At 35.9% G+C, this 72089-nt stretch overlaps 1 protein-coding gene and 1 long non-coding RNA gene across 5 annotated transcripts; one reads left to right on the forward strand and one right to left on the reverse strand.

The window, feature by feature from the left end:
- Positions 1 to 4998: 4998 nt before the first annotated feature.
- Positions 4999 to 51853, reverse strand: LOC145960560 (uncharacterized). 2 transcript variants are annotated; one of them, XR_014435403.1, is made up of 5 exons: positions 51698 to 51853; positions 42422 to 42644; positions 6406 to 6639; positions 5468 to 5906; positions 4999 to 5267 (listed from the first exon to the last, which is right to left on the reverse strand). It is a non-coding gene; the product is annotated as an uncharacterized LOC145960560 (long non-coding RNA). The 2 variants fall into 2 exon arrangements; XR_014435402.1 differs by lacking the exon at positions 4999 to 5267 and having other exon boundaries at positions 5327 to 5906.
- Positions 12305 to 45726, forward strand: LOC145960559 (pair-rule protein odd-paired). 3 transcript variants are annotated; one of them, XR_014435401.1, is made up of 5 exons: positions 12305 to 13796; positions 40646 to 40815; positions 41003 to 41043; positions 41244 to 41372; positions 43471 to 43529. XR_014435401.1 is itself a non-coding variant. In XM_083080119.1 (3 exons), exons 1-3 carry the CDS (start codon positions 12863 to 12865, stop codon positions 43792 to 43794), a joined length of 1428 nt encoding a protein of 475 aa, XP_082936245.1. In that variant the 5' UTR covers positions 12305 to 12862; the 3' UTR covers positions 43795 to 45726. The 3 variants fall into 3 exon arrangements, 2 of the variants coding, with proteins under 2 accessions (XP_082936245.1, XP_082936247.1); XM_083080119.1 differs by lacking the exons at positions 41003 to 41043; positions 41244 to 41372 and having other exon boundaries at positions 43471 to 45726; XM_083080121.1 differs by lacking the exons at positions 41244 to 41372; positions 43471 to 43529 and having other exon boundaries at positions 41003 to 41156.
- Positions 51854 to 72089: the final 20236 nt, after the last annotated feature.

A 72089-nucleotide genomic window follows, 5' to 3' on the forward strand; every position in this document is an offset into this window, starting at 1 on the left:
ATTTCGTTCCGTGCATAATATCTTAGATGTCTTCATAGCTTGTCGCAGCAACGACGACTGAAGTTCAACGTGGCCGGAATACTCTGTCGCCGGCGGCGATATAACGAATAATGCGGCGGTTTTATTTCGCAGTGGGACGGGAATCGTATCGGACTTACACAAGATTATCTCGCTGTAGATTTTGCCGATAAAAAAACACCGATTTTTTCAATATGCATTCTCGCACTTTTTTCAACGATAATTCCCACAGAATTTAAATATTCTACTTAAAAGAGAATTAATAAGAAATTCGCATCATTAAACATCAAAGCTACATTTCCACGAAAAAAATTGTCCGTAAAATTCTTAGTTAACGCAAAAGAAAACTTAACCAATTTTTGCATTAATTTTGTAATGTCGATGTCTATAAAAATCGCATTGCAATAATAAAGATGCAAGATTTTGACAAGACAATATATGCACCATTGAGATAACCATATAAATTGATTGAACGAAGTTTGAAAGCTTTAAAATAAAAAAAAAATGAAAAATATACATATAAATGCAATCCAGACGTGTGGCTCAGGGAGATAGGGCAGATCGTTATCATCTGTTTTCATCCTTCGTTGGGGTTGCAAACGGCCTGCCTTGAACCAGGCCGGTCGCGGCCGCGGAATCCAGAATTAAAGGAGGATACCTGCAGACGTGGACACGACGGTAATTCTTTAATTGCTCCGGCTAATTGGCCCCGAGTGGCGCCATGGTGCCACGGAACATCGTCGATGACAATTATTCTGCGGATGGCCCGTAAATTATTTTTATATTTCTTTTAATCGAGACGCCGCTCTCTCTTTCTCTCTCCTCTCTTTCCTTTTCTCTCTTTTTCTTTTCTGTTGTCTGTCCCTAGTCGCGAGAATTTGAATAAGCGACTTTTGCGAGCGGCAATGACAAAGAAAACAGCGACGCTTTACGTTCGAATGCTTATCAATGTATTTTTTATATTTGTATTTTTATTTTATTAGACATGCACGTGAAAATAATTACGCATTTCTCTTGCAGATATTTAAGCAATTCTTGACAACAATGAGTTTCCTAATCCGCAGTATTAATGTGACATAATTTACCCGATAATTATTACAAGTCATGTGGAATATATCCGAATGGCTCTAAAATTCTACATCCATTCAGGAATAATCTATCTTTACCGTAGATTCCACAAAGCTGTACGGTATTTACGTATTTTAATCCTATAAATATTATACTTTTATTATTTTAATTCAATATTTATAATTTTGCATATTTATTGCTCCATCAAAGTCATCTAACATTGAATAAAATATATTTGTATCATTAGCTTATTTTACGAGAAAAGTAAATTTTTATTCACACAGCAAAGGTTCGAATCCAGGTGGAAAAACGAAGAGTTTAACCAGGGATTTGAAGATTTCAGGATCATGCCGTTAATGCACAACTTGTCTTATATAATTAGTTTACGTAGGCCGTGAATTTATAGGCGTTTTCGAAAGTCTTACATCTTGACGCGCAAATGATTTATACACGAACGATATGAACAACTTATGATTCCGTTGCGGCTGAGGAAGAGTACATCGACGACGTCTCTCTAGTTCGTTCCTGACAGTTCAACGTTCAAGGAACATCTATAATGACAAACCGCTTTGGTCTCTCGCATACGGACGGACACTTGGGCGGTTCAGGGCCGTGGCCAATGTTATAAATGCATCGTCGAAAAAAAGCGGCACAAACCGCTTTAGGAATCTATCGTCGATAGACGATATCCTCGGTGCGCACACGAGACCGCAGCGAGATCGATTTGTATCGAGGGGGTTTCGAGAGAGCGAGATGGATGGGCCAGGTCTCGAAATCTATTAGTCATCACCCACACGATAACCGAGGCTTTCTCTCTCCCTTTCCCTCTCTTCTTCTCTCTCTCTTTCTCTCTATTTCGTCGGTGCAGACAGGTAACTCGAATCGATACGTATTGTAGCGTGGCGATCGTGATGCATTTTTTTCCACGTGACGCGTGGAACGTTGATAGGTTTACGGAGGATTGCAATTCATTGAGATTCAGAATGATAAACAAAGCAAGAGAGTATTACGTGTGCAACAGCCGCAATTAACGTTAATCATGAATCCCGATTAATAGCACGATTAAGGAGACCGTGAATAAGAGACGAATCTATGATATGCAGTTTCATTTTATATATGCGATAATTCGACAAAAAAGCTAACATGTAATTTATAAATATAATAAATTATATTTTATAATAATTAAATTTTTATACTTGATATACATAAAAAATTAATATAAATGTTTACATTCAAATCGTAAAAAGGCGCTATTTAAACATATATGTTATTTGAAATTTGCTAGGAAAAAACTTATTTTTTATTTAAAATTAAATATACATTATATATTGTTAAAATTTTCACAAACCTAAAAAGAAATGTATTGTAAAAATTAAAATTAATAAGATTTTCATGATCCAATATTTGAATAATAATATGCTAATTAAATTAAATAATTAATTGCAAGTTTTCTACGCTATAATAGACGAAGCATCATACTTCATAATTTTTACAACCTCTTGAGAAATTTGAAGATTTTAACAATATGTTTATGTGAGAAAATAACTTTTTTTTTGCTGAATTAATGTTTGAACCACATTAAGTATTGCCTACATATGCGAACGTCAGACATGGCTGTTAGTTAGCTGCATTAGCTTGATTACGTTAGTTATCTTGAAACGTAGAACGAACGCGCGGACGGAGGGGGCTAAGCCTCGCTCTCGTTGAAGTTGCTCACTTCCCGCCACTCGGGAGCACTTTGGGTCCATTCACTCAATTCATTTTCATCTCCGATTCACCGTTCGTCCTCCCTCCTCGTTCTCTCATTAGCGTTCTTTCCGGTGGCTCCGAGACTCGAATCAGAACGAGACTCTTCCTAAGAAAATTAGTCCTCGTTTCCGTTCGCGAGACTCGATTACCCCTCGATGTGGAACGAACAGAGACAGATCTCCGTTTTCATTTGATTAAATACATCTCGATGCATGATATAATAGTATCACTTATTAAATAAATTTACGATTATGATTTTTTTTTAAATTTTGATCCAGAGAGAATTCAGGAATAAATTCCTTCCCAATTTTGCTGCATTCAACTATTAGTTTTATTATTTTAATTAAAAATTTTCTAATCAATTTTTGTTATTTATCTATTTTATTTATTTATTTTATTTATTTATTTATCTATCTATTTTATTTAATTTTTTTATTTATCTATTTAAACTTTTTCTTTTTTAAAAACGTCCTATTATTTAGAAATCATAGTTTCATTAAATATATATGTATTCTTTTTATAAAGTAAATATTAATTTTTAAGAGTGAGTGGGGAAAATATGTATAATATCTTTTTAATTACGAACATTGATTATGAAAAGCTATTGTTATCTATATATAGAACGGAGTAATAAAGTACCATCGACTTATCTATCGAAATTGAGAGTAATAAAGTATCATTATATATCATCATTCAAAATGGAACGTACTATGAATTGAGAAAGCAGATTCAGAGAAGTGCACTTGTATGCCTTTGTTGCGTCTTGTATCACACGTAAGATCGACGGTGCAGCTAATTGTAACGGCTTTTGGACCAGACCTCTCAATTAAATAGCAAACTAAACTATCAACGATCGCACGACAAGATATATTCACGCGCTGAGAAAAATGTAAAGACGAAAACAAGAGATATTTGACATACTACTTTTCTTGATAATGAAAGTTTGATTTCAAAGGTTCTCCTTTCAAAGATTTTATGTTGGCAATAGATGGAATTGTCGCTATTTGTTGAGTTGACATGGTCCCCGATAATTTATAGTCCATTCTCTAATTTAAATTTAAGGAATATTTTTAGGGACTGGCCTAAAATTGTTCAAAGCAAAATAGTACAATTCGCATAAATTATTTTTATATGCATAATTTATATTTGTGTTATTTAAAACTTTTGTAAAATATTCAGGAATAAATTGTGTGCAAGTCAAAAGATCAAATAAACAGCAGAAAGTGGACCGATATAAAAATGAAAAGCATGGCCCGATGACTGTCAAGATCTATTGTCTGGAATAAAACTTGGAAAACTTGCGAGGATTTTTTAGATGCCTACAACTTTTCCGAACAAAATATAATCCGTGTATAATTTAAAATTTTTGTAGAATATTCACAATCAAATCATGATTTAAAAAATAAAATAAATAAAAATAATTGAGAGGATTTGAAATAACTCTAAAAATTCGTGTAATCGCGATTGATATCAACATTTGTATCAAGTTATTATCAACCGTAGCATCTTGTAATGGAACATTCGTTTGATACGGTAAATATGGGTACATTAGAGCGCTTTTCAATAACGCCTAATGATTACGCTTAATATTTCCAAAAAAATATGTATAGATGAGGGATAGAAGGACGTACATGCATCGTATTCACACCCACATGTTCTATCGTTGTGTCCCCGAGCCGGGAAAGTTGCATCCGCCGCTCAACGGGGGGCGTACGATCATTTTTTTTAGGGGTAAGTTCGTGTTCATGGGGGTAAGTTGGCTAACGAATCGTCCTTCTTCCCGAGGGAAGGGTCCGACAGATATCGATGCGTAGAAGTAAAGAGGCACGTTTTTATCGAGACGCTTATTGGCTGACGTTATTACGCACTGTGTTGTGCTTATTTCTGACGATTAAAATATATGCCTGTGTCATCTATCTTATAATTTCTGTCAGTTCATTATTACATATATGCTGTTATAAGATTCCAAATCGATTTTTAATCGAATTCCGCTTCAACGAATTATTATTAATAAAATATCGCTGGCTAATTTGTTAATTGTTTCAATATATTACGATAATTTTTATTTTCTCTGACTTATAAAATAAAATATATATATTATAAACATATATTTTAAATATATTAATTATAATCATAAATTCTATGCGCAGTAAGTATGCAGTAAGTTATTCTTCGCGTCAGATTCTTAATTTTTCGATATATATATTCGGTATTTTAAACTCAAGCTGTATATTAAATTTTAATTAAGGCAAAGTTGAAAGTTATTAAAAACAGAGTATTATATTATATTTAAATTTTAAATTTAAATTATTAAAATTTCCCTTCGTTCTCGACTCTGTAATTATTTTATTTTTTGCATTTTCTCTCCCTCCCTCTCTTTCTCTCTGTTATCTTCTACAATTATCTTTTAGATTTATCTTCTAGAATTAATCCTGTTGAAAAAATATTCGATAACTGCGAAATATACTATACTGAACAACCATGTCACCAATCGAAAGCTCGAAGTACGCCAAATTAAATTAAATAATTTATTGAAAGATAAGTAACGTTTGTTCTTCTTGATTTTCGATTACATTCTCTCTCTATTTTTTCTAACTATATATGCGAATCGCAATCTTTAGCCTTGACATACCTTTGAAAAAGATGGCATCGTACGCATCGTGACAAAACGGCGGCATTTTGATTTTCGGTTGACTAATATGCTGTAAAACGCAGTGACAACAGGCGAAACTGTAAATCCCGTCGTAAAATTATGCTCGTCGCGACCAGCGCGTACGTGTGCAAAACTATAAATATTAATGCTTCCCAAAAATAGTTCTTCTCCTTTGGCTCCGTTCCTCCTTTTTTTTATTTCTCTCCTTCTCGCTTCCTCGCTACGATGTCGTAAATCAAGCCGCTAGAAGGAGGTTGTCAGCGAAAAATACGGCGGATAAAGGCGACTAGGGGGTAAGAGTTTGTTTTAGATGCCAGAATCCCTTTCGCTCGACGAGAAACATTGCTCTCGGCAGCCGCGACTTTCTTTCAAGGATTGGATATGATATCATCCCCCCTTCGGTCTTTTCCATTATGCTCTACGATAAAAAGTTAGTGCATAAGTCGAAAAATATCTTTTTTAGGTGAAAATATTCAATTTTGTCAATCCGTTGCGTTTTGGATGTGCACATAATTCTCGTAGGGAAATAACAATTCTATCTACTTCTAAATCTATCCCTTTCACAATTTTGACAGATGCTCAAGTCTACCATTAGTGATAAAAACATTTTTTTTTACTGGGTATGTGTATGAATTTTTTAAAATTATCTTTTTGATACTTTCACAAAAAATCTAAAGAGATAATTTTTATCTACGAAAATGTCAATTAACTTTCTTATCTTGTGTTTCAAAAGAAAAGAGATATGTACATATGAAGGGGTTCTGCTAGATTGCTGGATCAGCTTGCATACATATATTGAACTATTCAGTATTTTGAATCCTGGAGCGACCGAAGTATCCAAAATGTGGAGAAAATAAATAAAATTGTTAATTTCATTATCATATTTCGAGGATTTTTCATATTTTACGTATACGTACCCTTCGTGACTTTTCGAAGGGACGGTCTGCCATATTTTTGTCGGCGATCCTTCTTAAAGATACCTATCAGTTTTTATCTGACCACACATCGCTTGTAGAAATCTTATCTCAGAGTCACCGCAGCCGCTTGCCACTCTGTCATCTTACGATGCCGAATTTTGCTTTGATCCCTCGCTTCGAGTTTACCTCAAGGGAGACAACCAAGGGACTGACACGGCCACTTACAACCTAACTCTGAAATTAGTCGCATAAATTATGTATGCGCGCAACGAATATCATTGGAAGTAAATCGTCGAAATTGCTTCAAGGTATCAATAAAATACAATAACAAATTGTATAAAATAATTATACATTATTAAAAATTACATAATTATGTTAAAATTAAAACTGATTTATAATATATGTAAAGAAGTCTGATTTTTTCAGATTGACATTATCTATAAAATTATTATAGTTGTCACTCAAAAAAATTGCTATTAATGAGGTAATGTTTAATTAAGGCCAATGCTTTTTGCCTGTACAACTTGACACGTTCGTGAAATGTGTGCGTTCAGCGAATAACGATTTATTAGATTTCTCATCGATTCGCGTGCGTCGGCGATGGCAACAAGAGGAAAGATCCCAGTGGTACGGCTTGCCGACAGAGTTTGTCATTTCACTAATGACTCCAAGACAAGATCTCGGATCCAGATCGCCTCTTCTCTCCTTCTTCTTTCGCTTTCTAACGGCATAATCTATTTCTATCTCCAATCTTACCGCAGAATCTACAAACTTTAGCGTGTCGGACGCATCGTGACCGCCTTTGGTGCCTCACACATGAGCGACGTCTATGAAAGAAGAGATGTGCGCTTTTAGTGGATCGTAACGAAATTTTAGTAGACCGTAAATTCCGCCGACATTTCCAATTATGTCGGTTTTCGCGTAGAGTTCCACCTATTGGTGTTTTTACATATTGTAAAAGATAATGCTCCTTCTGAATCTTGATCAATCGCTCGAAACATGTTTGAAAACACAAAGAGAAACAAGAAGCCATGGGAAAAAGTTACTAAATGCCAATGTCTCTTTCAGTAGTTTCTCTTTCTTGGCAAAAATATTGTTATTGTTGTAACATAAAATAGAGTATTTCTCAGAAAAATATAGAATAGCATATAATGCATTCCAAGTATTCTGATAATCTTCATATTTTGTGAGATTTTTTGATTTTGATATAAACTTGATGCGAGAATTAATAACAAGATTTAAATTCAATATTGCAGATATGACTTATGTTTATAAAAAATTTTCAAATATTTTCAGATATTCCTGAGAATTAAAAAAATAAACTTCTCATTTATATGTCTTATTAAATAAAAAATATATAAAATGTTTATGTTACATATTAAAATTAGAAAATGTAATAATCTGAAGATGAGAGTAGAGTACTTATGTATATGTATAAGGGTTCTACATTTTGATATTAATTCCATACTCTTTCCACGTCATTCATACAAACAGATGAAGAAAACGAAAATAACGAATAACATCAGTCAGAAAGCTAGGCGGGCAATATCCTCGAACCTTTTCGTGCCATTGGCCGTGACCACGCAATAAATCGAGTCTAATGATTAATTAAATATAATGACTGCAGTGGTCATGACTGATGAGTCTGCTGAGACAATATCTGTCTTATGTTGGCGAGCCTCAAACCGAATGTGGACACAGATGCATGACTGCGCTTGCAACATTGTGATCAGATGAAATCATATGCTAGATATCGATTGCAAATTTCAAAGAAATACCTTGTATTATTGTGTATTGTAAAAATATGAAATGAAATATTGCAAATGTGAAAAATACTCGCAAAATAAAAAAGCCGAAATAAACTTATAATCACATTTATATATAACATGAAGATGATTTGTAAACATAATTTAATCTTTGATAAAATATATGTAGAAGGTATGAAAAAATGCGGAATAAGAATATGTGCGTATATACGCACACAAAATTGTATAAATTCTTACATAGAAATTTTTTAAATTCTATTTCGATAAAGAATTCAGAATATTTAATTCTTTGATTTCTTGGATCTATTTGATTAAAGTTTCAACAACAAATATCGATAAATGCTATAATTAAACTGTTATAAATTTTTATCCCCCGTGCAAAATATTTTATAATAATATATTACATAATAAAATATTTTGTTTAATTCTAATGTTAAATAAAACTCGAAAAGAAATTTGGGGAAAATATCTGAGGAAGCAAATAATTTGTTTGTGTCTCCTTTTTAAAATCGCGTTTCTAAAACATTGCATTTCTGATCTGAATCTTTATAAATTTCCTAACCAGAATCCACATAATTCTTTTAAGAAACCTGATTACATTCCAATTAGATCCCAGAAATTTTTCACATTATATTCAATCCTTAAAATTATTATAATTATAATTATTATGATATATGTGAGAAAAAATGTATATCTTTGGTGCGCCCAATGCGAGTTCATAAACTCGCTCACGCGTTATATGCATAGATTTGTCTTCGCTCGATGTCTCGCGCTGTTAGTAAAGCAACAGAAGGTGGATGGAAAACATCATTCAGTCCATGCCTCCTAAGTACACGAAAGAGCCACGCGAGTCCACCTTTATGGTAGTTATTAATATCAAATAGTCAGCCACCGTGCCCATTACGGACATAATGGGACTTCATTTTTTGCCATGACAATGAGGCACCCCGTTAAAGCACTCGATGTATTTGCATTATTTATGCGGGTGATTAAGCTCTGCTAATATATTCAACGACATAGTGTAGAACGGAACAGTATTAAACAAAGGCCGCTGTAAATAGCATGTTTATAGCATGTAGATATCGAAAATATGAAAATCTGTGAAAGATTAGATCCGCATATTCGCCTTAAAACAATATAAAACAATATTGAACTGTTATTGAACTTCAAATTGTTCAAAGAAAGAGCATAAATGATCTCGACTTTTGTATATCAAAATTAACATTGATTATATTTAATTAAAATGTTAAATTATTATGAAGAGAAGATATATCGTATACTTTTCTCCTATAGTTTTTTTTTCCAAAACGCTTTATAGACTACAGCCATCTATTTCTGTAGATGGAAATTAAAAGAAATTTCGGTTTTCTATAAATGTTAATAACCAACAGTCAATATTATGCTAATTATAAATATAAAAATTATTCAAATAAAATTATTATAACTTTTATGAAAGATTTAAATCAATTGAATAAAACTGATATTTATTTTATAATCATTAAAAATTTTAATACAATTTATTTGAGATGTTATGTAGAAATAAAGGAAGAAAAAGAGACAAAATTTAATAAAATTTTGAAAAATGATATAGAGAAATATTTAATGAATAAAACAATAATTATCTATGTATTATATCTTTGTATACAGAGAAAATCTTACATAAAAATTACATGATAAATATCTCATTTTTATTTTAAAATTGTAGTTTAACATTTTATGGTAAAAGAAACGGCACATTATTACTTATGATAAAAAGTGTTAACTTCTTTGACCATCAATCGAAAATATGATACAAATAGTAGTAAATATTACAATGTACAATATAAAAAAAACCGCTCTTAGTAAAGCAAAATTATCTATTTAATTTGTCATAATAAATTCGCTACTTTGTAACTTTGTAACAGATTTATTATCAGCGATTCTCTAAAAATATATAGGTTATTATTAAGTTTATTGTAGACCAGTATATATATAAAAACAAAAATAACTAGTTGATGACCAACATTATTGGAGATTCGTCACAATAAGATTTTGAAGAAAGAATAGAATTTTTTAAATTCAACGAACGTCAAGCCCGCAAATAATCCATTTCAATAAAAATAAACAATAGACAATCTGCAATTTCTCTATTGGATTATTTTGCACATCTTGTGCAAATAATGTAACAGAGAAAAAGAGCAAAAAAAAATGGCAGAGGACATTAACAAATTTTTTCTTTCAAGAATAATACAATACACACATTTTTTAAATCTACTTACGGCAAAGTTACCTCCTACCATTGACATACGATATTAAATCCGAGATTTATTGAAAAAGACTTAGATCCTTTTTCAAAGAAGTTTAAAAAAGTAATTTGTCTCGACCGAACAATACTCTTAGGTATCCTGGTGGAATTCGCTAATGCGTTTTTGCAGACTTCGACTATACAAAATAAGCATGGTCTATGCGATTTCCTAACCTCAAAAGCTAACGAACTAGTTTACCTGCTTATGACTAAAAAAGGAACGCAAGATTCGAAGATAATTTTGCATGACGAGACGATAAAAGAAAATAAGAAAAGAAAAAAATGCAAATAGTTTAACATTTATTTGATTTTTAATGCGAATAGTTTAACATTTAGTTAATTTTATATTCATTTTGTTACACGAAAAATTGAAAAAATTAAAAATTAAAAATTTTGCCAAAATTTTTCATGTTTATACATTCCGTTTTTCATTTAAAAACTAATATATTGATATATCTTCATATTTAAAAAATAAATCATTGCTCTTGCATTAACAATACTGTATAACATTATTTTTTTTACTTGCAAATTAAAAAAAATATAAATGTATAATTTTATAGGATTCAATAGTAGATCTAATAGCTAATGTTTGCAAATGTTTTAACATTCGCTGTTTCATTTGCTTTGATACAGGAATTTATATTCAGTAAATTCAAAAAACTTCTTTATATCCGTAAATCTTTAAAGGCTCTAACCTTTAATGATGTAACATCATTTTTCGTTTTTCAGCGGTATGATAAGTATTCTATTACGAGAATTTTATTAACACTTTCATTTTTATATTTTATAATTATTTTTGAAATACTATACGTGCTAATTATAAATTCTAACAATATTAATCTTAATCATGAAAAAGAACATTCTCAAAACATCATCTGCTGTAGCATGTTAAATTTCATAAGATATAATTTTTCTTTGCAATTTTAATTGCAAATGCCACAAAATTGCAATGTAATACAATTTTAAAAACAGAATCTTAAAAATCGAATTTGTATTTAACATAAAAAACTACAATATAAGAGTGATTATTCTTTTTCTTATTTTTTCTTATTGAATTATGTTTTCTCTCTATTCTATCGTTGTCATATTAATCATATTTATCATATATTTGTTATAATTTTAACAATATAAAAATAGGTTCTCATACTTAGAAAATTATTATAAAATAAAAATCCAAAAATTCTTTAAATTTAATATTCAATGTATTAATTTCATTTTAAAATTAATTTCGATATGAAATTTATGTTTAGCAACGACGGTGTCAGTCTTCGAACTTTATGATTATGTTAATTACCGCGTATCTATCACTAGCTATTGCACGATAAAAAACTAAACTTAACGATTACAAAATAAAAAACAAACTTGGAAACTGGCGCGTAAAATATCTGTTGTTACATTCCAAACGAGATGTTTATGCATCAAGAGACGGGGAAACACTTCTTCGTCGTGTATAAAATCGCGAAATCTTATCATTTGCACCTTCCCCCGAATATTGGGCGTGAACCAAGAGCGGAACATGCGCCTTAGCGAGCATGATGCCTACTTGCTTGTGATAGGTTGACGAGCGTCTCTCTATCTGATGATCACCAAGGCTGTCGGCGCCAATGGGACGTTGGTACCGGTGGGGAAGCGATCAACAGTGGGTACAGATCCGGTTCAGGAAATGGCGATTTGGAAGGGATGTAAGGCGGTGTTAATCACGGTGGGGTGGAGAAGCACCAGGTTGGTCGAGCCTCAGTAAGAGACAAAAAAGGGATCACAACGCCCAATGGGAGAGGAAGAAGGGGATGCTTCGACCGCGTTACCTCGGCAGGAGTTCTAAGTTTTCAGTCCCGCTGCGAACGCAGCAAGTAGCACACAACGGGTGTTTTACCATCTCTGAACGAGACGTCCCGGACGTCCGGGGAGGCGTGTGTGTAACGCATGTTATGTGCACGGTTGTAAAGTGCTCGAGTGCCTCTAAGCATGATCGATCGGAGATACCATATTCGCTGTCAAAACTCGTCCGAAATGTATTCGCGCGCAGTCGCGCGATAACGAGTAGTTAACGAGTCCAAGCGGGGGATCACTGATATCATTGTTGTTGCACGTGTAAAATTGTGCGTCAGTCGCAATGGGACGCAATGGTGTATTAATATGAAATTGTTAGATGCTAGGTGTTTCCACGAAAGCTTAGAACGAGAAAACTAACAGTGAATCTGGAATGAAGTGCATCTGCGAGCTATATAGGCGCCTAACGAATCGATATTTTAATGTTCATAATTGTATACTATCGTCAAAATATTTGACTCATTGCTCTAGGAATAAGGATATATTTCCTGATGCATCTAACTCGACGCGACATGTTCCGCGTCGTCTTCTTTTGGTGCTAATTTCTAAAATTCATCAACGTTGAAAGTATAACATAATGAATTACATAGACGGCGTGCCGCCAGTTGCCCAGTTGCATCATATCACAAATCTGGGTATCAAGCTGTCACCCGGGGGTGGAGGACCGACCGGTGGATCAACCGATATCGTTGCCAGTGTTCAACCGCCCCCGGGAGTCGAGGCGCCGTCTCACCACTTCCATCATCAGGGTTACCCACCGCATCATCCTCACACGGCCACCCACATGGGCCCTCCACACATGGGGCATCACATGGGCCATCATCCGAGTTACGCGGCGCGTGACTTTATTTTGCGAACACGGGAACACGAGTTTAATGCGACGGCAAGTCCTACCACCCCCGAGAGTGGATTGAGCCTCTTCACATCGCTACATCACGATGGTACAGCCGCGACGATGCAGCAATTCCCGCATCATCCCGGCCAACATTCACTGGCCGCCAGTCACTATCCCGGGGCACCCTATTCCCAGGATACCAGGTTACCACCTCATCATCATCAGTATCTCGCTTCGCCGCATTTGCCGCCATCTTCGATTCAACATCCGCAACATCCGGCCATGCCTCATCCAGGTCATTTCATGAGGTATATGAGGAACAGCGATGGACCTGTTGGCGGCCCTCCAGTCGTCGGCGGTCAACATCAAGAATATTCGTGCATGTGGTTAGATCCGGACACTTCGGGCAGAAAACTCTGTGGCAAGCTCTTCAATAGTCTCTCCGATATTGTGACGCATTTGCAGGTGGAACACGTGGGCGGAGCCGAAAGCACAACGCACGCGTGCTTCTGGCAGGGTTGTTCGCGCAACGGCAAAGCCTTCAAGGCCAAGTACAAACTCGTCAATCATATAAGGGTGCACACAGGGGAAAAACCCTTTCCGTGTGTACATCCGGGCTGCGGCAAGGTTTTTGCCAGATCAGAAAATCTCAAGATACATAAGAGGACGCACACTGGTGAGTACTATTTTTATACCATTTATTCAAAAGTGCTGTTTGCTTCTTCAATAAGTCTTTTATTGATCTTACATAGGACGAAAACTAGTACGATATGATTGGCCTATTAATCTTATATTTGTATTGATTTTATTATGTGATGTATATGCGACGATTTTTGTATAAGAGAAATGCAAGTATAATCCTATTCGTTTCAAAGTTACCAGGCGTACATGATACAAGAAACATTGTATTTGCATAAATACTAAGTTAAATCTCTATACGATCATAATACTATATCATTTCTTAAGAAACGGATTCACGCCGATATCAAATTTCCTGATGAAATCGAAAATTAGATTCACGTATAAACTTTATTCACGCGAGAAATCAGGAAGACAAAACGTCGCGCTTTTTCGAATTTCGTTCCCAAGAATTTCTTAGATGCCATTAACGTGACGTTCACGCTCTGGACGCCCGGGTTACTCTTGTCAGATCTGATTCAGACTTGGATGTGCCCTTTCCGCGAATCGATTCATCTCGACCGACGTTGAGAGAGCCGTATTAACTCCGTTTTCGAAAGATCTACCGCAAACCGCCGAATCGTATAAATTATATCCAGCGTGTAAACTAGCTCCTTCGTGAATCATACTCGAATCTCACCGGAATTCGGCCAAGCGTGAGAGTATGATTAATTCGAGAACGTTACTTATTCTCCGTCGTAAAGATTACAAAGAGGTAAACAGGTTAACGGTTTCTTGTGCTGTGTGTCAACAATTTCCACTGATGTAGCGAAATCACACGGCTTATATACTAGAGTACAGTAAATAAGAGTCACAGTACATAAAAGTAAATAAAACGCGCGATGACGATAGAGTTCTATTGCTATGTTTCTCTCTATTATTTATATTCCGGGACCATTATTTTTGATCCGTTTGTCTTATCCACGAGACGCCGTCGGCGCCTCGAGCAGCTTCAATATAATCAACTGGTTGTTTACGATGACAAGATTTTTTCGGGGCGCAATTAAGAAATTACCGAGCCGTATATCGTGTCGTTTTATGTCCGACGGATCTGGACAATGTATTTGCATATTTATTCGTCGGATAGGCATCCCATCATCGGTCGATGCGACGGCTAGTTGAGTCTCTGTTGTTAACAGATTTCTTTTTCTCTAAGTTTAATTTGCATTTTTTAATTTGTATTTTATTTTTATAGAAGTCACCTGTGTTTCTTCTTTTCTTAATTATTTTATAAGTATTTTATAATTAATTGTGATCATTGTGTGATATAAATAAATATATAGTATAGGATATATTATATAGTTATTAGTATATATAATTTTAAAAAATATCATGCTGCTTTTAATGTGCAATAAGTGTTTCATTAAAAATAATAAATCAATAGTAATTATTATTTTTACATTTTTTATCATTCTTGTGTTTTATACATATATCAATAATAACTATTTTTATATTTTTTATCATTCTTATTATATACATATATATAAAGAAAATATTCTATATAATTTTCTATAAAACGCATGGGGAAATTTTATCACTTTAAAATTGGTACAATTAAAATTCATGTAATTATAAAAATTAATATATTCTTATTCCTCTTATCAATCTTTACATTATTATAATGTTATATAATGTTGTACATATATAATTTTATTCATTAAATGCTCACACAGAAAGATACTTTCCAACTAATAATTCAAAAGGTGTATTGAAAAAAGGAATAAATATTTTTATTCAACACTATACAATGACTCTTAATTCCCTGGAAAAATTTACTATTCCCATCGTGTAATCTAGAAACACGTGCAGCAGTAATACACCAAATGTGCATATTATTTTGCGCTTATCCACCCGCTCTTAATGACTTTTATTAATGAAATCGTATACGGAGTATACGTCGACATCCGCAGGTGCCCGTATTTTCGGTCGCACGATGCGGATTCGTGCACTTCATCGTCGTACTCCACCCCGAGATGGGGGGCAGTATATCACGTGTGATTAAATTTCGTTTTCATTTATAACAAACGCCACCCTTCCGACGCCATTGTGGAGTGTGTGAGCTTTCTCTCTCTATCTCTCTCTCTCTCTCTCTCTCTTCTCTCCCTTTTCCTCTCTCTTTCTCCGGTTGACAGTTTGGGACTCGCCCAGATCGACGCTATGCCACCCTAAATCGTGCGTTGAGATATATATGTTGTGTTATAACAACTATTGTGTCCCCTACGGAGAGCTTGAGACCGTGTTTCAAAATCGCATGGATATTTATACATTCGTTATATAAATATTGATTGTTATCGTGATTTTAAATTTGATGTGAGATTTCCTTTTTTCTCGTATCAGATATTATTTTGATATTATTTTCATATTAGTGACATTTTCCTTTCTTTTCATATTATCAATATTATCAATATTATCAATATTATCAATATTATCAACGCTACATTTTATTGTACCGATAATCGTTTTAGCATTTAATATTCTCTCAGGCATGCGATTTTCCGTCAAACACAAATGTTTACTTATAAACGGCGCCTCTTAACACGAAGAACGGAATAAACTCGTATAAAACGTTTAAAAAATGATCGAAAGCGCCAACATGAGCGTCGTGATGAATAAAAACTCATTTCTGCTCGTGGCGACCCTCATGCGACCCTTGTCGAAATAAATTGGCGTTTTCGAGAAACAATCCTCGATCCACGCACGACTTCACGCATTGTTTTCGCACGTTGCTCGTTGAACGAACGCGTACACGCATCACGCCTCTTTATTACGCTTATTTCTTTCCCTGCTCCTCTCATGCTTCTTTCACGTCGTCCATCGAAAAACGCAAATACGATCTGACAGCGCTACTTGGTCCCCTCGCAAGTGGCACGGTAAATATTTTCCTCGATATGTATTCCATTCCAAACATATTCTACCATTGTTTTCCGCAGACAGAAACAAATTTCAATGATGTATAATTCTACTCGTCGTTATTTCGAGAATCTATTTGAAGTATTAAAATTACAGAATAAATTATGCAACGATATATGTAAAGAAAATTATTTTTAAAAAGCGAACATATTTTTATGCTGAATTCCTTCAACGTTTACTTCAATTATATATTTAGAATATTAATTATATCAATATCAATCATATTTTTAATAATTTTATAAAAACATGTTTGATAATTATGTACCAATGTAAAATTATTAAATAAAAAATATTTATTACATATATGTTTGCGATTGCATTAATGTAATTCAGAATTAATAGCGGTTTTTTAATTTTATCTTTAAATTATTTAATTAATGTAGATTTGCTTTCTGCAATTATCTAATAATAACAATAATAATAATAATAATAATAATAATAATAATAATAATAATAATAATAATAACAATAAGCGATTATCCAATAATAATAATAATAATAATAAGCGATTATATAATAATAATAATGATAATAATCAGTTAATTTAATCTAGATATATTTTTCTTTTGTAACATGTAGAAATAATTTATTTTTAATAGTAACAGTGTACGGCGATTATCATAATGTGATAATACCGTACTTTAGCACCATAAGGATTCCAAGCACAAAATAGCCAAGTACGGGACTAGGTGACGTTGCACTTAACGATGATCGATGAAGCGCAGCATCCATTAGCATAGAAATGTGATTTCGAATCGCGGTATCGAAACGCTAGTGTACCGTAACTGTTGTGCCGGAATACGGGCAAATTGAGACAAACTAAAAATTAAATCGCCGCGCTCTCCGCGACAATAAAGAGCACAAACGTAAACAACCGATCGCAATCTGTTCGCCATTCGCTTAATATAAAGAAACAAAATGAACGCTGCTTCCAATTGTTTTCGTCGTCGCGAGAGAAGATCCGTCCTATTAATCCGCAGATGCGATCCGGTGAGACGACCCGGTCAGTCATTAGGCATAAATCGATATGCATTTTAAAGCAGCTTACTCGCCCCTTTTCCGCAACGGCGGGGGGAGGAGGGAGGAAAGAGCGAAAAAAAGAAGCGAAGAATAGTCTGTTGCGGGCCCAGAACCGATCTTGCGAGTGTGCGTGGAACGAGCAGCGGCGATTGGTCAGATCGACAATGGATCCCTTAAGCTCGCACGTCATTGGTCAGGATTTTCGGAGGGTTAGACGCGGAGAATAGAGGGATGATATAGGGATGAGTCGTCACGAAGGGTGTCGTGGAATAAGCGTTAAGTAGGGGGCGAAATGCTGTGTCGGGGGAAGAGCTAGAATGCGCGACGACGACACAGGCGAGTAAATGGCTATTCGCTCAAGCTGCGACGAAACTTGCGTATGACAAAGTTACGCGAACCGGTTCCATTGATCCTTTAATTGTCGCCGACGATAAACAAGGATTTTTTTTAGAGATTGCAAGTACGATAGGGGCGGCTCTATAAAAATTAAAATCTATATTAAATAAGATTTCTTTTGGAAAGAAAATCAATAAATGTAAGCTACCAAAGGAAACCAACAATTGATTTAACAACCGATTAATTGTGAGAATAATTTATCGAATAATTTATACGCAGATGTATACAATGAGAGAGGGAATTTGGATGACAGTGGACACAGAGTGAATCAAAGTGATGATTTATTTATTTACGTATGTTTGTAAAAAGAAGTCGAATAATATTACTATTTTGTTTTATATACCTTGAAAGATAATATACAATCACCGGCAATCGCTACCATTTTGCCGGAAGTCACGCTGTCTCGTGAAATGGCTGTGGTAAAGTTACCGTTTCCACGACCGATCCGGAGGGCTCGCGATCGTGAGTCGCCGCCAGCCAGCGTAAAGGCAATTACTCTCGGCGGAGGCTGGCATATTTCGTACTCCTGCATCGTCGGGATACGAATAGGGCACGTAAAATGTCCTGGCAAGAGAGAAAAGGAGAGAAAGATGGAGAGAAACGGCGATGGAAAAGTACAGAACTGGTGCTTCGTTCTCGTACCCGTTTCGTGTCGAGCGGTACGAAAGATGCGTCTCGACGACGAGACGGAGGTAGGAAAGAAAGAGAAGCGAGAACAAGAGAAAGAGAGAGAGAGAGATAGAGAAAGAGAGAGGTGGAGTCGAGATAGGTAGAAAGGCCATGAGAAATTATGAGAAGAGAAGTACGAGGCCACACGAGGAGCGTTGCCCGAAGCGCGAGACGATATTTGCTCAACCGGAGAGCTACCGGCTGGAAATCGACGGCGATCGGCAGCATCGGGTGTATCTATTTGCCCGTGAATAATGACATTTTCGGAAATATCTGACGGAAAACGAATCGAGTCGGAACATGTATGGAGATTTATCGAGACACAGCGAAATTCGTATCCTTGCGAAATCAGACTTTGATATCTAAAATTTGATCTAGATAGCTCGAATGAAATATATGACGTCGGAAAAATCGAAAACCGTAGATTCGATATCTCATCTAAAGATATAAATCTCGTGCAAAAAATTGGTGCAAATTTTCATGCCTGACAGCGGAATAATCAATTAATAATATTGACATATTTTTTTTTACATTTTTTATTTATTACAAAACATTATCTTTCGGAAATATATCTCGAGATATAAATTATGGATCTATAAACACTTTGAAATGACAGCACTATTAGCGCCGGAAATTTATTACATAATGGATTAAAAGTAAGTTACACTTTGATCGAGAGATAAGCGTCCGAAATACCAAGAGGAGGGGGTGAGTAGGTTTCTGTACCGTTCTGTGCCAGCTCTTGGAGGGAAAGATACAAAGTTAATAGACCGTAAACCTATTTAGAGAGGCACGATTTAGGCGAAGAGGAGGCCACGCGAAATTTATGCGTTTTGCGTAACAAAGCCGAGGAGAGAAATACTTTTCTAGGAACGATGACAGCAGCATTGCACTGAGGTCAGACGGGGGGAATGATGCGGACGCGAGATTATCATATCGACGACTTATCGGAATCTTTTCTGTCGAGAAGATCGATGGAACGAGACGATGGTGCGCGCACCTCGATGAGATCGAGAAACTCGATTTGGAGATAAAACATCGTGAAATCAGACCGAATGGCGGATCTACGGTTGACAGATAATACAACTCTGCGATTTCGAGAATGCCCGACGAAGATCGATAGATCATGCATGCATCGCGTATCACTGACACCATCTCGCCAACAAAACGCAAAAAATTAATCTTCAAATTAATCTTCTTTGGCATCCATCGAATTATGATTATCGAGATTAAACGAAATGCAACGCTCGAAGTAAAAGATCGTCAAAATTTAATACATTGTATTGTGTCTCTCTCTTTTTCTTTCTCTCTTTCTCATGAGAAAAATACAATTGTTTATTCATTTATATAAGTTGCACAAATATATATACAATTTTATTTACGCTGATAAATTTACCGCTGATGGCACATATATATATATATATATACACACAAAATTATTGTTGAACGTTCTTGACAAGTGTTCTATAAGACTTTAAAACAATGATTAATATAATTCAAAAATTAGATAGACTTTAATTAAAATATATAATTAAAAAATTAGATAGACTAATTAAATTATATAATTCAAAAATTAGATAGACTTTAAAACAACAATTAATATAATTCAAAAATTAGGTCAAATAAAGCTTAAAATATAAAATAATAATTTGAATTGAGAGAGCTGTGTTTTCGCATTCTGGATTTATTTTCCGTAAAATGCGTGTAAATAAATTTTTCGATGGCCAAGATTTTCTCCAAGTGATTTTTTTCTTTTAATTATAAACTTTATGTGCGAAAAAGGTGCGCAAGGGAGGATAATGTTCGATTGTGCTTTCTCAACGCGCTGCAAAATGAATCACCAAGTGTCGCCAGTATGGTAAACAGCAAGGAAAAATCCACGAACAACCTCGTGGATCGATAAGGACCCGAGACAGTCCTCTTCGCGCCTGCACCTCGAAAAGCAACCGTCAATAAAAAACCACCCCTCGTTTCTGTTTATACCGCACGCTTTGTTACTTGACCGCCCACACTTTCATCGATCGTCCGACACGGCGTGTTCGCTCATCTTTGACAGTATAAAATACAAGGCGACAGAAAGGCGAAGAGACGAAACTTTATATGTTCCCGTTATATTATTGAAGACCGGATCGAATAGTAATCGAAAGAATCGCGATATATTAACCTTACACTTTGATCGAATTGAATTGAACTGCCAATGTATGCAATATAAAAAATTAATTGGGAAAAAATCTACAGCATTCATTTGTCGTAAAAATAATCGCGTTTTAGATTAGGCAATAACTTATTCTTGTATCAAAGAGAAATTAAAAATTGACCTATAGCCTAGTCATAAGTATTTATGTGTATAAAATTTTAGATAGCTAGATAAAAATCAAAATATTATAAATTTAAAATATTAGTTTTATAATAATCAATATTTGTATATAACTGCAATATAATCTAATCTAATTTAGCTTATATTATTAGTTTATATTATTAGTATATAAATTTATTTAATTTTATTAATTTTAATTTTTATAAAGTCTTTTTTATACATGTTTCTTTTTTCTCACAAGAAATCTTATTTATTCCCCTCCGAAAATTCCGAATTTCTCAAACAGTCTGTAACCTTGTTTATGTCAGCAAATCTGTCGCTGATGATAAAAACCTTTATTACATTCTTGACTAGAATATAAAATATTGTATTCAAACAATAACTAATGTATTTCAGAAATTTATATGTTACACAAACATGATTCTAAACATTATAAAATAACGTTTGCAAATAATTAACAAAACCGTATATAAAAATTTTATACGTAAAACGTTTTTAATAATTAGTTATACTAAATAAAATCAGCAAATCTATTATGCAAACAACTTTTCGACGAAATATTGACTGTAAATATTTATATTAAATCAACTATATCTCTTCCTCTCTCTATTATTTTGATACTAATACTATTCCGGGTCTCATTAAAAATCAAAATTATATAAGATCAATCAGATAAAGAAGATAATTCTTCGAGAAAAAATAAATCAAAAATGCAGGAAAACATTTTTTGAATCAAGCTTTGTTTTTTGATTTGAAAAAGATAATTAAAAGACTTTTTTTATTGTAAAACAAAATAAAAAACTTTAACTACAATTAGTTATAATTATATGATATTTTTTATATGCAATATTCTTCTAAACTATATCTGAGCTAGCAGATTACTCACACATTTTTGACAGTGAAAATAAATATGAAGAAAATAACAATAAAAAACATAAATTGTGATTGAATATTTGATCTATTTTTTAAAAATTAACATATAAGAAAAATTAAAAATACGAAAATATAATACAAAAAAAATCAGAAAATGGAGTATAACAAAGATCATTTCGTAGTGCATTCCGGAAAGCACATGCAATCGAGCTAAATAATCTTTTAAAAAATGCAAGATGTAAAAATAAAATTGAAAACTTGTCTGTTTGAAACTCGCGAACCTATAAATCGTACAAAGAAAAATACAAGTATAAGAATGTATTTTAATGTAAATTAAATAAAAAGAATTATATCAAAAAATATTATTCCATATTTTTGATTTATTTTTGCATAATAAATTATTCTTCTCTTTGATTGTATATGTTCCTTACTCTATTTTATATAAACTATCATATTATGTAATTAAATTCTATCAATTTAGATTATATTTTCTAGGTTTTATCGTAAAGAAAATAATTCTTTGTGTATTGAATCAGTAGGCCTAATTTACGAATGTTCTCTCTCTCTCTCTCTCTCTCTCTCTCTCTCTCTCTCATCTTTTCAAATTATGAGGGTCCGATGCCGAAACACTTATCTCTCACTCGAAACTGATTTAGACAGAAAGATTTGTTGCAAAAGTGGCGGGCGTCCGGTCGTCAGGCCATCTTTTAGTCGTGGCCTCCGGCATTCTCTCACCTATGAAAGCTCTAACGATCTTAGCTACGTGGTGCAGCGATGGTGTCGAAAGTGCGCCCTTAACCCGTCAATTTAGTTCGCAACGGTCTATAAAAATTGAATAACTCATTTTTCATGCGAAATGATAGAGTTCAAAAGCATACAAATAACGATTAATGCGATACGTATTAGTATGTAGCGTTGATGAAACTCAAATCACAGGTGTATACATCTTAAAATAATAATATTCGACTTCAAAATGTCACACATGTATTTTTAATATTATCATATTAATACACAATATTTTATATTAATATATAAGATTTTTAAAGAAACTTTCTTTACTTTATGCGATAACTAATTTTTATTTATTTGTTATCATTATTATATCGCGTATTATTGCTAAGAAAACATGCCATATGTTTTTAAAAATTAATCAAATAAAATATAATATGAATGTTAAATCTCAACAAATCTCAAAAAGCTGAGATGTGTTGCTTTTACATTAAATAATTTTTTCAAAGAAATTAATATTTTAAAGGGAAAGTAATTTTTAATATATAAAACATCAGCTCTTTCAATTGCTTCTTTCTTCTAACACATCAATGAACAATTTAAGATCAAAATAAATATATTCATATTCTATTAATTTTTCTATTAATTATTCATATTCTATTAATTAGAATATTAAAGGTTGACAGATGATACGGTTGCGCGTTAGAAACTCAAAGCCTGTCTCTGGTTTACCGGAAGCAAGCGTTGATGCAATTGATAGCATGCGTTAACATTGACAGGTAGGCAATAAAGATCGAAACAACTAAATCGAGATTCAAACGATGAAAACCACGAACGCCACGATTAAGTGAGAAACCACAACACAGATTAATAAAAATTGGTATTATTAATATTCGATATTTAGGATATCAGTATCCAGATACTCCTAGATTATTCGAGTGTGTCATTTAATTTATATCAAAATAATTAAGGAATTGAGAAGTGAAATCGATTTTTTTATAAGAGTTTTACTTTTAATATAAAATAAAATAAAATATTTGAGACATTTCCTGTTCGCGTAAACAAGTTAGTAAATATTCTAGCAATTTTTATACCGAATTTTCGGTTGAATATCGAATATGATCCGTGATTTTAGGCGAATTTTAGTGACGTATCCGCGTACAGAGATTATCCAATCTATGTAGGCAGCCCTATTAAGAATCGAACAGCACGCGAGTGGCTTCTTGAAAAACAAGACGAGATAATTGCCTCTCTAAATACGGGTATACTCTTTGGCGATAGACGCCTGTAATAGCTGGTTTCTCTTGATCACTCAGCTGAAAAAATAACGAGGTGCCATGCTTACCGACCCTTTTCCACGTAATCATGAACGCTTACTCTCTTTTACAATGTATAAAATCGCTTCCATCATTAACACCGAACGAATTAGAAATGAATTAGATGCTTTGACGTCTCTTATTTTTTTAACACGTAATTTTCAACTTACAAATTATTTTTATCTTATTTTCGCTCGCCTTCTTCGTCTGAAAAGTTTACATTGTTTGTCTTAGGATTATCGATTCATGATTTTAATAATTCCCGCTCGCTCGAAAGAAAATTATTTCCACATCTTATGATGTCATCACGTTGACATCAACGAAAAGATTCCTGGGATTGACCAGGTCTCATCGGCATTAATCTTCTTGCATTTAAATTGACAATTAGTACAATGTTTTTGAGAAATTCACGACGTGACAAACAGGTTTCTCATTAACGTTGCCGTTTTACGGCAGATTCTTTCGGGAATGCGCAGCGGTAATTGCTAACTGATGCGATGTCGTATAGCTACCAGACGCAGAACGTCTCTCGCTCGCGACGAAACGCTCGCGACAGGCAGCCGGGATATTAACGCTCGTCAACCTCCGCAACCTTATTTGCATTGACAACGCGTCCCCCGTTGTCATCGTTGTAAATCGCCCAACGCGCGATTATCAAGCGAGTCATAAATCATCGAGTAATTCCCTTCCGATGAAATAATGCGCATTCCACGGTGCGGGGCGATTAGAAATTAATCGGCGAAAAAATCCCCTGAATTTCCGATCATATGCGCGTCCGCGTGAAAATGTTCGGATTTCATTGCAAATATATAAATGTCGCCGTTCATAGAAATATTACGATAAGGGACGCATCTTAAGGGACGCTAAAGGCACAAAAAGACGTCCGAGGCGCCAGCCGAGGCTAACCATTCGACGATATATACGGCCCTTTATGTATGCAAACGGCGGGCATACGTTACGGATAATTATAGAAGAAACGAAATTACACAAGCCTTCGATCGGGTGAATCCGATCGCGTGGCGAGAACGCGTAACCGTCGATTTTCCCGCAAATTACGATCGTGCGTTCCCAATTTTTCGAGGTGCTCTCTCTCCGGGAGAGCGCCGGCTGACGCAAATGCGTAGGTGCGAGATGCGGGATGAGATATCCCGCGTGCGCCGGATGGATGGGAGGAGAGGGGGGAGGGAAAGGGGGGTGCGCGCGCGCGCTAAAAGAAATCAAACATTTCTGGTTATCTTCCAGAGCCGAAGATGAGCTGTTCGACAAGAAAATAACTCCGCTCTTCTGTTCGGAATTAAACGCTTTTTTCTCTCTCTCTTTCTTATTGCTCTTCCGTCCTTTTCTCCGACTGGATATAGGTTGCTTGGTGGCTCGGGCGAGCCGGATGAACCGGCGGTGTGGTATAAAATAGTTCGGAGGGCATTAAGCGCCGGTTAAGCGACTGTATATTATTCTGTTTGTAGCCAGACGTCCGCGGGCTGATGTTGCGATCCTCGAAAAAGTCCGCTGCACCAGCGCTTATTGGCGGCTGCTCTCGCACGTGATATTTTCCCGCCTGCTTCGCGGGCCGTTTTAATCGAAATCGGATTTTAACGAACGCGCGGAATGCGCCTACGTATTTATCCAACGATTATTAAATGCTCCGTGTTCCGGCACGTGATATCTTCTGAACAACACACGCATTTCAAGCTGTCTGACGCCTCTTAAAAGGATTGACAGATTGTGATAGTTATATATATTTAATTTCAACATACTCGTGTTAGTTGACAAAAATATTTTTTTTAGTGACTTTTGTGTACACGTCATCAACTTTAGCTTTTATCTGTGATAGAAATTTTGTAAAGAAATTAATTTAATCGTATATATATTTAGAGAAAGATTATGGAGAAGGTTGCTGCTCAATTAAATTTTAGTTAAAAAACAAATCAGCGTCATTCGGCGATGGAATCCGTAACCAGAAGCAAGAAAGATACATCTCTAATTATCACGGGGAAATCTCTCGCATTTAATTCCCGACTTTACTTTTACCGGAGGGTTGAAATGACGCGCGCGGCGGTCATCGAACGGTCTCTTGCAATTCCACGGTCTTTTTTTAACGGCGAATCACTTTATACGGAAAGGGAGAGGGAACGAGAAGGGGACATCTTAACGCTTCTTGTTGCGCATCAATATACACGAACGGGTAACCGAAGATGGGGTAAATCGCTCCGAGTTTCGCCATCGTCCGGTACGGTAGCTGCCGGCCGAATAATACCAGGGTGCTTCCCTCCGATCGTACGTTAAAGACGCCGTCGTACAATGACGATCATCGAGAAAATATCGAGTGTCCGTAACATTATACTTTCGGTGCGGTTTTTAAATGCCAGCGTCGGTGTCGAGGCGCGCGCGCTTGTCCTTGTAGAGGATCCAGGGTTGGGATAGGATACGCCGATCGTCACGAAAAAGTCTATCGATATCCATCGCATCACGATTTTTCCTTTTCGAGAATTCGCGTGGTTCATTATTAGAGAAACTTTGAATATTTCGGATACAGTAAACGTTTAACACCATCGGTATCATGGTGTCATATACGATGATGTCTAAAATGACATTTCCATCGACTATCCATCATTCTGCTCCCGATTGTTGCCAATAAAACGGATCTATAATATATGCAAAAAAGAGAAAAAGTATCTGAAATTTATTTGTGACACCAATTGCAAATCGCAATCATGCGTATAATTTATTTTCACGAGACGAGCTTTATATAGTTTGTGCGTACAGATGATATTAATAATCAACCCGTCCATGTGCAATAATAAATAATTTTAAAGATATCGAAATAAAATTTCATCTGTAGCTTTGATAAACATTTATCTCTTTGAAAAATAAATACACATGTTTAAATCTTAATGCACTTAATAATATGTCCTTAATAATACATATTTCAAGATATATGAAAAGAAATTTGAGTCTGAATTAATGTCCCTTGTGAGCTAAGAGATTAAGGCATTAGGCGATATTACACCGCCATATTTGCGATAATTGTTGGCCCCGAATATATACTACAACCTTAGATCTAATTCTGTTTTATTAGCAATGTATATCGATTTGATTCCAACCCGATGAAACGTCAAACTTGAGAAAAACCGATAATCACGTAACACAATCTCTCGCGAACGACGTGTCGACCGAGTCAGAGATCAAGTCGAATCCTTACGAGGGGCTCATTATCGTAGCCCGTCACCCTTGTAACGGGTCGCGCGGGTCTACGTTTTTCCCACAGTTCTCTCCCGTCAGAACGCGCCGGAGGAACATTGGCGGACGAAGATGGAGAAAGAAGACGAGAAAGGAGAAAGAGGGGGCGGAGGATCGGTCGGTTGTCTCCGTGGTCCGGTAGAAAAGGTCGAAAGAGGGAGGGGAGAGGGAGGGAGATAAATAAAAAAAAAAGAAAAAGGGAGAAACGCGCGCGGGGGGAGGAAAAAAGGAGGAACGAGCAGAGAGGAGCGGAGAAAACAAAACGGAATTGCGGCCTAGCTGCGGTGGATGATTTAGGGGGCGAGGGTCGCGGGTCGAGACCGGGCTCTGGAATGCCGGGCCCTCTTCTTCTCCTCTTTTCGAATATCTTCCTTTCTCTTGCAGCCTCTCCGTCTCTTCCTCCTAGCGTTCTCTCTCTCTTTCCCTCTCACGGATTCTCTTCCACACTTTCACTTTGTGTCTCTCCACCTTTTCGTCCACGGTGGAATCGTCGTCGGGAAAAAGACGGAGAGGAAGAAGAAGAAGGAGGAGGAAAAAAGGAGGAGCAAAGAATGATAAGAGACAAGGATAACAGATAGAACATTTACATAGGTCGTTAGTGCGGGCAGATGTAGGGACGCGTTCGCGTCGTATACCCACGGTGACCGCGTGTCCACCTTGTGCCTCCGGTTCCTGACCGTGAGACTTCGCAACTCGCCACGACGGAGATCGACTTCCTATTGTTGCTCGAATTTGTTCCGTTAGTCTTGTTAACGTCGCGCACGCGTGCGAGCTATTGCGAATAAGTAGGTCGTAATGAAAAATCGTCCGATTTCGTCTCGTCAACTCGTTGTGAAAGTAATATTTTTCATAAGGATTTAATTGTTTCAAAATAGAAAGTGTCTATATATATATATATATATATATAAAATTGATTCGTCAAATTCATGTCAATTATATAAGTAATCGATACTTATTGGGCAATCTTTCTTCCTTCAAGAAATGGATGGAAGCCAAGATTCGGTTCAACATAGATACTCTAATGGTTTAATTTCGTATATTTCTATGTTTATGAGCGGATATCCTGTCTTTTATGTTCAATGTATCCTGAGTTTACTAAAAAGAAAAAGATAGATCTCACTTCGATTTTATTTGTCATTAAAAGAAACGCAACAAAATGATAAAAATATAGTATGTTTAAAAAAACATGTTATTCGATATAAATTTTATCCGAAAATCAGCAATATATATATGTATATGTAACAATTTTAAATCTAATAAATTAAAATTTTAATGGATAAAACTCTCCCTTGGCATTTTCCTTGATGCTATAAAAATAGGGGCGTAAATCTATTTTTCTTTTATATAGCCAATGATGAACACTACAAATTTCTCTTCTAATCTACAGACAAGATCGGGCGAACCTCCTGTCCTACAGACTCACGTCAGAGATTGACCTACAGGGCTATGTCAAAAATTAAACGGATACGTGTCTTAGGTCGTTTTGACGGCGAGGCCATTTTGTGTATTGTAATTTAATTTTGTATATCCTTTCTGTCCGGGAAATTATCACGGATCCATGTGTAACATATTATAATTTTTTTCATAAGGACCTGATAAGAGAGTCTTGAAATTTTCAAAAATGGTATGATCTGATCTCTTCAAACGCGTAATAAAATTATCAAAAGTTACTTAAGAATAACAATTTTTCTTTGATGAAAAGAAAAAATTAACATTGTGTGCGAAAGTTTGCAGCGCGATACACATTATGAGTAAAAATTGTGAAAATTTACGCAGGTAAAGTCGATATAATGATTCAAATTTACGTCCCACAATCGTGCTAATCATATGTCGTAGATATATATTTGATTGAATGCCCAATTGCTTTATCACTATAATTCACTCAGCGATTTCAAAATATGATTTACTATATAAAAATAATTTCGACGACAATATTCTGTTAAGTATAATAAATACGCAGATGAAGTAATATTTTTGTTTGAGAATTGCGATAATATATGCCATAGGTGAAGATTGTTTAATTTTACGCATTGATTGCCAATTAACAAACGTAAAGCTTCGTGCGCAAGAATGTTACATTCATTGTAATTAAATGAAAAGAGGTAATAAGTTTTTTTAATAATATTGATCGCATATGTATGTGTGTAGAATTGCAATCTTATCTGGAATCAAGCTATTTTAATTATTAAAAACAAATAAAATGTGTCAATTATAATGTTAAATATAATGACATTTGAGTGTAAAAAGGGTGAAATTTACGATAATGTTTCTTCGAATAGTGATCTCAGCAACAAAAGGAGGGAAGATTATTTATCTACGCATTCAGATATTAAAGAAATAGGCAGTAAAATGTATTACGATGTATTATGTATAATATATTACGATTTTTATACAGACGACAATCGAATACACGTGCATGTGGAAAAACATTCGTTACGTAGAGTTGCGAATTTACGCGCATAAGAGCGATTCAATGCAGTCTCTATTAGTCATTGTTATCGCGAAAAAAGTATTACCCAAGTTCTTACGCGAATACAGCAAAATTATCTCGCGAGTGTGAAAAGTCTCGATAAATAAAATTGCACCGTGAAACGACATGCAGGCACGCTAACGGCGTATCAACGATAAAAAGGGGCCTGCGGCAACGTACGCGAATGTCGTGTCAATAAAAATTATATGTATAAAATACACAGATTCGTATCGTGCGAAAAAAAGTAAGTACAATCGCATAAAGATGTATATCTTATGGAAAACTTACAAAACATGTATACGCGAAAGAGATGCGAAGGTTGTCAAACACTTATATATTTTGAATAAGTATTTAAAATTGCGACGAAAATTGAAATATTGTTTACTCTTTCTATTTTTTGGGAGGAGGGGGAATAAAGTAATAAAATACGGAATAAGAAAAAATCAAATATCAGATGGGAGGCCATAAAAAAAGGCATATAAAATGTTTTCTCTCGCTCTTTTTTCGCTTCTTTTCTTCCTCTACTTTTCATCTCTATAAGAAAAGAGACAAGTCTCTCTCTCTTTCTCTGTCTCTGGCTGTCCGCGTTATATTTACGAAGAGTCTACCACTCTAATGGTCTCGATGCACTCGGACGCACGCGTACCTGTCCCATGAAACACGTGCGTGTGCACACGCACGCACATACACCCGCATGCCCGCGTGCGTAGGGCGATTCCTCCTGCGCGCGCGCGTTCGGCGCACACGCCCGCACGCACGATCTTTGCGACAGCGATGGGGAGGAAGGGACGGAGCGGGGGAGGAAGTGGGGCGCGGAGGACGCACGGGCTGCACGGGCGTGAATTATGCCTCGCGCGAGATGTCAAATTGCTCGCCATATCGTAAAATATACAACTCCGCGCGCTGTGGGAAACATTATGTTCTCGGTCCCTTTTCCTCTCCTCCTCTCGCTGTCCCCTCGCTCTCGCTCTCCCCCCTCCCTCGCCGTCGATCGTTCTACCTTCAACCACCCGCGTGTCTCCCAACCGCGCTTGTCCACCCTCTCACACGAGCCCTCCTTTCCCACCCTCGCTCTATCCTGTGTGTTCCTCGCGCGTTTCTCACCCCCGCGCGCGTCCAGACTGTCACGATTCGCAAATAAATTCGCGCGGCGCACCGCAATCGTATTAACGTCGAAACGCCTTCGAATGCAGCCTCCCCGAAATCTATTTTTCTGTCGGTCACGATATAACCGTGTCGTTACTCGATAAAATCATTTGCGAGAAGGCCCTTTTCGTGATTTAATTTTGAGAAATTTATTTGTATTGAGCCTACTTTTTTTTACATAATCTATATTTCGCGAAAAAATATAGAATAGAATTTCGTTTATTAATTTATACCGTGTACTTTGACTTTTCAAATATTTTTTCCACAAAATGCATAAAATTAAAAATTGAATGAAATTCAAATTGTAAGTCTAAGGCGGGGGCTACACTCGTCGAAATAGAATACACGAGACACCTCTATGTCCAAGTGTCACATTCACTGGAGAGATAACATTCTCCCCTATGGCCAAGGCATAATGTACCTGATCTGATTTAGCGATCTCCTCGCCACGCCTCGCGTCTAATCGCTAGATGAGGAAGAAAGAGCGAGGGAGAAGGAGAGCTCCGGAGCCGTTCATTAATAAGCCTAAAACTGGCCCACACACGAGAGCAGCCTGGAGTGAGTGCCCCGCCGAGAGAGATCTCCCGAGCCGGAGATGAAAGATCCATCGATGATACATAGTATGTATCGACGCGAGAAACCGTCGAATCATCGACTGTCAATAAATACCGATCGATCCCGCGCCAGCGTCTATTAATGACTAAACGTCGGCTAACCAAATTAACCGTGACTAAAGTGCGTTTAACTCGGCATTCCCCGCACTCGTGTAACATTGTTTCTGCTTCGAGCCGCCTCGGCCTTATGTTCCGATTATCACGCGATAAATCGCGACCGTGATTCGCCGATTCTGCAAAACGAACTAATAATATTCTTTAACGCGAACCTTTTTTGGGCTAATAAAAAATATTAATACACTCCTCTGCACGATATATCGAGTTTAATTTAACTGTCTACGATTTGCACAACATAATTTCATGAAAATTAAACGAATATTATATCTGACAATATTGGAAACTTGTGTGTGAAAAATGCTGCAAACGTAATATTATAAATAAAAGTTTCAAAAAACATAATAAAACTTTTCTAATTAATTGAAAAATAATATTCTGACAATATGTACACTTATAGTTATTTTTACATCAAAAGAGAGAAAGAATCACTTATTTTTGCTATTATGAATATATTCAATTAATAACAATAATCATAAATAATTTGATAAACAGAAAAAAAATCTCTCGAATCGCAATCGAAGGAATTTTATTTCCTTGACGTTTAATGAAATTTCTCCGAGATTACTTGCCGTTACCAGTTAATGTATATTCTCTCATTCTTAGTATATATTCCCCCTTTTCCTCATTTTTCCCTCTCGTCTTTATATTCTCTCAAGTATCCGTCGCGCGAGGTTTCCTCACTTAATCCCTGTCCGTACGTAAATCATGAACTTCCTTCTCGACGTCTGCGAGAGGGTACTTGGCAGGACTCTCCACGGAAAGAAAGAGCGAGGGTGGGATGCGAGAGCGGGGACGAGAGCGAATTGAAAGTTTTCTGGAGAAAAAGCTGTTTCCTCCTAAACTCCGCGTGTTTCTCGCTCTATGAACGGATAGAGTGAAAGTTATACAAAACAACCACGTAACCGCACAAAATCTTTCCTCGCTCGCAAAAATTGATCCTCGAAGGCGGCGAGAGATGCCCGAAAGAAGAAAAAGGCGGTATATTAGACGCGCGGGACAAAAGGGCCACGGAATACCGCGAATAATGGCCCGAGGGAATGCCGAGGAATAGCCGAAATACTATCGAAGATGAGAAAGAGATGAGAAGAAAATATATACATATAGAAGAGAAACATGGGGTACCTCTACGTAGCAGTATGTATGTGTATGTGTGTGCATGTATACACGCTGCTACTCGAAACACAATTCGTTCCGCTTCTCAAAACCCAAAACTGCTAATCCACCGATGTTTCCCTTTGACCGGTCACTCCTCCTCTCTCTGTCTACCTCCGTCCTTGTCCTTCCTCTCGCCTTCCCGCTTCCTCTTAAAAATGTAACCGGCGATCTCGGGCGGTTCGAGGCAGCCGCGGAAAAGCGCCTTCGGCTCATCGGCGGATTCGACGCGGAAAAGCTCCTCGACACAATGGGTCTCTAACAAGCCCTCTGTCGCGTCTGTATTCCAATGTTCCTCCTTCTCCCTCTCGCTCTTTTGCCTTCTGCCAGTGTCGTTTAGCACCAGTGCACAAAGCTGCAACAATACGTTCGCTGAATTCCGTTCGTGTAAGCCTGGCCTATTTTCGTTTTCCTCTCCAAGAATCTCGAAGCCATGCCCAAGCATGCGGCCGACGTCTGTTTGCACGCTGTTTCCAGAGAGTGCCACCGCGCAAAAGTTGACGAGACCTTCGGTAGCCCTTGAGGAATAAGAGCTACGCGCGCGTGTACCTTTCGCCCCGATGAGGATCTTTGATCCCTCTTAAGGACCCTCGAACGGCGACGATTGCCGTTCTTCCGGCTTATACCTCGCGTTCAAGGAGATACTCTCAAATAAGTCGGAATCTACCACTTTCAGTTGACATAAAAACGTAGAAGAAATCATATCGTCAGTTGGCTATATTATTTGCGAATTGATTATGCATTTAATTAATTAAATTACATCAACTTTATAGAGAATATTTCTCGTAAAAGGGTTAAGGGTAAAATCAATCAAAAAAACAACGAGACGTTTAGTTTAGTTCGCAGTCTCTCCTCTTCTCTCATGCTTCATTTCTCCTTGGAAGCTCACACACATCAGTGGTCTTAATATTTCGCAAGATCTCCAAACCGAGACGGGCGTTCGCGTCGCGAACAAGTTTTACGGGCGGCCGAACGATTTTCAGAGACGCGTAAAACACAGAAACACGTTTCCTACGGGGCATAGCCAAGATATACAATTACGAGTTAGAGATGGGCGCAAAGAGATACCCCGCACCGTGACAACTATATACACGTGAGTCATTCCGAAAAAATGCCACCTTCCGCGAATAAGTACCGCGCGCTTTGCATGCGAATATCTCTGCGCGTTCAGGGCCGTACAAGAATGCAAAAAAAAAGAATCCTCGATTTTCATCGATAGCATATGAATAGATATCAATCATCACCAATCAGCTGATCCTGATCCAACAAATAGGATTATAAATAATATTATATCCAGCAGTATTATAAATAAATTGTCATTTAATTGTCACTTTTGACAATCGCTTGAAGGGAAACGAGACTTCTAATATAAATAAAAACGGAGCTAATTAGCCATAGGATCGCGTTATCCGGTGTAATCTGTGGCAATGACAACTCGCGTTCGTCGCGTCGCGTCGCCCAAAGCTCGGCCCGTAAAAAATGCCCCGAGGAATGCTGTGAGAATTGTACCGATGTCCTTGTTCCGTGGAAGTGATAGGTCGACGGTACCGACCCTGGTAACTCTAGACGGACGGCATACCGAGCCTCGTGGCGCCCTATCTTTTATGCCGCAGTTTCTGAAAAATCTCCAAGCTTGATCTTCCTACAAGGGAGACGGAGATGGCCGGATCGCTGCGCGAGGGAGAAGCTGGGGAGGAGAAGGAGAGAGAAGGAGAGAAATCGGTTGTCAGCGACAGCGGTAACACGTGCGCGCGCGCTGGACCTGGCGGCGGGCGTTTACATAAACACGTATAAACGTCGTGTAAAACCGACGCGACACCAGCCTCCCGCTCCTCCTGGATGCGCGTGTTCCTGTCCGTGAGAGGGTCCGCAACGGTAGCGTCCCGGACTCAGATAACGCCCAGGGATATACGGCCCTAAACTGCGCCTACGTGCGGGGACACTGGGCTACCGAATTTTCAAGAAGTCACGACAAAACGTCAAGATAGAGAGCGGTTAAAGAGACGCTCGCGCGGAACCGGATCAAGGATGACGACGTTTCTTATGTTACTACCATGGGCCGTCGTTCTAGAGATGTTTCGCTGAATATTTCTTTTTTTTATGACGAAGGAAAACGTAAAATTTCATCTTTTTTCATATCTAGTATTATCGTTCGATCCCGGAATTAGACTCGTAATTAAAGAATAGAATGATATAGTAATTTCCTGGGCAATTTCTCAGAGAGATGGACAAAAAAGCCGAGACCCGCCTCTAGTTCCATCACGGCGTTATTTGGGTTAACCGTTATCTTATCCTGACGCGATCTTTGAAGGTAGCAGCAGCCTCGTGCTTTCCAATAGACATCAAAAGGTGGGTATATCATGGAGGCCCGTGGGGCCTCCCCGAGGCTCGACGAGAGCGAAACAGAAATATAGAGACGAAGAGAAAAATAGAAGGGAGAGAAGGAAAGAGAGAGAGAGAGAGAGAACGAGCAAACACTCGAATTACCTTGGCAAAGAAACATCTGCCGATGGCGCTCTCCCTTTCAAAGCCAACATGGCGGAATGATCGGCGCATCAACCGGTAGTTACGCTTACCCACGGATCTGCGGTTCTTTTTTTTCCTCGCCCGTGCTCTTTTTCTCTCGGCCGACTTACTCTCTCTCTCTCCTCCTCACCCCAGTTATCTGCTTTTCGCGAAAAAAACCCCGGTTACGCTCGCAGGACATTTCTCGACATCGAGCTTCCGACTCTTCCTCTTCGTCTCTCGCCTCCTCTCCTCTTCTCGTGCGGAAAGAGGAAACGTTCCCGCTAATACAGATCCGGGATCCCGTCCCGTCGTGATTGTAGTATCGGGAACGAATCTGTGGGTACACAGAACGCAGGTGCTACGTAAACATCCCGCTGTCGGAGAGCCGTCGAGTGACCCGGAATGACAGAAGAACGATTGGAGAATCGACGTTGAACACATCGAACACGCGCACGTTGGGTCTCGCAATTCGTATCCCCCGGAGATCGGTATCTCGTTCCATCCGGCATCGTGAACGATGATTAAAGCGCGGCCGATTGTTTTCATTCTCCCGCGGTATCACGCCGCAAATGAAATCACCATCTTCCCGCGCACGGCGCAGGTTAGAGATTTTAATTCCTCTCGAATATACGTCTGCGTATATATATCTCCGACTGGTATCGCGACGTTTATCACTCCCGCACTTCGACGTTTCTCCAACGGGCAAAAAAAATATCACCAATCTCGAATCTCCGCTCGCGAAAATTGCTCGGAATATAAACGGCAGCAAAAGAGAACGGTCGCAAATGAGATTTGTGAAACACGAGGCTCCGGACTCACGTAAAGAGATCCGGATATCTGGCGATCCTGATCCGCGCTAAGATCGAGTCGCAGCGATATTGCCGCGACTTTCGTATCTCGTCGCTCGATCGCGATGGTTGAAATCGATATATGTATATGTTTGACGGAAGAGGGAGACTCTCCGGGGATCTCTCCACTAATGCCGAACGTATAACAAGAAAATTATCCACTCGAGGGGCTCCCAAAAATAGGACGTGGAAGAAGAGGGAGGTCGAAAGGTCGCCGAGTAAAGGTGAGAAGGATTTCGGTTTTCTCGATTCGGCGAGCCTCGCAACAATGTCCGGCGGGCCCCAAGACTGCCCTCCACGAATACAATGGCCGCGAAAATCATTCATTATACGCGGGAGATGCACTATACAGAGAAGGGAAAGACGTCGAGGAAAGAGGATGAGGCTGCGAGAGCTCGGACCCTTGGACAATGGCGTACGCCCATATATCACTCGACCGATTTTTCCGAAAACCGGTGTTCAATGAGTCTTCCTCGGAGAAGAAAAGCCGAAATTCTATACTTCGGTTTTGCGACGCTCTTTTGCCTTTCTGGAGCTGATGAACCACTTCCGATCGTACGATTCGACTTTTATGGAAATTTGTTATCCCCGAAAAAATTTTTCACGAAGATCCTGTTATTTTAGGTTTCCCAAGACACGAAATTTAAAGAAAGAAAACCATTCATATGTTAAGAACGCCTGGCAATTTTAAAATTAAGAAACGTGATTTTGTTACACCGTTTCTCACAAAAAGAGAGACGCAAAGTAAACTGATCTATAAAATTATTTCAATTTATTCACATATATAAAATAATTCCCTAATATTTTTTTTTCATTTTTTATTATAATTATAAAGTCTTGCATCAAAATATCCATTATAAAAAATAACGATATAAATAATTAGCCTTAAATAATCTCGTTTTTTCCCTGCGTTACTTGAAGCTTTATTTAGTAGATGTGCAAAATATTTTTAAACTTTTGAAAATTGACAGTTCTATTTTACGATTCAGTCATATAAGTACCTTTGTGTGAGCACTATATTTCGATATAAAATACAGTCTGAAATATAGTGTCTAAATCTAGCACATCCATGACGTCGGAGCTCGCTCGCGCGTGTATCGCTCGTCGATTCCAGCCCCGCGTAGCCAAAACGATTATAATAACTATTTTATCCGGCGCGGATCTGGGCCATTGTGCCTCCCCATTCTGAAAGTCATAACACAGTCTGTGCCTACGCTACGCTCCTCGGGAACTGCCTCGATAGTTCCCCTTTGGCTGTGCTATATCACGACGTGTAACCTGGTGCACCATGAATTTCAAGTCTGGCGCAGGTATGCGTGTCCGGGGATGCGAACCCAACACACAATCGGAATTCTCTGTATCTACACATTTCGAGCCACGCAAATTCGTATTGTGACTGTGCACGTACACGTGTGTGCGTAACGACACGTATACACGAATGATTATCTTTCAAGTATACGTGTACATGCACAACGCTTGTATACAGGCTGTCTCGAAAGATCGAATGAAGATTTTTATAATCGATTTCCTGCCTCTCTTCTTTTTCTCTCAGAGAGAATCATTCAAGAGAAATTCAGATGTCTCGTAATCGAAACTGTGCGTGCGCAAAATTCATTCAAATTTCATTAAAGTCTCACCTATACTCGATTACGAAGAGTCCGAACACTTCGACGAGAAGGCTCTCTGTTTTAAATTGATTCGGAAACTATAGATGCTTCGATATATCTTAATTAAAATGAAAAGAGACCGGGTTGTTCGAAGGGTTTATTAAAATTGGAGGTATAAAGGATTTTTGGGACACCCTATATTCAAGCGATCCTGGTTCCACGCTGACGCTGTGTGCGTGGCATATCGCGGCGGTAGCACACATTGATCGCCGGCAATATTTCACGGCATATTGTTGCCATCTGCACACGCAACCCCGCGCGCACGACAGAATGCAACGACGTAGGAGAGACGCGCGCGCTTTTATTTATCCGCTATTTATTTGCCAACGCGCGCGCTACCGAAGGTCTCCCCGGCCCTGCCGGGGACAGATTTGAAAAGTTATTAATCGTCCTGTTTTGGAAAGGAGTGCCTCTCTCGCCCTCCTCCTCCCCTTCCTTCTCCCTAGAGATGGCTCCTTTTCACGCGAGCTGTTGGCTAACCAGACGACGGCGCATTGGCCGCGACGATGCGAACGTGCCCCTTTTTCGATCGGCACGAGAGGGTTCCTCTCGAGGAGGTGTGAATCGATGGGTGGAGATCGGTCACAAAAAGTCGAGCCAATTCTTTTGTGAAACAGGGATCTAGATTGAGACACGCGAATATGTCCCGGCCGCTGTCATTCGCTGCGAGTCGTAAAATCGTCGCGTATTCAAATTATTCGATAAAAATATACATTTAATCAGAAACAATTATAAAACAACAGAGGTAATTATTTTTCTTGGTTTTTTGATACATATATTTCCCGCAAATTGTTTCATCAGGTCACAATTTTGAATAATTTTCGATTAAAATTTTGTTGTAATTAAAAGATATATCATTAGGATATTTACTCCTAAAAAATTTTGTTGTTGATTATGAATTAAATATTGGATATATTTTGAACAAATTGTTAAAAATCCTAATGATGTATTTAATTACAAAAAAATTTTAATTGAAAATTTTGATATGATGATACAATTTGAAAGCATGAAATATATATGTAATATATTTAAAATAATATTATAACAAATTTCTTCAATATGTGTAAAAAACACATTAAAATAGTTCAATTTTTTCATTTTAATCATAGATTTTTAAAAGTTGACGTAATGAATTATTCTCAACATCAAAACAGCTACGAAAAATGATTATTCTTTTTCTCTTTTCTTTTTTTTATTAAATTCTATTGTTGAAAATTCCAAGTAATCACCACACCTTTTTATCCTTATAAATGAATGTTTATAAATATTCACATCACAAATATCTTGAATACCGTTAAGTATATATCTTAATATATTTCACGGTGCAAATACATTTTGCGATCGAGATAAGCAAAATGTCATAAAATCCGAGAATTGAGGTGTTTCCTCTCTTTAGCGAATAAGGAAAGGAAAATGAAACGGAGTTACAGCAGAATCGTTTGAGATAACAGGTGACACCGTGCGTGAAAACCGCTATCTCTCTCCACGGCTTCATAAATATTTAAGACACCTACTTATGATGCCCGCGTGCCGCAGATGCCCGTCGAACGATTTGAATATAATCTGTATCACGATATGTACGTGTCACTCTTGCCTTCGTAATCTTATCACATGTTTTTCACACGTAAAACGAATGACGTAATATCATTATGCATGTAAAATTAATAGGCTTCCCTAGAAACACAAGATTGTCAATTGCACGATACATTTCGCAAATTTCGAGTGAATGAAACGTTTAGCATTTGCCTCTTTGATGCAAAAATTCATTTTTAACAATAAATAATTATCTCTTTTGTAAGAAGAGGAAAAATTTACAAAAAATATAATGAATTAAAAAAATAGTGTAATAAAAAATTATAAATTTCTAATTCTAATCATCTTTTTAATATTATATTTATTTAATTTTATATTTTTTTCGAAGTATTTTGAATAGAAAAAAGGAGCGTCAACTTTTTTAATTTTAAATTCCGAGATATATACAAAGATCCGGGTCTGCTGGCAGAATTATTCCCCTTAGCGCTCGTCTTGGTTTTATGCGTTTCGGTAACACATATTCCCAATTCTAGCCGCGACTCGACCAAGGACGAGAGCGCAAGAAAGAGAGAGACGGAGAGAGAAAGAGAGAGAGTCCGGTCGCCATTTTTCCCATAAAAAATCCGCCAAGTTCGCGCTTCCTGTTCGCGCGTCTCCGCTCTTCTCGAGAGCGCCAGAAAGAGGAAGCTCCGGAAGAGGGAGTAGAATGCGGGGGTGCGGACCGACACGGTAAAATATATTCCAGTCAACTTCCGTTGGAAATAAATAAGAGTCACGCCACCGCGCGCGCGGTCTCGTTGCGCCCCGACTACGGCGGCCATTCGTGTGCAGGGGACCTTATCTCTCGATATCTCTCTTCTCCTCTTTGCGTGGCCCAAGCCAAGAGAAGCCATCGAAAGTTGCGCCGCGCCACTCATCAAGATACACTATAATCAAGATGAGGCTTTCTGTAACGCGCGCGTTTGCGTAATTACCGCCTTTTAATTACCGACAACTACGTAACCATGCGAATTGACACCTCTCTATTCCAATTCATTGCCTTTGTAACACGTCTGATTATCCTGATTCTTCATTATTTTGTGTATCTCGGTATTCTTATTAATTAATATTTATTAATTATTAATATATTTAATTTATATTTAATTTATATTTAATTTTATTTATTAATATATTTAATTAATATTATTAATTAATATTAATTAATTTTATTTATTAAATTCTTCTCGATTTTATATTTTACGTTTATCTCTGGCCTTGCTAAATGCTACGTTATATTTAATTGGAATGTTATTTAAATCTATATTGTTGCGATCCCTCTTTTTCAGGCGAGAAGCCCTTTAAGTGCGAATTTCCGGGCTGCGACAGAAGGTTTGCAAATAGCAGCGATCGGAAGAAACATAGTCATGTCCACACATCGGACAAACCTTACGTTTGTCGGCAACCGAGCTGCGATAAATCCTACACTCATCCAAGTTCTCTACGTAAACACATGAAGGTATATCACTCTTAACATAATCGTATATATATGGATGCTAAGTCATAGTCGATGTGAGAATGCGCTATTTAAAATTTAATTTATGTCTTCTAATTGTCTGTGTTTCGCAAGTGATATAAATATGTTCAGAAATTTCATTTCACATATGAATCTCTGCAAGATTTTTTTAAAGAGTTTTTTATTTAAGATGACGGAGTGTGGTAGGAGTTCCCAAACTATGTCGCCATCGTAAGTCTCTATGATTGCCAAATTATTGTGATAGATGGATAATTCATAATTTAATTCATTTACGCGCAAAAGATTCTGATTTATTTGTAATTTCCGTTTTTATAGAACCAATTTGCAAATAGAATAAACAATGATTCAAAATATGTACACTTCCAATTAGTAAACCTTATCGAGACCATTTATCGCTTCGTCTAATACAGATAATCATCAGTATAGAAAGAAGAAACACAGACGAAATGGGTGTATAATGACGCATATGTTTTCCACGCTTCTACTCTTATGCATTTGTGATTCGCAATGATTGTATGGATGACATCTCTTTTCTTTAGGTATTATCTAAAAAAATATTGGTATTTAAAATATAAAAAAGAAGAAATCACATATAAGTAAATATAACAATGCATTTATGCATATAATTTAATATAAATAAATATATTGTCATATAAAATTCCTTTGGTTAAAATTTTTCCGAGAAAATTGATTTAAAAAATTTATAAAATGTATACTTTTTTTAAACTTAATTGTAATGCTCTTCTATAGTGAAAAGAATAGGCTCTATTCTAAATAGTTATTTTGAAGACTTTTCAGTAGGCATAGAATCTACTAAAAAAAATCTTCAAAATAATTATTTAAGATAGGATGCAGTATGAATTATGAGAATTGCATTAACAAAAACATAAAAAATAATGTCTCTCGAATTGAATGTCATTAGAACAGATAATCGCACATATTAAGTTAAATTGAATGAAAAAATGCAAAGCTCAATTATTTTCACAAACATTCAGTCATGTTAAAATAAAGTAGAATCTCAAAAAAGATCTATTAATACAAATTTTCAAGTCAATTAATAAAGAACTTTAAATAAAAAATAATAGTCGATTTAAATGCAATCATTGAAACTTAAAAGAACGTGAATATATTAATCTTTTAATCTTAAAATTAATTTTCTCGAAAAATGCTTGATATAAAAAAAATGTTTATTCTAAAAATTTTGTCCGCAATTTATATTTTCGCACATGAAGACATTTTTTTTCGATCGCATTTTCTGACCCGCTCTGCCCGTAGTCATCCACGATAATCTTAATCACATTCTATTCATATCAAGATAAGCTCTTCTATATGTTTCTCTATATGTTTCTTCCTCTCTGTTTTTCTATACATTATTTAAAAGTTGAAGAGAGAGAAAAAGACTGTCATGAAATAAAAAATATCGTGGAAACAAAATCGTGAGCCGTCCGTAAGATTATAACGTGGTCTTTTCTCGCGCGAATAATCGTGGAATGTTAATAAGAAATTATTTGAGCGCGAAAAGACAGAGAAAGAGGGTGAAGATTCATGCAAACAGGCCAATTTTCGAAATATATGCGTGATATGTTACCTTTGACGGGGCGCTCTTGCTACTTCACGATTTTCGTAGACGTGATTCGGGGAAGACGGTCGTCGAGATTTGCTCACTGAATTATGAAGGAAGGTTTAAAGCGAATTCTTGATCCCCGTTGCTTTCGTCTTGGCTTTTACGCCAGGATGCTGCTCTCCTCGCTGATCTCCTCGTGATCTCTACCTCTACCTCGATATCCACACGATCGATCTCAACATCAAGCCTTTTACGAAACACAATATATGTTAATAAATAAATAAATAAATGTAAATTATATATATATATATAATATATATATATAATATATATATATATATATATATATATATATATATATATATATATATATAGGGTGTCTCAGACCATCCGTACACCCCTTTTAAAATGAAAATAAATGGCTTTTATCAAAAATCGCGAACAATTTTTAAGTAAATCGGGTACGCTCTATCAAATGGTGATGTTTTCAACTTTTGATTCCGACCGGAAATACGCCATCCGGATCGAAAGTTGAATTTTTTTAGGGGAACATGATACTTTTTATTACAGATTCGAATTGAAGTTCATTAATTCATCACAGTTACTTTCAACGTCAATTTTAAGATTGACAGAGGCACTTTCAGAAAAAACGTTTGGTACAAAAGTTTCTTATTTTTTCACGTACAATTCGAATCTGTAATAAAAAGTACCATGTTCCCTTACAAAAATTCAACTTCCGACCCGGATGGCGTATTTCCGGTCGGAATCAAAAGTTGAAAATATCACCATTTGACAAAGCGTACCCGATTTACTTAAAAATTGTTCGCGATTTTTGATAAAAGCCATTTATTTTCATTTTAAAAGGGGTGTACGGATCTGGGACACCCTGTATATCATAGAGTAAAGAATATGGAGGATAAAAAATTATATATGTATAATATACATATATAATTGCAAAATATAAATATTTTTGTCAGGTGAATAATAATTTATATAAAAAAATCATTAACCACCTGACGGAAAAAATGTTCATTTCGCAAATTTTAACGCAAGATGACGTTTTCTCCTCGCAGATACACGGTGTGACGATCAGCGAAGGAAAAATGGGGATGTATGAGAGCGAGGGCGAGGAAAGCAGCAGCAGCGTTTGCAGCGTATCGGTAACGGATCACACGGAATCGCCTCAACCACCTCCCGTCCCGACGACGACGACAACCAATCCACCACCGCCCACGAGTCACTCGTCGATTCGCGGGGGAACAGAGTTGGCGGAATGGTACGTATGTCAAACGCCGACGATCGGGCCTCAACCGGGACCCCTACCAGGCCCACCACCCCCCCATCATCTTGGACATCATTTCAATCAGCTAATACATCCTCAAGCGGCTGCCTATTAACTGAAGAATGAATGTCAAAATAGTCAATAAAATAGTAAACAAATATGTAGGCAGAGCTACGTCCAGAGCACGAGATGAACTCGTTTCCGAGTACTTGTTTCCGAAACGTTTCCGTTCAAACGTTGGTTCAATAATCGGAAGGCTCTAGATTTGAGTTCCGCAAAAGTAGGACGCGCTCCGAAATTTTTGCTCGCCTCTGAAGGCTTTCAGATTTTTGGCGCGAATTGGATTTCAGTGAATTTGGAGATGTGTATGTTGGCTGTGTGTCTCGTTCCGTTTTTTATGGTGAACCGTACTTGCGAATAATGCACAAATATACGGCCAAGAAAATAGCGAAACTATATAAAAGGGAAGAGATCTAGGCAAAGGAATAGATGTGCGCTAAATAAAATGATGCTTGTCTGATAATCGAGAGGATTTAACTCGATATAGTCGCAGACATTTTTCCTCACTCGTGAAAATCGATAATGATGTCTTTTTTACATCTTTATCTCTTCTCATATTTCTTAATACGAGATATATGATGATATGAAACAAAATGCCTTGCTGAAAATGTTTTCACGAAAATAAATTCGAATGACAATCACCGAGTCAAAATCGAATGATCTTTCGAGAAAAAAATTCACTTACTCGACAACGGATAAAGGAAAAAAAGGATAACCAAAGTGGGCCCAATTTTATATTCAATCAAACATGATTCAATTTTAAGCTTATAATGAGTACAACAAAATCTATAAAACTATAAATTTGTGAAAAATGTCTAATTCTCATTTTCTTATAAAAGATTCTCATTCTTATTATTATCATTACTTTTCACGATTACAATTATGTCATTTATTTTGATTCAAAAATAATTTTAAATTAAAAATATTTTTCAATCGAAAAAGAATAATACATATATATTATCAGAGTTTGATAAAAATACCTCTAATATTTCTTGTTATACAAAGTAGAAAGAATGAAATTTATTTCTAGATATATTTTAATTTAATGCTCTCGCACAAAGTTGCAAAAAAATAGCCTGAAGCAATTTTACTAATAAAAATTTTAATTTGAGTTATATTTTGTTGTTGTAAAATTGAGCTTAAAAATAACTTCCTTCGAGTTTGTTCATATATGATGCATCATATAGCCTGGTTGATCCTCATTGATCATCATTGATCCTATAAAGAAGCTTACGAATATTTAAGATATATCAAATAAAATATATTTGAAGCTATGTAAATACTTTACTTCTATGTAAATATTTCCCATTGATCAGGATAGCTATTTATTAATTTTATTCTTTTAAATCCATGAATCAAAAAGAATTTGTAGTATATTTTACTAATGGTCGTATTATAAAAAACTAATTTATTTCAATATATTTCGATAAAAAATTCATGATCTCTTACTTTTAATTTTTTACTATTAATTTTTTAACTTAATATACTTCTTAATATACTGTCAAGGAAGTCTTAAAAAATATTTTTCAAATATACCATGTTTTGAGAGATATATGTCAGTTCGTCTTGCTTGTATTTTTTAAAACTTTTTATATTTGAAATGAGATGAATGTATGTTTGGACATTGTAATGATAGGCAAATAGAAAGAAAGAGAGAACGAAGAACTTGGATTTAGAAAACACAAACAAAATGAAAAGATCTAAAATTATATATTTAATTATGTATAATTATGTATTATATATTATATATATACATGAAATACTTTCGAGATTTAAGGTGATTTTACTTTTTAGGTAGAATTAACATTCTACTTGCTCTTTAATAAAAAAGGATATTAAATCAATTCTCCTTAATATCTCATCCCATATAAAGTATTAAAATCATAATTAAAAAAATTAATAATTTACATAATACATATTTATTATTTTATACATGAAATTAATTACAGAAAAAGTGTATGTATAAACATGATATAAATAGATGAAAAAAGAGCCAGTTTGATAACACAAGCGCAATATCTAATTTTTATAATTTAAGAAAATTTTATTTGCATCAATAAATAAACAAATAATGCATCAATAAATAAATAAATAAATTTATATATATTATATGATGTACACAAATATATATTTTAACAAGAAATAAGTATGTGAAATCATTTCATGTATAATATGTAAGTATATGTAATACTCTATTATTAATATATAATATGATTAAATATAATATTATTATTAATAATATTTTAATATAATACATATTAGTAATATATATTAGTAATGTATTTCACATATAGATATTATGAAATATTATAAAGTATTTTAATACTTGTATAAGCGGAGACCAAGAATCAATTAATATGAAAAACTAAAAAAAAAAAAAGCTATAAAATTCTATCTCAAAAATGAAAATAACCTTAAAATTTCGAAAGCCAGAATAAAAATATACATGTCGCATAAAAGTTATCCGTTTTGAAACAAAATAATCTTGATTTGAAGTATGTTTTTCATTGATCTTAATGACATTTTGATGAATATCAATTGTAAATTTCTTAAAAACTCAGGAGTATAGACTTATTAAAATATAATAAATTAAGATATTATTAGCAAGACACTCCAACTGACATAATAATGGGCATCCTTATAATTTAAAATATTATTAGATATAATTTAAGATAATCATTAAATAAATATAGATATGATAGAATAATATTAGATATAATTATTAGATATAATTTAAGATATAATTATTAGATAATATTATTGGATAAAATTTAAGATAGTATTAAAATTACATGACGCTGATAACACAGAATTCTGGTCACTTAATCATTTTATTTCTTACTTTAAAAATTATTTCTACTTTAAAATTATTATGTATTTATATTCAATATCATGGGTTTCATAGAAGAATAATATCTCTAATTTTATGAAAAATGAAAAATTAAGATATTACATATTTCCTTACGAAAAATAAAATATTAAATGAGATATTAATACTCCTAATGCCTTTTTATCCAAAACTTATAGAAATTGTATCTATAAAATTTGAATTTTATAATGTTTTTTCTCATTCCTATAAAGTTACGATTTTGGACTTACGTCTTTTTGTGATAGCCCCTCGATATGTATATATTAATATTATTGCATGTTTTTTTTATATTGTTTCATTATTATATTATATTATTATTATATAATTATTACATAATCATATTACTTTTATTCAAAAATTTAGAAAATGGATTTCAGAAAAAGAATATTTGAACAAAAGTAGTAAGGCTTCAAATGATGCATCAAATGATAGTATTATTTCGAGTCTTTATGAAAATCATACAACGGTCATTTTGATTTCTTTGAATTGAAATCGTGTTATTTTTTATTGCATATTTTATCTGATGTTGAGACATTTTTTTCAGAATGATATGATAATATATTAAAATATTGTTATAATTTTTTTTTAATTATAAATTATCGAACTTACAGTACTGCCCACATTAGCGTTACCTAAAGTATGCCATGTGAGAAGGCTGTTTAGAAACCAATTTTTGCAAAACGCAAGGCATTTTGAAAATTAATCTTCCGATACAAAATAATTGATCAAATATAAACGTATAGAAATATACGCGTCACGCTCGTGCCTCAATTTATTATAATCGCCAAATAATAGCGCAAGTCACATAGTCCCATATTTGTTCATTTATAAATCAACGATTTCTTGTATCTTATGCTTCTTGTATTACTCGAATCTAGCGATAGACTACGCTTGTAATGTCAACAAAAAAGAAATGAAACTGATTAATTTTTACTGCTTTATTTTTAGGAACATGAGTATGTATGTGAAGAGAGAGAGAGAGAGAGAGAGAGAGAGAGAGAGAGAGAGAGTGTGTGTGTGTGTGTGTGTGTGTGTGGTGTGTGAAAGATAGAGAACATGTAATTAAATCTTGTACATATATAAAATTAAAAATATGAACACGCACGGACTATGATGGAGTAAGTGTTCAATGTAAGATACTTAAGTAAGTTTTATGTGTGATATTCTGTATATTGAAAAGATTTAAATAAGGATGATATAAGTGTAGCATTTATTGTAATAATTATTATTTCCATCGTGTACATGCTTAATGTCGATAGCGAAAAAAAATGTCGCGAATTGTATTATATTATAATTGTTTTAAATATATATGCGAAAAAAATATATATATATTATACAAGACAAGTATATTTAAATGTGTGCCGTCTTACTTATTTCAAATATATAAATAAATCCTGCATTAGATGCATCCTACACTATTCTCTTTAAAAATGTAACATAAAACAGACATTTTAGATAATTTCATTATATCTTTTAAAAATATAACAATTAATATTCTTGCAATTAGCATCTATATGTATCCAAATTATTTATATATTAATTATTTGTATATCGATACATTTGAGTCTCGTGCTTTAATGAGAGATTTCTAAACTAAATCATGATTGAAGAGAAACATAGTCGATATTAATTAATAAATTCTACTGATGACAAATAAAAATTTTTTCGATTTAATACATACATCTCTTCCCTTCTCTCCTTTTCTTTTTCGATACGAATAATGATGGACGAAAAATCTCGGCTCCAAGATTCCTAAGTAAGATTATAACAATCGTTTCTTCAGTGAATTATAGATATATTATAACGGATACAAGGTTCTTATTTAACCGGCCTCCCTGAACTTAAGGAATATCTCGTGAAGCGTATTGAATGGATAAAAAAGTGAGCAAGAAACGGGGGGGGGGACATATATACAAACTGGAAAGAGTTTGGTTCGCATGGCGCCACAATGTGTCTAGGCACCTATGTATCTACCTACGCGAGAAAGAGAGAGATAAAAAAAGTAAAGGAGAGATAGCATCGGCATCGGGACGACCGCGGCGTTTTATTGCTCGATAAGCAGATGAATTCGTCAGATAATTTCCAGTCTCGATGCGGATGATTTTATTAGCCGAACCATACGAGACCCCGGAATTCTTTGAATCGAGAATTGAGATGACACGGGCTTCAGGGAAGAGATCACCAGAGATAAGATGATACCGATGGAGGTCAGGCCAAGTGTCTCCGCGTGAATTTGTATGATCGATGATTTTCGGATATGCTAATCTCTGGCGATTGGCAGCGTAAAGAGCGAACGGGGAAAGGAAGAGAGAGAGGAAAGAATATATTCTCTTCGAACGCAATTGACGAGCATTTGCGGCGGATAAGGATTCGCTATCAAGGCGAACGACGCAGAACAAAGGATACGAAGGCGACGAAGCAGGAGGGATGGATGCGAAAAATAATAATAATTCCGTAGCCAGGTACACGCGCTTTTGTCTCGCGCGTTGCTATCGCTCTCCTCCTCCGTCTCCGCTTTTTTTCTCCCCTTCACAAAGGCGAGATTCGTATTAAAAGGTACGGCACGTATAATTAATGTCCGACGGTCACGAAAGGACGCGGAGCCGATGCCCACGATACCGATGTATACACATCCCGATTTACAAAGAAACACGCATTCTTGCGGTACGTATATACGCGTGTCGCACACGTAGGCGCGTATGCGTCGCGTGCCGCGACGCACGTGCGTATCAGGGCGTGTGACCGCGGAAAGCGTTTCAATTAAATTTGTGAATTAATGGCCGAGTAATTATCCGCTCCTTTCTCGTCGCGATATCACAGGATACGTCGTATAATTCTTTCTTCTAAACATTTCATATACTATAATCTACAGCTGTTATAAATAAAAAAAAATATGTTGTACGAACCTGTATGCAAAGCTCTTGCAGATCAAGTCCAATGACTTTATAGTCCGAGAAACCTACATCGCAACTTTATTATGCAAATATGCGAATATGTTTCCGAGTTTTAATCGTATTATGAGTTGCCATAAGGTTTTTAAAAACACGAGGGAAGGGAGTACGCGCTGACTGGCGTTATAAATTAAATCTTTATCGGTTACGTCTCACAGTTAAAAGCGTGAAAATCGATTAAGCGGCAAGGAGTCGCAGCTTGAGTCGCAGCTCGTGGACACCATCGCCGACGCACTTCCGCGGAAGCGGCGTAAAACGATGTAAGAGGATTAACAGGCTCAGCCGATTGGCTCCCATTACCGGTCTCTGTCCCGGGGGTTGTAAATCCTCCGTAAAGCCGTTGATAAATCACGCTCAACATCGCGTTAACGATAGTTCCGCGAGCCCGCGGGCTTACGGAAACTTTAACGACGAATCGAAATTTAAATCCAAGCCGCGCGACAGTAATCGAATAAATGCTATTCGAGTCTCACGTTATTGATCGAGTGATTAATCAGAATTTCTAATGACGATTTCAATCGATCGATGCCGATAATAATTATCAAAAAGAGAATTTTTGTGGTATTCGACCAGTTCCGCGACTGGCTTCGCAAAATATATAAATTTTATGTAATCATTGATAAATCACTGTATAATATCATACTTATATTGTAGCGCAAGTTATTTTAAACTATTCTGGAAGGAAAAATAATTTGAAATTTTTACCATTTTATTCTATGAGGCGATTAATCTTTTATCTAAAATTTTAATTCATAGATCGAAAATAAAATAAAAATTGTTGAAGATTATATCTTATACGATTGTTGACGAATATTCAAAAAAATTATAAATATGAAATATAAATAAATATATATATAAATTTGATAAAAGATAATTTGATATAGATTTATAATTTAAATCGACAATTTAGAGAGAAAGAGAGAGAGAAAATTTCTTCTAACATAATTCTTGCGATATTTAATAGACAAAGAGGAATTACATTGTCCGTAATAATTTTTACGCATTTTACATAGATTATAATAAGCCAATAAGTATAAGATTACAAAGATAATTACTAACATCTATATATATCATTAATTAACGGTAGTTCGTTATTAATCTCACGTTTTCATCGCGTCATCCGGTCTGACTAACGCATAATGATTTATTAACTCGTCCTGTCTATTAATAAATTCTCAAACATCATATATCTATGTATACATACTCCTTGTTAATTATTAATTGGATGGTATTCATATAAGGAGGAATCATGTGTGCCTTTCTACATCAAACATGAAAAATAGACTCTTGAAATTTTTTTTAGAAAAAATTAATTTGATTGGTGTTTTCTATCATAAGAATATTTTTTATGCAACAGAAATATATAAGATTCTGTTTATTTAATAAAACAATTATTGAATGTGTAATATTTAATGTGAGATAATAACGTGTAAAAAAGACAATATTTGCATGTAGACTTGTCAGATTATATGTTCTCGCTCGATGTACTTCGCTTATCAAGTAAAATTTGAATTGAAATTTTATTTCATCGTACGTGCTCGTGATAGAAATCAAATAGCCTCGAATACTTTGCGCGAAAATATTTGCGAGACAGACGCTGTCAAGAGGTTAAAGGCTGGTTTGTTATGAAGTAGAAAATACATCGTTACTGGAGTTAGATCGTTCATATGATGTTCAATTAAAAGTTAAATCGAGTTGGATACATTAGATGTTATAAATATTTTATAGAAATATTTTTAAAAAGAATATATAAATATTTACGCCTCATTTCTAATAAAAAAAATAAAATAAAATAAATGGTAACTGGTTTTTATATCGCATCTTAAATATAGGAGATTAAAGTATAACTAAATCATATTTTAATAAAATATAGTCCTCTATATAAAAAGAAAATTTATAAAAAGGCTGCTCTAAATTTTTATATTTTATACATTGGATTTTTAGGTCTAAGTATATCTTATCAATGTTAAAATTTTTGACAGCTATCAAAAAAAAAATATATATATATAAAATTTCAATAATTTTCAAAATATTATAATTTATTTTCGTCAGCTGGCGAGTAATTTGAGGAGACGAAAGATCAAAGGAAGACATTGTTACATTAATCATAATATAATAAGATCTTATCGTTATCGTACCTGTTTCCTCCGCATTTTTCTTTCTCGTTGGACCGAATGGATTCATATAATAATAACGTTTACCTATTTCTTTGCAAAAATTATAGCAAAAATCGTCGTCATGCCTGCATCTAGACGCGTGTTGATTTGAAAAGCGTTTATCTAGCGAATGTTAAGGCATATACGACGCCCGGTGTACGCGGGACAGGTACGTGGGCGTGTACGTGTGCCGGTATGATCTACGGGGGTTATTACAACGGCAACGAAGCACGACGCGAGATGTTCACCGGCAATACCACATCGAGCGCTTCTCTCTACTCTTTGGCCCCTGCCACGATATAACATCCCAGTCCCATCGTCGTCGTACCGAAGTCCTTACCGAGTAAATACATAGGTCGCGGCCGACTGCTGCATTCCGGCCATAACGGGGCAACGCGAGTGCATATCTCCTTTTGCTTTTTTTTTAACGAGAGAGAAAGAGAGACAGAAGAAGAGGGAGAAACGATCGATATATTTCAGAGATATTGAAGCGCGAAAGGTCGATAGGCGTTCAGATTAACGTGTAGCGATAAAAGTTTAATGATGAGTGAGAACATGAATAGAAAGATGTGATAATTATGTAGTATATAGAGAGAAGGTATTCGATAGATAATAAATAGAGTATCTGTATTGGCATATCAAAAATTACATAACTCGAAAATGATGCATTTTAAAAATATTGCCAAAGGGAAAAGATATTTATTCTTTGACAAGAAATACATTAGTATCGATCTGTACCCTAGCTATAAGACAGGATATTATACAGAGTGTTTTTTAATGAGTGTGAAAAATTTTAGATGATTCTTTGTCGAAAATTAAGGGGGGTTTTTCATATAAACAAGAAGTTCTAATAAAAAATTGAATAGGGGTTGCTAGTTTTATCCTTTTATAACAATACGGGAGACTGAAAAAAATACTAATAAATAACCTTCTTACTAGTAGAAAATATCCATCTAATTTCATTTCTTTAACTTGTTTCAAATTTGAGAAAAAAATAAAAACCTAATTTTTATCCCCATTTTTGGAGAAGTGTAACTCCGCAGGATGTAGAAGTATATGTTTATATGAAAAATCCCCCTTAATTTTCGACAAAGAATCATCTCCTAAAATTTTTCGCACTTATTAAAAAACATCCTGTATATGTATGCATATGTGTGCATTGTTCCTCCCGTTTTCATTTCCTCAGAGGAAGATAATATTTTTGAAATGAAATTTTTAACAATATTAACCACATAATAATTTTTTATTTAGAAAATAGTTCAAAATTTGAAACTAATTCAACATAAAATGTTGAATTATTGACAAGATATTCGGCGATAAGACACGAAATTTATATTATTATGCGAGCCCAATATATGCGTCGTATATCGCGCTCGTCATCACCGATAATTGAAGTTGCGCAAAACCCGCTGAGAGTGCTTTTCGTTATCCGCGAGTGTGAGGTATTATCGCGAAAGAGGATAAATGGGGAGAAGTCCGCGAGAGAGTGGAAGAGAGGCGCGAAAGAAGAGGAGGGCCGAGCGAGCGTTTACCCGTCCGCTCCGATCCGGTGAATGAGAGAGGCAACCGGGGGCAAAGGAGAAGAGAAAGAAGAAGGAGAAGGAGGTGAGAGGGCGAAACGAGAATCGAATGAGAACGAGAGCCGGAGAGCGCAATTTGTAGTCGCTCTCATTTGTCACCGCGTCCCCCTCTGAATCACCCTCTCGCCCTCAGTCACCTACCATCTTGCTCGGCTCTTCTCCGATTCTACTCCATCTCCTCCTTCCACGCACATTATATCTACACACGTACACCACTTCCACTGTTACCACCGCTAGGTAGGTAGGTAACTCCCTCGTTCCCTTGGGTTTTACCTTCTCCATCCTCTCGGTCTGTCGCTTGCAAGCTCCTTCCATCGTTTCTCTCGCCCTTGATTCGTATCTCGGATTTTCATCGCATAATTCTCGCTAGATAACAGACTGATAAAGAATATAAAGATCCATCATAAAACGCAGATGCATATATATGACACAAGTTAGGAATAAAACTTTTAAAATCATGCAAAGTATGAAATTTATTTTTGAAAAAGGATGTTTTTGTCTTGTATCAAGTTCTAATAAAATGTTATGAGTGTAAATAAAGGAAACTTACAATTTACGTTCCAAATATTTAATTTCGCGTGTCTTTTGTCCAGATAAAAAAATTAAAAAAAAAAAACAAGAATAAATTAAATAATATAACCGATAATGATAAACAGGATGATCGAGAGCAATAAAATTAAAAAATTATAAAATTAAAAAAGAAAAATGCTGCTTAATCGTGGTCGAGAATCATACCTTTCCCGAGGCGAATTAGAATCGGGAGAATCGACTGGATTCGGCGAACGGCGCATTTTGGGTATATTAACACGTAACATATCAACGGCACCATCACACACCTGCGCCCCATCGGGCGGGGGAGGAAAGGGCAGGGCGCGCGTGTGTACCTTATTTATATCCCGTAAAGAGCCGTGCTTTTCGACTCGCGCTTGAATCCAAGTGGAAACAGAAACGCGCGACCCGTTCTCACGTGGCTCCGGTTATAAACGTCCGCGTAAATTCGAGGCTGGTTAGAGATCGTAAAGTGGTGCGAGACGATGCGGACCGGTGTGGCATGGCATACAGAATCGTAAAGCCGATCCATACGAAAGAACGAGGGGGCGGCCCTGTCTACCGAGCCGATTGCTTGTCGACTTTTGTGTTTATTCGTCTTTGCCCGTCCACACATCGCACCACGAGACTTACATTGTCATTTTAAAGCGCACATATCTCGCTTATTGCACGATAATTAGGAATGATATATATTCGCGTTCAAGCATTATGATATTTTAAATATATCATAAAGCTGTAACATATTTGAAAGAATTGGAGAAACTGAATATTTTCGTTAGTCGATATCTACTTCGTTTTTCGTCTTCATATCAATAAAATTCCACGTCGTATCGAAAAATCACGTTTTATAATTTTTATAAATATATTTCATTTTTGTAGAGAGAAGGAAAGACAGAATATTTAATTCTTAATTTCTTCAAAAACTCATAACTAATGCAAAATGTGTATATTACTGTACATTGTTAATTCATTTAATTAGATTTCTTATCTTCCTAATTTATTCTTTTTATTTTTTGGATACTATAATTGACATTAACATGGACACAATATTATTTATTCAATAAGAATTTATATATTTCTTAAGCGAGACGTCAGAAGGAACGTTGAATTATATCAATATTTTTATTTTATTCAATTTATAGATATGTGTTAAAAGTGCACGGATATACTTTAAATGTAAAATTTTTTTGTCATCAATATATATATTACATTAATATTATTACATATATATTACATTAATATCGCTGTAGCGCGTAGAAACAAAAAAAAAAAAACGTGCTGACTTTTATTGATAGTGAAGAGCAAGTGACTAGCTTTTAGATGTCTCGATCGACCCATCCGACACAACTACGCACAAAAACCATACTGACGTATCAATGTGTAGCTGCCACAACAGGACGCGCGCGCGCGTCCGCTCTTATTATTATAAATTATTTATTTGCATTTCCAAATGATCCTTGAAGAATCACGGTATTATGCTAATGCGGAGATTAACATATAGGGAGGCCCGGTGCGATATTTCAACTCGCCTCACCATTTAGACTGTGGGAGTCTAGCCACGGTATTTGATCTCCACACGACTCGAAAGAAAGGCGCGGGCCAAGGATATTTTATCATTTCTCCCGTTACAAAAAGGCACCTACGAGACGTTAAGGAATTCCTATAGACGAGAAGGGGAGAGGGAGAACAATGCTCTCACGTTGAAATGTTTAGCAGTTAATCGAGTTTTTTTATGCAGCGAAGTGATCATTCAACGTTCCTAATTTTCGTGCACTGTGATTATGATAAAATTCTGAAATTTCTCGCGCGCCTGCGTGTTTTTACTATATTATAATTACTTTTAAAAATGTCGAGCAATTTTTCTCAATTTTTCTTGTGTAACTTGAATAGATTATCATTTTTCTAATGCATATGTTCCTTTTTAAATAATTTCATTAATATTAAATGTATAATAAAATTGTTTAAAAACACTATAAACTAAAAAAATTCTTACCTAGGACCTTTAATAGGGCTGGAGCAACTAATTTCGCAATATAAGCCAAGGACAAAGTACCTCTAAACTGTAAAAAAGATTGATACTGTATTATTAAGGGATTGAGTTAGGGAACGGCGCTAATGACGTGCAAGAATTATCATACTTATTAAGGGACAATAAAAGCACGGCCGTCTTTTATTCGGAATTCGATAAACAGTGAACACATTCTAACCTTTGGCTAATTTATTGCAATGTAGGCCGGCGCGGGCAGAAATTTTCGCGCATCCCTCGCGAGGGGCCCGAGAAGCGCTCATAAATGACTTAACCAAACGTAATTAACGACGGCCTATCATTATGTAGTAGCGGGACCACACCCTCGTCACATTATATGTTTATAAATCAGCCTCGCAACGGCGACTAAAAACACGACGAAAATCGAGTGTCCGGAGGCGCCTCCTCACCACCGACCGGACCGTCCCGCATCTGAGCAGGTAGAGGAATTCTTATGCTAATGATTTTATGATCGTGGAAATGAATGCTCGTCATATTTTTTTAATCGCCTGGGTTTCCACGTACGCGAGCCAGGCAGGCCGAGACTTGGAAATCGTTCCTTGTCTCCCAGTCTGCCTACTTTATGCCTGATCGTTTTTTATCCCCGTTGTTGCAGTCTTACGGGTTGCGCCGCGTCTTATATGCGCTGTCATAATCGTAAAGTAACTCCGAAAAAGGGCGACTTTCAACATTTCCGAAGATTAAACAAAAATGTTGGCCCGGACAAGCTTAAACTCAATAATTGAATGCCGAATACGTTAAACGAGGGCATTAAGTGGACGTCGCTTAGCGTGAATACAAATAAGCCTTGTACGCAGCAATTGAAACATAAAATATGAATGGTTAAAAGCAGGGATAAACAGGAACGATAAACATACAGCGAATCCCGTCATCGAGAATTTAATTCCACGTTGTTTCAATAAAAAAAATATATTTATACGATTTTACTCCCCGCTTATGTATTATTTCAATCATGATTCATTTCAGGAGATTTAATATTTTTTTAATATTTAATCGTTAAAAGAATATTATATAATATATGTATATGATTCTATATATATATATATATATATATATAATTTTTAATTGTGTCAATTTTCGCACACTAGATAGACAAATAATTTCTCGTATATAAAAGTATATTTTGTTAGTTATAACATACAGAAAGATTAAATGTAAATGCCACGGTATGAATGTATTATAATTATGATAACTGATACACACACACAGTTCGTTTCTATATTATAATATTTTCAATGTAATATTTTCAAAGACATATTTTCGTTTACAAGAAATAATCTTGACTTCCAATATATGAAAACAATATATTTATATAGAGCACGTTTAATGCTTGTATTAAATCGTTCTCGATTATATCTCTTTTGGTACACTAGATGGAATCAAATAGGAATTATTTCTCGTGAACAAAATTTTATAGATTGTTAGACATGGATCATCATCTCGAAAATATTTCCTTTGGCCTAGAGATTTATGCTCACAAATTTTTGAAAAGCAAGGATTAGCACGTTCGGGCTTTATCACAAAAATAAAACAAACAAATTATAAAATTTGGAGCATAAATAAAGATGATTAAATTATTTGAGTAGACTCGAAAACTGGAGTGAAATTTTGTAATCGCGTGTAGCTCGAGAAAACGCAGCCTCAGCATTGCTCGCTTTATATATAGTATACGAGTAAAAATGAATGATACTTTATAATCTTTTACAACAAATAATAATGAAAAATATAATTATGTAATATTGATTAACATTGATACATTTTACATTGATTATCCAACTTCATATAGTTTTTCAAATCAGAAGCAATCGATCAAATCCGTTTTTGTAAAGTATTTTTGTCTTTGTCTTTATAAAATTGTTTCACATCTTGAGTAAGCGAAATTATATCTACATATATTAAAAATGAAACAAAAAGATTTACAAAATATATCATATTCCTAATTTTCGAAGCAATAAAAAGTTGTAAAATTTTTAGCTTACAATATTCCGTTTAGGTACATACCATTATTACAGATAAATTAGAATACGTTTATATGAAAATGATTGAGAACAGATATCATTGAAAACAATACATAACACGAGCATTGATATCTCTATCCCTGAAGATACTGTTTTCGTACACTAGATGGAGTCAAATAAGATTTATTTCACGAAAATATACTTGGTACATTATATTATATTATACCAGAAAATATACTTGGTACATTATATTATATTATACCAGAAACGACTTACACCAGTGTGAGTTAAATTACCTTTAGACTTAAGTTAGATTTAAGTTAGGTTTAAGTTAAAATGTTATTTATTTATTTGTGATTTATTTGAATTTTGTAAGGACATTTTTTGGACCCTTTGATAGTATTTTTGAAAAGTGGGGACTTGCACATACGGGCCCCATCACAAAAATGAAGCAAACATAAATAATAGAGTTTATAAACGACGATGGCTAGATCAATTGAATAGATTTGAAAAGTCTTCCGAACAGATAAATGTTCTGATTTGTCATACACACACACACACACACACACACACACACACACACACACACACACACACACACACACACACACAGAGGGTGTCCAATAATAATCGTATCACCTCTCGTGTGCAGGTAGAGCGGATTAAACTGAATAAAAAAGTCTTCTACCGTTTTGCTACCGAGTGATTTTCCCAATAATTAATGAGAAATTAATTAAAAATGATCGACTAATTCACGCGTGACGCGAAAAAACAACTCACTGTTACGTTAGATTTCCATATCGATCTGTCACGCGTCTTTCTTTTCATCGAAATAAAAAAATGTCGCGGCAAATATTATTATATTTTATCAAAAATATAAAATATTATTTAAATAGAAATTATAGAAAATATTATGCTATCATTTCGTCATCATCTTGCGGCAGATAGCACGGCGTATTTTTTTTTAAAGTGGTATCCCCAGTAGGTCTAAATTCACTCTCATATTTTAATGCAACATTGTTCGAAATGCGCATTATCCGGACAAATGGATGGGTCGAGGCCCAATCATTTGGCCGATCGTCAGATCTTAACGTGCTCGATTACTTCGTATTTTCGTCATATTATAAATTTAATCGAGCACAAGCATGATACATAAGCTGAAGTACAAGAAGCAATTCTTGCAGCTTTCAATATTTTATCACTCTGGAAATGACGCATCGCGTGATGCGCAATAATCGAAGAGCCGAACTTTGTTTACAAGAACGAGGAAGGCACTTCGAACAATTATTACATTAAAATATGAGGATAAATGTAGACCTATTGGGGAGGATACTACTTGAAAAAAATACACCGTGCTATCAACCGCAAGGTGATGTGGAAATGATAGCATAATATTTCCCATAATTTCTATTTAAATTATATTTTACATTTTTGATAAAACATAATAATAATTGCCGCGACTTTTTTTTATTTCGATGAAAGAAAGACGCGCGACAGATCGATATGGGATTTTAATGTAACGGTGGATTGTTTCTTCGCCTCGCGCGCAAATTGATCAATCTCTTTTAATTAATTTCTCATTAATTATTGCGAAAATCACAAAATGATAGAGAACTTTCCTACTCGGTTTAATCCGCTCTATTTGCATACGATATGGTTATTCTACGGACATCCTGTATATACACACGCACACACACACATTCTTGGTCCAATCTTTATCAGACCTGTATATATATGTATGTCTCAGATTATATCTATTTGTACACATATGTGATAGATGGAGATGAGCATGAATTTTGCGTAAACAGCTATTATAATAACGCAGGAATAGTATTACGAATTTACGAAGTTGAGAATATCAGAATTGTGTGCTTGTTTAATTATCAATATTTCATCTGACACAAAATTATTTCAAACTGTAAAATTGGTTAATTAAATTAAATTTGATTATTCATGTCTGTTTCCATATATTGTATAAAAGCAGATACAATCAGATATACACACACGCATAGACGCACATATTGAGTTAATTTTGTTGACAAAAATTTGAATTTAAGTTTGATAAAAAATCTCTCGTTTAATTAAAGTTAAAATTAAACGTTCCGGAAAGCACTTTGTTATAAAAAATTATATAAAAAAATTACAAATATTAAATTATGTACATATACGTACACATGTGTGCACACAATAAAAATTTTATCAAATTCTTGACATCATCGATACTGTCAATCATTTTCAAAAATGCAATAAAACACTTCAATTGAGTCTCGTTCGAGGAAGACGTCAAAATAAACGCGGCGAAACATACATGGAGTAAGTATTATGAGGTAACAATTACATTGTGCTAGCGCGAATTGCGTATGCAAATGCACGGGATCGCCGTAGACAGCGTTTTACAAAGGTGCTCAGCGCAAGTAGCGGCTCTCGCGCATTCCGGGCAGGTGTACTAACAGCTGAGCCCGATCACCCACCCACCCACCCACACACGTATATACATCTAGGCCGACCTGACATCTTGATGGATACTATCGTGTCCCTCTCTTGCGTTGCATTGCATCGCGTTGCATTGCGCAAGGTGCGTCTGCTACGATTGGTTTCTCTAACGAAACTCAATGCAACTCTTGAAAGCGCGTTGCATAAAACGAGTGATGTAACAACGGAAAGATGCATAGATATGAATCAATTAGATTATCACCACTTTTTTCTTTCTCTTTCTCCCTTTTTTTCTTTATGTGTAGTACACGGAATAGATAATTAAATAGAATATAAATATGACATATATACTTTTATACAAGAATTTATAAAAGAGATCAGCGTAATTATACATATTAGATAACATGTAGCTATTAATAAACATTAGTTATGTTCATATAAACATTAATTAATCTTATTTAAGATATAATGCATTATCTTTTTTCAGAAGCACAATGTTGGAAAACTAAGCAACAATTATTTAATTAATGTTATATAAAGATATATGAATATAAGTTAAAGAGAGCACATAATTTAAAAATCTTAACAACGTAATTACGTAATAAAAAATTACAAAATATTAAATTTTTTATGTACTTTCATTATTAATAATGATATTTTTAAAGTGTAAAATTTTTTTGAAAAGTACAGGCTCGACACGGATATATTTTCTGATCAGATATGATGATCCATAATTATAAAAACGACAGGAACAGAATATTTTCATACGTCCTTCCAACTTTGTGCTCGACTCAAAGATCGTGGCGGTCGTTAAGTGCCTGAAATACAACTTCCTCTCATCGTTCGTATGGGAAACATGCATCGCGGCGGCGACGTGCTCCTTATATGTATCGCCGAAACCGCGGATTATTCTTCCGGATTGCATCGTGACCAACGTCCAACGGGTGTCGGACCGATAACGAAATTCCCCGAGCAGGTGGCTGATTCGCGGGGCCAACAGGTTAAATAACGCGCTCCTCGAATGACTATTGTATTGCACATGCTCTCGCATACGGACATTTTTACGCGCTATATAGGTCAGAATTAGCATTTCCCGCAAGTTAATTGCGAACGAGCCGGCTTCCCGACACTATCGTCTCCCTCTTTCTCTTTACCAGGTTGCAGCGGCGCGTGTCAGTTCCGACGCACCTTGGTTAACTCGGGTATGAAAATATGGTGCACGGAAATTACCGTCCGCGCGTAGGAGTACCTTACCGCATAGAAGCGACTCAAACAGCACGATCAATATCTCGCTGTGCGCGTTGCGAGAATACGCTGGCCGATTCCCCGACGAGAGGGAGGGTCTATATCGATGACGAATCTTGATGGACTTTGACGGTGTTTAGGGTTAGATTACCGATCAATCTAAGGAGCAATTCCGGCAACGTCGTTTAACTTTAACGGTAGCTCAATTGTCCCTCTCCAGAAACAAAGAGAGAGAGAGAGGGAGAGAGTTTCTCCATTGATTAATTTTAATCTCACGATCAGTTTAATTGCTGTCCTTCCTTTTAGAAATGCGATTTAAAAAGAGTCGAGGAAGAAAATAGAATACGATTCTTTACAAAGTTAATCGACGTTGAAAAAATTTTTTTTCTTACACGAGAAATAATACAATTTTTTAACGATTAGTAATTTTAAATTTTGAGAATAGTAGATATGTGATCGAATAAGCTCGCTTAAAAAATCACAGCAGAAATCTTCTGCAGGAATTTTTTCCCATTTTCGCACTTTATAATTGTTTTTTAAGGTTAAACAATAAAAAATAAAGATAAACAATAAATTCATGATACATTTCAAGAGCTATCAATAAAAAAAAATTTTTTTAAAGCAAAATCAAAAAAACAATAAATTATAGTAACGCATAATTGCATTAATTTAGCGATGGACGTTTTTGATTATTTTTTAAATTTATTTTGTGAACAATATAAATATGAAATTAGAACAAAAAAATTATCGAGAAATTAGCATTTAATCAGAATATATATTCAAATTGCAATTTTTATGATCAAGATGTCAGAATTAACGAAGATTCGATCATTGATGCTATCATGCGCATAAAATTCACAGATATATAAATGACTGTCTAAACGTAAATATGGGTTAGAGAGTTCTAAATTTTAATATCTCAAATATATATATATATATATATATATATATATATATATATATATATACAATATTATATTAATGCCTGAAAAATTCGAAAATAATATCGGAATTTTATTCAGATATTATTTTCACATTCCTTCATAATTCGCGTCATGCTACGTGATATTACGCGAATTAATTGCTAATTGAAAGGCGACAATGGAGAAAATTAATTAATAGTACAGATAGATAATCGTTAATCGTAATAATCATAAGAAAAATAACCGCGTTTCAAAATATAATAATACGACGGAGAGCTTCGTACTACACGACCGACTCGGTCGACTAACGCGGAGCAAATGATAAGGTATTTAATCGTGTTTTGAGAGTGTTATACATCACAAGGCCGAATTCCATTATTGTTTACATGCCGTGGCCTTGTCATTTGCGCCGCGAGACAAACCGCCTCGGGCGTACACATAATAACCCGAGGCGCTCCATCATATTATTCTCGAAACGCGACTATTTTCTATGATTATTACAATTTATTTTTTGCGTTATTTTATGTCACGAAAAGCAAAGGCCGAATACTGTAGATATGATTTATTTGTTGCCAGCACGAAATATTTAGAATACATATTGCAAATAAATTTATACGGCATATATTATTATATTATATTTCTCTCTCTCTTTTTCTATTTTAAATTAAAGTATTAATAAAAATTGGATGTATCATAGCTTTTTATTGTACACTCGACTCAACGATTCATGTATAATTACATACATTTAAATGTATTATTAAATTTTCTCAATCTTTCTCTGTGTTGTTTGTTTAAGGAATATAAAAAATAGCGTAACACGTCTTTGTTTATATATTTGGCGTATGTCAGTGTGACGTAATAAAGTGCGATTTACTATAATGAGAAGCATCGAAAGAGAGAAAGAGAGAGGGAGAAAGCATAAAATTCGATACGTGCAGAAAGATAAAAAAATTATTATCTAATTAAATATTATTATATTTATTAATAATATAAAGTAATATTAATAGTATAAAGTTGATAAGTATTATTAAATAATGAAATAATAAAGTATTATTAAATAATATTATTATTCTGTCAAAAATCTTGTTCGCATATTAAATAAGTATCATATGTTGTTCATCAATAAAATTCTATTATAGCATCTTTTGATGAGTCCATCCAGCTCTTTTGTAAAATTAGTTTTCTTTACAAATACAAATAGAGGATCAATAATAAATCAAATTTATTGAAATTTTTCAAAATGTTCTAAACATCGGAAAATATTGAGGTTGAAAATAAAAATAAAATTTCGATTCGAGATCCAGAGAAATCACAATAAAACGATAATTTATACAGTCTATCCTTTTGATTCCTACTTGATATACATACATATAATAACAATTAATTGTCATATGATATTTGGCCTTTGTTTTTTTGCAACGCATAATAACGCATTATTATTTACATATCTTGCAATTTCGCGAGATTCGAGCAAGATTAGTAACGCTTCGTTACATCATTTATTTATAATTAAGAATATTATATTATTTTTCGTGATTATAGCTTCTCAACTAGCTTGTGTAATAACGCATAATAATCATGCAATTTAAAAAGTTACAGATATAATTTTTGAAATTATTAATAAAATATCATGAGTATAAAACAAATTGATTCGAATATCATTACACGTTTATAATGAGGGCATACATATATTATTTATTAGCAATAGAAATAATCTTGTATAAATTCGATCATGCAATTTTCCAGTGTCGAATAAATCGTTATTTTGTATAATCGTGATTTTCACGTTCGCCCGAAAGTAAATTAGTAATTAATGTGTGCACCATTATAATTAACAATATTTTATGCAAGCATCATATAAATGTCATAAAAGAACAAAGAATAAACAAAAAAAGGACACTAAAAAACATCAGGCGATGATACAGGAATCATGAATAAGATGATTTAGAATTTTGTTATTTGTAAAATTAATTGCTCGTTTAATTTTGCACTGTATCTATGTTTAGATGACATATATATGAATTACGCATACGAATAATAATCTCACTTTAAGATTTTTGTTAATCTGACATTTTCAGAAAAAATTAATTAGCATATATATATATATATATATATATATATATATATATATATATATATATATGACATAATTAAATGTTAATTTATTGCTTTAATTTAGATTTTACTTCTCCCAAACAATATTAAATTCGGAATATATAACATACGTCTGGAATAATTAATTTAGAAAATGTTTTAATATCAAAATAAAAAAAACAATTTTTTTAACATGCTCTTTGCTATAACAAACTAATACCATCACATATTTAACCTGTTTAAAAAGTTTTCAAATTAAACGGAACAATAAATATAGTGTTGTTATATTTCGAGAGTAAATAATTCACTTTTAATATCAAAACGAAAGAATCATAATTAATTATATGTAACATAATCAAGTTGATACATCGTGATATATTTCCCATTATTTTCTAAATTTATTTCACAATAATCCGAAAGTAGAATATTTCAAGTAACAATTTGATATCAAGCTATTATTATTAAATTTTTATTTTTGATCATCTTACTGTTATATGATTATAATAGTGCATCTATAAAAATTTAATATTTGTAAAATCTTGTATCATCTTTGAGCAATTAATAAGCAATTAATTATGATATATCTGTTTTTTGTTTACAACTGACTAGCATAAAAGAATATTAACACCCCGATCTTTAATACCAATTTCCTAGATAGGAGCAATAAATATGGAATTAAAGCAACAAATGAACGATAAATTAGCACTTAATCATGCCATACATTCGAATTTGATTTCCCCCGGTAGGCCTAGGATACCGACGTCGCCGATTGGACGGCGATTCGGGCAGCAAGATGCGTTTCTCCTCTATACGCGGAGAAGCAAAAGAATGAAGAAGGGACGATCGTGCCTCCGGGATGAAACAACAATCTAATCGTAGACGCCATTTTGTTTCTGCCTACCGGAGCAGTAGTTGATATATGATCCCATTGGCTACCAAGCTGTTTGGTTCCCAGCTCTGTACCGGACGGCAGGCACGACCTCAACCTTATGCTTGCTCCGCTATATAGCTGTACGCCTCGACGCTCTCTTCGGGTTGCCCTGGCAATTAAAATTCTTTTCCTCCCGCCATGGCTGCTCGCACTGCCTCCCCGTCCCCGTACTCGTTTCTTTCTCGATCTCTTCGTTCCCGACCCCAGCTTTCTTTCCCCGTCATTCTCTTTTTCTCTCCTCGCGTCTCCTCGTCATCTCTCGTTGCCCGACGCGATACGCACCGGCAATTAAAAGTGCCCGTTTGCCCCGGACGTTTACACGATCCTTAACTCCTGGTAGCGCAGGGGTTAAGGGAACTGACGTGCTCGCTTAAGTAGCTGGTCAAGGGAAACGGGTAATTATGCGAAATGTCGGCGTTTCCGAGCGCGGCGCGAGCCGCATTATCGCGGACTCGAGAGGTCTCGTCGATTTCTACCGGCGCGGTGTAGCCGCTTCTTCGTTAACGACCCACGAGGATAATCCGGGGGAGGAGGAGATCACGATAGCGACGGTATTAAGCTAACGGCGTCATTATAACGCATTAAAATCCTCGCGGGTATTTAGTCGTCGCTTTACGCGCGCCGACGATTCCAAGGAATCAAACGTTTAATAATAACGTTAATTCCCTGGGGTCACGTTTTTATGCAGAAAATCTTACGAGCAAATTGCATCCGAATGCAGTGATTTTTATATCTCGATCGCACGAAATGATTTCGTTTTGATAAGGTCGTCAAACAAGAGTGGAAACACTCGCGATTGTGGTTTCCTTGATTTTTATATATATCGTTAAATAATTTAATATAAATTTAAGTTTCATAAACACGAAGATATATGTTATTCGGTGAGGCCTGGTGACGCGGTTGTATCTTCAACAGCCTTTACAATCACGATGCAAATGAGGAATCGTGCGGAGCCGCTCGACCATCATAAAGCTTTATAACCACAAACCAGATTTCTAAATAAAAAGTATGAGAACACGATCTTCATTAAACCGTATGCAAATAAGTGGCTTTCTGACGTGTTATCGTTATGACGGATCGATACCACGTTTCGTGCGCGTCAGCTGATGGTCGAAGCGAATAAATTTGCGATACACTTCGCCCACTCTCTGGATAAACTCCGGCGAATTGAATTGACGAGTTTGCGAGATACATTTAAATTCGACCTAAATTTCTGGCCGTTTTATCAGCTGGTGGTTCAATTGCCACGGTAAGCAACTTGCATACGTGCGAGCAGGTGAGACCCTCGATCGACTCTCGCTTTACTGGGTCGGGACTTATTCGCTTACATTTGCTCTGCGCACAGAGTACATCTGTTTCTGCCAACATGCAGCGAATACCGGTACTCGTTATTGGTATTTGTACTTCTACGCAAAGATGTTCAGAGAATTGAAGAAATATTAAATTTATAAAAACAGAATATTTTTTTTAAATATATAAGAAGACTTTTTAGGTGAACAAAAAATTTTTGACGACACTAACATTCTTTTTTATGCACAAATCGCAATTATTCGGGCAAAAGGATCATGCCGCAAGATGTATGGCTTTAACTCGGTCAAGTTCAGGGACAAGTGTATAACCAGGTGATGCATATAGAGATTTGTCACCGTTATCGCGGGGGATATCGCTTTACGCGCATTTTGGTGGCACACGAGCGGCGCCTAAGACCGGGATGTTGTTCCTTGGCCGAATGCAAGGAACTAATTGCCGTATCTTCTTCCTCGCGATCATCGCATTCTCGAAATGCCCGGTCGTGGCGATACGCGACCGATTACGAATGTATAAAATACCTTCGCCGATCGTTCTCTGCATTCTCCAGTCATAGCGGGAGACAGATGGCTCTTTACCTGCTCTGATAAATCGTCCCGTCCCATCGTTTTATTTGCCTCTTCTCTTCCAATCCCTTAGTTCGCGCTTCTCTATCCACGACGAATCACGAGAAATGGCGCAGAACTAATGTCGTCGCGACAAATTTTTTTTCGATTTAAATGAACGATAATTATTTCTGCACGCATAGGTTGAATCTTTGTATTCTTAATTCGCCGAATAAGTTCTCCATTTTTCCTGTAATACTTTTCCACGGTTTACATCCACATTTCAATGCATATATGCACAGAATAAAAATCTTTTAATTACGCATAACGATATTTCCATGCAAATATGAAGGAGCAGAGCACGCAAAAAATTCCAGATATGGAGAATAAAAGTGAAGTCCAGATATAGAATCGTTAAGCATGTAAAAATTTAACAAGATGAATGTGAGATAAACTACTAATTTATACATGCTTAAAAGAGTGAACAGAAAAATAAGAAGCTTTTAAGGAAACAATAATTTATGAAAACTAATCTATCTTTTAAAATACAAATATTTTTATTGAATTAATTTATAATAGTCATTTACTTTATATAATAGTCTTTTACCTTCTAATAAATTAATTTATTATAATAAAATATTATATTTAAAATATATAAAATGTCAATTTATATGTACATGCAAATTTAATTTTGATCAAATATTCAAAAATTGATAACATTATGAATACAAAATGTATTTCATAAAAATTGACAACAATTAAATAAGCATCTATTTATCTATTTACCTATAACATACAGACTACATTATATTTTTTGAGATTTTATTACTTCATTATCAGGGAACGCGATTTCGTTATTAGAACGCGGAGGGAATTAATTACGGCACCGTATCGGATTATCACAAATTGCTGCGCGCGCCCCGCGACAGAACAAAGAAGCGAGTTACTAATTTCGAACAAGTCTATATTTGGGTTCTCGCGTGTGCGCGCCTCGCACTCCCTTTCTCTCTCTCTCTCTCTCCCCTTCCCACCGTTATCCGGCGCTCGTCCTTTTAATATCGTCGTCGGGCCCCGAGACTCCATAATATGCGAGGTCCGTATACACGACGGGGCCAGGGCCCGGGGTCCCGGTGCTTGTCGGCCGGTATAGGATATAGTAGGTACCGGGGCCTTAACCGTCTCTCCGGTCGCTAAGGCTAAGCGCGTGTATACACGTTCGGTGCATAAATAAGGAGCGCAGAGCTCGGGAGGCATTAAATCACGCGCGAAGATCGCGTGTGTGCGGACGGGACGGCGGAGGGAGGGAGGGAGGGGGAGGGAAGGAAAGAGAACACGGGAGAAAGGAGAACACGGAGGCTGAGGACGGGCAGGGGGGGGAGCGGATATACTCGAATAACCACCGGATCCGCGGGAGATGCATCCTCTGGACGGATTTGCCGCGGCGCGGACGTTCCGCGCGCACCCCCGCAGTGCCAATGATGCCCCTCGCATCAACCGTTTGCCCACCTTCCTGAGTAGTCCCGCGATTATGCCGGGAAAGGGGGCGGAGAGGGGGGTAGCTGCGGATCCTCGCGAGAGGAGACGCGGGCCTCCTCCGTCCGGTTTCACGAAGGAACGAGGAGGACGCGCCGCGGGCGTCATAATTAAGCCGTTACGCGATCGAATCCTGTCGCGAATCGACATCGACTTTCAATAGCGCGGCCAGTGTTACCCCCTTCGCGCCCGAGAGCAAACTGGTATTGCTAACGAGAAGCATGAATGAAAGGTTCTCACAGAGAGTTATAAATGGATTTTGATGTTTGAAGGATAAGGATTTGGAATTTTGCATGTAAAGACAAAAGTTTGCAACACATAAAATAATTAAATTTCACATTAGATGCTTGTATAAATTTATGTCATATTTTTAAAAGTGAATAAAAAGCTTGACTAAATTAATTTAGATAAATAAAATGCTTAGAAATTATCCAAAAGTCCCTATTATATTTTTTTATCATCAGATTATATGTAAAAGGATATATATGTATGATAAAATTTGACATTAGATGCTTATATAAATTTATATAATATTTTTAAAAATGAGTAAAAAGCTTGACTATAATTTACTTTTATTCAATAGCTTATTTGGATAAATAAGATGCTTGGAAATTATCCAAAAATCCTTATTATATTTTTTATCATCAGATTATATGTAAAAGGATACACATGTATGATAAAATTTGACATTAGATGGTTATATAAATTTATGTAATATTTTTAAAAATGAGTAAAAAGCTTGATTATAATTTACTTTTATTCAATAGCTTATTTGGATAAATAAGATACTTGGAAATTATCCAAAAATTCTCATTATATTTTTTTATCGTCACATTATATGTAAAAGGATATATATGTACGATAAAATCGCAGAAATTTAGAAGAATATTTAATTTGAAAGGAAATTTGACCGCTAAAAATGAAAAATCTTACATTCGACGCCAAAGGGGATGAATTAAGACAAACTGAGGCGCAAACCGAGTAGGTAGATAGGTATACACATACATCAGGAAGGGAGTTCTTGGGATGGAGCTCAATCCGCGAGTGCGCCGTCCAAATCCGGTAACGAGACGGCGCGCAAAGTGGAGAAGAAGAAACGAGGTAGACCCGCGGACGGTATCCAAAAACGCCTCGTGCAATCTATCACGCGCAAAGAGCGCAGCAAGAAGCAAAGTTAGGAATGTTAATGTGGGCAGCAGGAGCAGGCAGTCGGTACGCATGCGCCACCCCCCGCGGAGCCAATCACCGCCCGAGAAATGGTGGTAGCTGCGCCCGAGTCAGCTCCTCGCGAGCAACCATAAGCCTCGGGAAGATGGAAGAAGAATCGCACGCTCCTCTCACGCTCTCTCTCTCTCTCTCCTCTCCCCATCTCACCCTCCTTCCATTTCGACATTGGATAAAATGCGCAGGAGGAGGGAGGCGTGGAAACGAGGCAGCGCAACGCGGCGAGAAAGTAATGAGAGAAGAAAGAGAGAGGAGAGAAGAGAGTCGCCCCGTGGACGCCGAAAGGACCCAGAAGAAGAGGAGGAAGAGGCTGATTGCGTCCGGGGCGCGTAAATCTTGTTGATGGAAATTGTTCGCGGACCTTCAGTTTGTTCGGCGATTACATCCTGCGGCGAACGCGTTCGCCGGTAGCGGAGAGAGCCTCCTCTCTCTCTCTTCATCTACTTCTATCTCTTTCTCTCGCTCCCTGCACCTATCCGTCCTCCGAAGGACCTCTTTCTTCACGGACGCCGAGATTAATGAGCGCACCGCTCGGTACTTTTAATTCCGAAGAGCGAGTGCAAATAAGTACCACCATCCGTCTTGCCCGCCAATTACCACCGGGCAGCCCGCACTTTCTGTCTCCTGGACTCTCCCTTGCGTATCTCTCTGTCTCTCTCCTTCTCCTACCCTTTACGTCTTTACGCAACGAGTACGCATCGCACGTTTGCGTCGAACATTTCTAGCCGACACGAGAGTTCGAGAGGCTGTCTCTCGCGAGGTTGATGGATACTTCGGGTGCGTTGGTACTAACTGGTAGCGCGTAATGAAGACGCCGTTCCTGCCCGCGACTTTTTCTCCCCCGACCGTCTCTCTTCGATCCTCTTTCTCTCTCTTGGATTTTAATTCGCACATCACGCGCATTAAGTTCAACGTATGTTGCTCACGGTGCGTATACTCCGATTTGCGTCTCGCGGAGTAACGAATGCGTTGAATTTGCGAACGCGCGTTAATGTTTCTCTCTTCGGCAAAGTACGAGGGGAAAAAAGACTCTCACGCAATGCCCTCGCTAATAGTGAAGTGTACGCGAACTTCGTTAACTCTCGAGTTTATTAACTCTCACGCTACAAAGTGTGGAAATATGAGATATATAGCTCACTTATTCAAGCGACAAGAGAGAGTTTCTGTTTAAAACATGTTACACAAATATAATTACGTTTTTCATCTCCTCTGGAATTACATATCGATTTAATCTCGAATTTTATTGCCAAATGATTTCCGATCGTCGCGCAAGGGATGAACAAGCGATACGTTATATCTAGATCCGAAGTTGTCTTTAGATGCGGTCTCGTACCGCACGAGGATCCCAAATTAGAGGAATGTCTGATTTACATCTCGAGATATCTCGGATGAAGCTATAAATAATTTCGGAATGCTGGAATGTTAATGCGATCCTAGGTCAGAGAAAGGACTGAGAGCGAATAGTCCGCGGACCTTCAGTCCGCGCTCGACGTCTAGTCAAATTAGAAATACTACCACCACTATTAAGATCCCTCCGCTTCCCACAAAACCGGTGACGAAAACAGTTCGCGTTACCTACGCATCTGTGATTAATCGAATAAATATTAATAATCCAACAATCACTCATTATGTCGATTTAATTGTAAACGCGAAATTTAATTAATCCTCTCTTTCTTTTCTCATAGAATTTAAGATACATGATTTATTTTTTTTAATGACATTGATGAAAACGATTCAAAGATTGTTTATCTAAGATATTATTACTGATTATATGTGATGTGAATCAACCCTTAAATAATTATACATCAAAGATATTTTTAAATACATCTTCTTCCAAGTGGAATAAGACTTTACCAAATTATTCGCATGTCGCAAGAAATCATCCCTTTCAGAAATTTCGCAATCTGTACACGATGTATATCTCGCTGCAGCGATAGGTGAAGATACGGGGAGATGCGCGGAGGCTGAGATAGGGACAGAAGGAAGCGTGAGGCGGGGAAGGGG

The sequence above is a fragment of the Camponotus vicinus genome, unplaced genomic scaffold (assembly GCF_025532165.1).
Source record: "Camponotus vicinus isolate PSW18456_S1 unplaced genomic scaffold, iyCamVici1.0 SCAF_10, whole genome shotgun sequence".
In the NCBI taxonomy this organism is placed as follows: domain Eukaryota; kingdom Metazoa; phylum Arthropoda; class Insecta; order Hymenoptera; family Formicidae; genus Camponotus; species Camponotus vicinus.

Excerpts from the sequence above, each read along its gene's own strand:
- LOC145960559 (XM_083080119.1), top strand. The coding sequence starts at position 12,863 with ATGAATTACATAGACGGCGTGCCGCCAGTTGCCCAGTTGCATCATATC. Across the intron at positions 13,797-40,645 it reads ACATAAGAGGACGCACACTG|GCGAGAAGCCCTTTAAGTGC; the intron begins GTGAGTACTATT and ends CCTCTTTTTCAG. Across the intron at positions 40,816-43,470 it reads CTCTACGTAAACACATGAAG|ATACACGGTGTGACGATCAG; the intron begins GTATATCACTCT and ends TTCTCCTCGCAG.